A 72,089-nucleotide genomic window follows, 5' to 3' on the forward strand; every position below is an offset into this window, starting at 1 on the left:
CTATTATCATCGTAAAGGATTCCAGTATTGCTCAAGAGTTTAGAAAGTTTCAAATTTTATGTCAATTGACACAAGTCTATAACCTCATATGGGAGACTTAGGATTATAATTTCTCATAATATCTACCTTCTATATACTCTATACTTCCATCTCATTACAAAATTTTAAAAATCTAAATTATCTAGGTCTATCAATGGGTTTTGGTCAAAATCTATTAATAGATCTAGAGAGCTCCGATCGGATTTATTCCAACTCTTGTGGGTTTTTAGATGAACCTGAGTTTAAATAAGCTCTTGTTTACTATTTTAAAACCCTCCCAACGGTATTCAAAATGATTTAAAACTTTCAAAATACTATGATACTAATTTTCAAAGACCAACACCATTGTGATATTTATTAGTCTTTAAAAATCAATACCATAATGAGTGATGTTGTATTTAAGTTGTGATGCTGATTTTTAAAAATCAATATCAACGTGATAATTTTATTTTATTTTTTATTATTTTTATTAATAAAATCATCTCTCATTATTATTTTTATTTTTTATTTTTTATTTTTTATAATTAGATTTTTAAAAATAGAAAAAATATTTTTAATATTTTATTAACCTTCTTTTTATTTTTTAATTTTTATTAGAGTTTTAAAATTAAAATAAATAAATTTATAGGATTATCTATGATGATTAACATTTAAATTAAAATTTGATTTGATTTTGAAAGATGCATGCAAAAGAGAGAGGAAAGAGAAGATAGCAAATATTGGATGTAAACGAGAGAGATTATTGTATGCAAAGGAAAGAGGAAAGAAAAAGAAAAAGTCAATAGTGGTTAGTGGGATAAAATTAAAACCATATGCGCCTTTTGGAAAAAAAAATTGAAAGTTAGATGTTTTTTTTTTTTTGGATATTCTCAAATTTTAAGTGCATCCTTTAGAAATTTGTTGAAACAACTTGCATATGACCATGGATTTTTTTATATAATCCATGTGTCCAAGCTTCGCCCGATTACCTTCTTCTGATTTGTTTATCGGGTAAATCTATAATGATCTGCCTTCGATTCACCTACTGAATAAATTTGGATCATAGATTATATATACACTTAGAGGTTAACTTTTTGAATATTCATCCCTATTAGGATTTGAATTCTGACTATGCGTTAATCCTATAAAAAGGGGATTTCACTTACCCTAAATATTTCAATGTCGTCAATCCCACAATGAGATAGTAAATCAAGTATAGAGCAAGTCCCTATATGGAAGGGCAATTTCACGACTATCAGTCGACCTATGAATCGACTCATGCCTAATTCAATAAATCTACCACCTCGGAACCAACTCAATTATGCCCTAGGAGCATCTGACTGTGCGCTAATGGTTATATGGTGATGTGTATATATTCATATAAATAAAGACAAGAAATATAATACTTTGTGTGAGTGATTTTGTTATGATAAATATATTAACTACAAGCGATAATATACTGCGCACTTATTTATGATCTTCTGCATAAAAGTGAATCCGCCACCTTAGCGGCCTATAAATAAAGAAAAATATATATGCAATTATCATTTGTGAGGGTGATTTTGTTACGATTCAAACCCTTGTCCTCTTTGTAACATCGTAACCAACTCAGCTATGCCCGGGGGCGCACTCATTTATGATCAATCCATGAGTCTTTAGTGTTATTTTTTTTTTAATTTTCATTTATTTTAGTTTAAATATAAATCCTAAATGTCGGATGCTTACATCAAGGATTGATATGCAGCATATCTATTTAATAAATCTCAATTAGTCTCATTGACTAATTCTGAACAGTATGGTTAAATAGCAAATAACATTTATAAAATTTCAAGGAAAAAAAAAGACATTTGCAAACATACTTCGTCCATTTGATGCGCGATGTTTCGGGAAAGCCATGGCCAAGAACAGATGGACGTTGTCAGCCACGGCTAAGAATAGGAAGGATGTTGTCGTCGTTGGCCTGCCCCTAGCTCCCCAATGGATTCAATCAATGTCGGAACCGAAATTCCTCTAAAAGTTTAGGACAAAGATCATTGCAGAAAAAAATTTCCACCAAAGATTTGCTTTTGGATCGGATTTGGCTCCCTGCCTTAACAAGTACCTCGCCGGCGGCATTTCATGCATGAGACGCCGCCTGGTTTTGAGGCCAGCCATGGCGAGACTCGGCAACAAACACATCATCGGCTGCTGCAAAACTCGCTACTGGATCCTCCTCCCCATTTTCTGCGCCTTCCTCGCCACCGTTTCCGGTGCTTTGTGGTTCTTCTTAATCCTGTATCCTAAGAATTCCGAGGAAATTGTAGGTGTCGTTGAGACGCCAGTCGAGCTGCTTTCATCCCATACTTCGCTACCTCTACCTTCTCCAGCTCCACCTCCACCACCGCCTTCGCCGTTGACCCCTCCGCCGCGGTCGCCTCCACCACGGCCACCGCAGCAACAACCTCGACGCTCCATCGTCAAGGAAGATGATCGCTGCGCCGGGCGGTACATTTTCGTGCACGACCTTCCGCCCGAGTTCAACGTCGAGATGCTACAACATTGCCGGACGCTAAGCCGGTGGACCGATATGTGTCGGTACACGTCCAATTCCGGGCTCGGGCCGAAGCTTGAGAAAAATGGCAATGTCTTCTCCGGCGGCGGATGGTACGCCACAAATCAGTTCGCGCTCGACGTTATCTTCCATAACCGGATGCGGCAGTATGAGTGCCTCACGACCAACTCTTCCCTCGCAGCTGCCATATTTGTGCCCTACTATGCCGGTCTCGACATCGCGAGATACCTCTGGGCTCCAAACACCGCCGCCGCCCGCGATGCGACTCCCCGGGAGCTATTCCGTTGGCTCCGATCGCAGCCGGAGTGGGCGGCCATGAGCGGACGGGATCACTTCATGGTAGCAGGGCGCATCACATGGGACTTCCAGAGGCCGACGGATGACAACGATGACTGGGGAAACAAGTTGATGCTTCTCCCGGAGGCACAGAATTTGACGGTGCTAGTGATCGAGTCGAGCCCCTGGAGGAGAAACGACGTCGGAGTACCTTACCCGACCTACTTCCACCCGTCGACGAATAGCGAGGTGCGAGCATGGCAGGAGAAGATGCGGCGGGCACGGAGGCCGTGGATGTTCTCCTTCGCAGGCGGAGCGCGGCCAGGCGAGACTGCGTGGATCCGCAACGAGGCAATGGAGCAGTGCCGGCAGTCGCGACAGTGCAAGTTGCTGGAGTGCGACATCGGTTACAGCAAGTGCCACTCGCCGGACAGCGTGATGCGGATGTTCGAGCGGTCCGTCTTCTGCCTCCAGCCGCAGGGGGATTCCTTCACGCGGCGGTCGACGTTCGATGCCATGGTGGCCGGCTGCGTGCCGGTCTTCTTCCACCCGGGGTCTGCCTACGTTCAGTATCTATGGCATCTGCCGAGGAACTACAACAGGTACTCGGTGTTCATCCCGGAGGACAAGGTGAGGGAGGGGAAGGTGAGGATCGAGGAGGTGCTGAAGAAAATTAAGAAGAAGGAGGTGAGGGCGATGAGAGAGGAGGTGATAAGGATGATCCCGAGGTTGGTGTATGCGGATCCCAGAGCAAGACCGCCGGGGGTGAGGGACGCCTTCGATGTGGCAATCGCCGGCGTGATCGATAGGGTGAGGGACATTAGAAGAAGAAAAGCTGAGGTTTTCAAAGAAAGGGAGACATGGAAGTATGCACTGGTCGGGAGGGAGAAGGAAATTGCCGGCTGGGAGCATTTCTTCCGAAAAGGGAGGAATTAATATATATATATATATATATATATATATATATATATATATATATATATATATATATATATATATATATAATCTAAACACCAACTGTACCCTACAATCCAATGCAAACCTCAGAGGGGAGTTAGATTCTCCGTGTCTAGGTTGTATTAGTTTTTTTATTTATATAGATGATCGTAAGATCGTCGTGTAATTCTACTGAAACTTTTTCTGCATGATTTGTGTGCGACACCGTCGATCCACCGTTGCTGCCACTCTCGTCGTGTCGTCTAGCTATCGTTGACCGCGGTCACTCTTGGGTGCGATCGACTCGCCGGCGCTCCATCCGACGTTGGATTCCAGCCGGATAGTGTGACATAATTCAATGAAACAGCGAAATCATGTAGTCAGCAGTAGCGCGGCCATTGCCACTGCAATCGGCGACTGAATCGCCACTGCCGACCGCAATCGGGCCGGATTCCGACCAAATCGCGGCCTGAGACCGATCGAGGAAGGACCGGTGTGCAACATCGGTCCGTCGCGATTCGGCTGAAATCCGGCCGTCCAGTAACCGCGATTCGATCGAAAATCCGGACTCGGCGATCGGTAGATCACAGGTGTCGCGCACGATCGACATTTTCGTGTGTGTGTGACACGTCCGATACGCCCGTGGGAGACAGCGGGATCACCGTCCATCAATTCGTCGGATTCCGACTACTATCCGATCAGAATTCGACGTCGGACGAAATGCCGGCGAGGGGCACATCGATCGCACCCCAGGCAGCGATAAATCACAGGTGTCGCGCACGGATCACACAACACGGATCACACATTATATCATTTTCGTGTGTATATATGTTGCTCAGCATCTTCACTACTGTTTTGAGGATGGAGAAATGAAACTGATTCATACTTTTTCTAGAAGTTCAGTGGAAATTTTGATAAAGTTTGCGAGGAAAAAAACGTAAAACTTTTTCTGATTAATATCTATAAGTGGAATATTTGTGAACCTCCAAACTTCGAAAATGGTAATTTAATTTGAATCCGCTTAATTTTCCTAAAGAAAGAAGCCAAATGATGAAGATGAAGCTTCTTCATCGTGCAGTTGCAGGCGGACAGAAGGTGATGAGATATCTGGACGCCCTGCACATGTTCAAGCTGGAAGGGTCGTCGTAGGCGAAGCTATACGCGCGGGGGCAGATGGCCTTGAAGAGGTGGGAGAACAGCGTGGGCTTGCAGATCGCCGGCGACGCGTAGTCCCCCCGGCAGCAGTACTTGTCGGCCCCCAGCGCGAGGCAGGCGCTCTTGCACCCCACCGCCCTCCCGCCCTGCCCCTTCACCTCGAACTTGCTGGGGCAGCAGGCGTTCAGATCCACCTCGCACCCTGCCACTCCACACCCCACTCCGCCGCCCACCGGCGCCACCGTCACCGGCAGGTTGAACCCGTCCACCAGGCTCACGTCGTAGTAGTGAAGAGGGGAACGGTCGGTGCCGAAGGTCACCTCCACGACCGTCGCCGGAGGCGCCCCGCCCGCGCCCTTGCACTGCAGCACCCCGCCACAGTCGCCCGTCTCGCAGCGCCCTCGGCCGAGGCCGTCGAAACCGCAGCCTTGGCGGCCCCAGATCCGCCCCGACCACTTGTTCGCCACCTCGAAGACCGCCTCCTCGCCCACTGCCAGGTGAAAGCCGCCGTTCTCAGGCGATGGGTGCCCGGCGCTGCCGAGAACGCCCGGCCACACGCTGTAGTTGCAGTTGTTCACCAGGATCAGCTGGATTCCATCTAAAACAAAGCAAGAACTAAAACAATGCATGCTTAATGGTCGATGAAATGCAGCAGGACGATCTACTGCTCACCTGAGAATGCGATTGGAAGGAGGAGACAGAGGAGGAAAAGTTGCTGTGTCGATGAAGAAGAAGCAGGCATTCTACTCTGCACTTACCGATCGATATCTTTGTGGGATGGATGTGATTAACGCTTCTCCGGATTCAATTAAGTAGTGGAGAGGGTGGAGTGGGAGGAGTGCCGGCGTTTGATTTCGTTGCCGTGAAGCGGCGTGGCAACTGCCAATGAGCGGTTTAAAGGGAGGACATGGAAACTGCAGGTACCATAATCCGTGCCAATGCTACTTGCTTTACTCTCTTTTTCCTTTTTTTTTTTCCTTTCTTTTTCTTTTTTCTTTTATGTTTATATTTTTATATATATAAACATTCCTTACTTGCTGCTGGGGTTTCTTCAAGTGTACTTATACTTCACCAAAAGGTTTCTGTAAAAAATTAAGTTAGTGTAGTTCTCTTGTTTGGCATTACCAAGTTGTACATAATACTAAAACAAGGCAACATTGTGTTTATTTGGAGGAGAAGAACTCGTTCTCTGGGGTATAGTTGAGTTGGTTATGAAAAGCAGAATTATTGAAATGGGGAAGGATCAAATATCGACAAATCCGAGACAATATCCTCCTCCATCGTAGCCAACTGTAACTTCCCAATTTACCTCCTCACAGATGGTCGTAAGGCCGATCGTGTGAGCTAGAGTAACAGATTTTACCTTTGCTGAAGAAGGAGAAGAACTAGAAGAGAATTGAGATAATATTTACTACTTGTTTCTATTAGTACAATTATACCCAAAATATATAATTGGAATCTGATTTTAATATTTGGACAAAATTAAGAAGATAATATTTAATTTTATATGTGTATGCATAAAATTTTTGTCATAGTTAGGCAACTAACTATTTTGATTAGTTGGAGGACAAAGAGTTTAACTGTGATATGTTCTTTTATTTAACTTGTGTGTAAAGTTGTGCAGATCAACCATGTATATAGTTGATTTGGTTTGGAGGTGCAGAAAGAGAAACCGTAGAAAGATTTCCTTTGCATGCATGCATCCCTCGTTTACCTCTCGAAGTTTTCAGGAAGGAAAGGGAATTTCATCCGTCCGCGGATCAATTTTTCTCCAAAATCTGTCACCCCGAAATCGGGCGGAACGCGGACGGACGGACGAAAAACAAAAAAAAAATCTAGCCGATTTCTTCTCTTCTTCTCCTCTATCGCCGATTTCTTTCTCTCGACAAATCAAGCTCCCAGATTCTGATAGCCGGATCAGAGGAGGGAAGACACGGCCTCTGAAACTAGTAGCTTCTCGCAGCTATCGGACTCGGTCAGCAAGCAGATAGCAGTTGCGGCCTTCTCCTTGATCTTGACGGAGGTGGATGCGAGCAAGCGTATGAGAGCCGACACGTTGCTTCGCCCGAGAGCGGTTATCACGCTCCTCTCGTCCTCCCTCATCGCTTTCAGGTAGGGCGTCCACCGCCCGGTGCTTGGCCTCCGCGTTCCCAATCTGCAAGCTCGCGAGCAGCTCGCGCGTATTCTGTCGGAGTGAATAGAGCGCGCAGCATCGGTGGCGGCCGAATCGTCGAGCACACCAGTCTTCACCAGCAGCGCGCAGTCATCGAGCAGAAGATCTAGCTCACCGGAAACCGCGTCGAGGTCGCTCTGCATTTGGAGCTTCCCTGAGGCGGCGCCGCTGCGGCCGGCGAGGTCGAATGGCGCCGCGGAGGGCGAGCGTCACTGACTGGACCAGCTCCCTGCAAAGCGCTTTCCTGGAGAAGGAGGGAAGGCTGGAGAGGTCGGAGAGAGAAGGGGCGACGCGCTCTATCTTGGAGGCAATGGAGCCCCATCGCGCCGGGACAGTCCTCTATCTCTCGTCGCCTCCTGCGGAACGCAAATCCTCTGTTTACTCTTCCTGCGGCGATGGATTTCCTTTCTCTTCCCCAGGGATTTATTTTCCCTAGGGATTCCTTTCTTTTCTTCATCCGTTTCATGAAATAAGATTATAGAATGTTAATTCGAATATCAATAGAAATGGAAATTAATTTAGATTTATCTATGAATTAATTTATAGATTAATTAATTAATTAGTGGATTGATTGGTTAATTAAATATTAATTAATCATATCAATTAATTAATTGATAATATGAGTTGTCATATTAATGATAATTAATCAAATTAATGAATATATGGATTGTATTGATTAAAAGATACATGCATAGTTTTTTTTTTTACCTTAGAGAAAAAATTCTTCACCTTTTGTAAGTAATCTTTCGTCTTTATAAAAGAAATCTCATTTTTTCCATTCAAATAACTCAATTCTCAAATCGTAAAATTTCTTCCCAAGCTCTCTTCTCTCTCCTTTTTTAAGAGTTTCAAAGTTTCGAAAGTTCGCCAAAGTTTAAAATTTAAAGTGCTCTTATTTTGAGACGTAGGTCATATCTTGGGAGACGATTGTTGATAAATCATAAACACTTGGGCGGAGCAATATCGTCTTAAGGAAAGAAGGCATAGTCTTCATCTCAACCTTAATACTCTTATTCGTAGGGATAAGCTTGCCAAGGGGGTATGTCAATATCCGAAGGGATAATTTGATAGTCGATGAGATTAAGTGGGTAATGGCGATACCAAGAAGGATATGTCTATTACCTGAAAGGGTGTCTCGATATCCGAAAAGGTGTGTGGAGAGTATAAATGGGACAAGATCCATGTCGCCATATCGAACTCCACCGGTTCAAGTTGATGATTCATTATCGATCTGATTAATTGAACTCAATTGTTGGATCAACACCACTAATCCATCCAATACAATTCTAACAATCTTAAAATGATATTCGTGGTTATGGCGATCGTGAGGTCCCACTCCCACTAAAGAGAAATTATATAAATTCTCCGTAGCGATGACAATAAAAGATACTATATTATTTAAAGAAAATATACCTCATAAGGTTATTAAGCAATCTAAAAGATGTCCCTAGTACATCTGAAGGTGAGCCTTAAGCAATGAGAGAGTTATTCATAAGGAAGAAAAGAATTTTCCTATATAAGAAAGGATTGGATGATAAAACTATACCATGAGTATAGTGTAAAAATAATGGTCAAGGTTTTGTGAGGGTCATTAGGCTAAAATCACAAAGTTGAGGATGGTGAGTTTAAACTATCCAAAAAGCAGGCTAATGAAAGGTTTTAGATAGAAGCTCAAGCCCACTTGGTCAAAAGCTAAACTTGAGTCTAACTCAATAAGACCTAAGTGGAGGCCAAAATAGATGAATTAGTAGGATTGCATTACATGTGCTGCAATTGACCAAGAAATTGAGTCTAACTCCTATTATGTTGGAAGGACAAGTGATGCATACTTTTTGAGTTGAGTGTCCTTTTGAGGAGTAAATGCAATTTTGGTCAAGACTTCAATCAGATGACTATAGCTTTGGTTCGACAAGATTAGAACACCAAGGGATGTATACTTCTTGAGTCGAGTCTCTTGAAGAGTAAATGCAATTTTGGTCAACACTTCAATTAAACAGCTACAATTTTGGTTCGACTAGATTGGAAGACTAAGGGATGTATACTTCTTGAGTCGAGTATCTCTCGAAGAATAAATACAATCCTGGTCAGCACTTCAATCAGATGACTATAGCTTTAGCTCAACAACACTCCAATTAGATGACTGCAGCTTTGCTCGATGAGATTTGAAGATACCAAGAGATGTATATTTCTTGAGTCAAGTGTCTCTTGACGAGTAAATGCAATCCTGGTCAGTACTTCAATCAAACGATTGTAGCTCTAACTCGATGAAATTAGAAGGCCAAGTGATGTATATTTTCAAATACTTTTTTTAGAACAAGTGCAATCTTAGTTATCATCCTGATTAGGCAACTGCAATTTTAACTCGGTGAAATTAGAAAATTGGAGTTATGGAGAATTACTTTTAAGCAAGATTGAGACCCATGAAGTGTTTAAAAAATACTAGAAATGTGGTTAGAAAATTCAACTAAGCAAGATCATCTATGGTGATTGAGGGAGAGAATATAGGATATTGCTCAAGGAATATTTCTTGAGGAAGAACAACATTCAGTAATCAACTATATCCCATTCACCTCAATTTAACAATGTTGTGGCTAAACATTGAGGAGATGATAAAAGTTATGTTGATAAGTTTTGGGTTTATCTTGAAAATTATGGGGGAAGTTATCTTCTCGACCAACCAGATGCTCTAGTGAGATAGAAATGAAAATTTCTATAAGACATTGAAAGGTCATGAAGCTTCCAATGGAACTAATAAATGTGAGAGTATTTGGATAAAATATAAATATCTAAGTTGGGGGCTCAAAGAATTAATTGCATAAAATATATCGATATGTGCTAATATATATGATATATTATGGCATCTAAGAAGTTATGAGAAGGGCATTAGTGTAAATATTAAGTCTTAAAAAGACTTAATACTATTAAAGTTGTAGATTTCTAGTTGTGGAATTTTTATTAAATATGGAGAATTATGTGGATCTGTTAGTTAAAAAAGGCCTATCGAGAGATTAACTATACTGCATATCTAGGAGAATGAGTCTAAAACTCAATATTTGAATTGAGCAGTGGTAACCCAATTATATTGACGGGAGATCTCAAGATCATGGTTCAAAAGGGACAATTAAGCTACAAGATTCGAGACACCTAGGAGTAATTACTTCAACTCATTCCTGTAGACAAAAGGTGCAACTTGTAAAATAAGTAAAAAATGAGCAAAAATTCTTAATAATTCCTATATTTTACCACAAAGGTTATAAAAGGGTATTACAGAATACTTTTAATAGCAAATCACCTGTATAAGTGTGAAGACGGATTGTTTCAATGAAACACTTATGAATCCTAAATATTGTCTGAGCGCCAATGAGGGCTTCCATGATCTGAGTGATGCATCGTGGGGTGAGCCGGTGAATGGGACATCACAGTTTTGCCTCAAACATAAGCTATCCAAATTGAAATAACACATATAGGCACTCAACAAGTAGAATTTTCAACACATATCACAAAAGGCAAAGAGGGCGGAGGAATCTGGAATTGGCACAACAATAAATATACTAGCTGGAGGGGTTGCACAGGAGAACTATAAGATCCTAAGGGCGACGATCAATAGACTAGCGGAGGTAGAGTGATCTTTCTATCAACAGAAGGTGAAGTGTACATACTTGAAAAAAGTGATCGCTACACAAAGTCCTTCCATGACTTGGTGAAGCAGAACAACAAGCAGAACATGTTGTTAAACATCACAAAAGCATATGGTGAGCAAACCATAAGCTTTAAGGAAGTTGTGGATGAGTTTGTGTCCCACTTTGAGTAGCTACTTAGCATGTGCGCAGACTGCACCACATTGGATAGCGGTGCACAATAGGATGAAGCAGCTCTGTCCCATGAGCAGCAGCTTCTCCTAGTTGCCTTGATCACCACGATGGATACACACAACACTATTTGATATAGGCAATGATTGGGCACTAGGGTTGGATAGGTATGGTTCAAAATTCTTCAAGGTGACATGGACTATAGTCCACACAGATGTGTATGTTGCAATGTAGGAATTCTTTGTGTCGAGATGTCTCTTGAAGCAATGCAACTATACTCTACTGGTCTTAGTTCCAAAATCAGAGCATGCACTGTCTGTCACATACTATAGACTAATATTTTATTATACGATGATCTACAAAGTCATCTCTAAGGTGTGCAACTCAACTTTGCATGGTTTTGAGTGGAATTCTAGATTCTACATAGGTTGCCTATGTCAAAGATAGATCCATTGTGGAAAACATCCATCTTGCTCAAGAATTGTTGCGAAAATATGCACGGAAGCAGGTTTCACCAAGATGTGTGCTTAAAGTGGACCTACAAAAGACTTTTGATATGGTGGACTAGACCTTCTTGATAGCCGCCCTCCAACACTTCGGCTTCCCGCAATAATATGTGGCTTGGATTTAGGAGTGCATCACAACCGTATCTTTCTCTGTGGGCATCAACAACGCCATGCATGGATTCTTTAACGTCCGAAGGAGACTACGACAAGGTGATCCATTCTAACCATTTCTCTTTGGATTATCTTTGGAGGTGCTTTCACGATCACTCAAAGTGATATCAAGGCAGCCCACATTCCCCTACCATCTCATGTGCGGCGATGTGTGGATCAAGCACTTGGCATATGCCAATGACCTGCTCATCTTCGCTGAGGCTGACGAACCAACAGTGACCTTAGTGGTAGGCTGCATAGAGGAGTTTGGGAGCATATCCGGACTTCATCCGAACCTCCACAAGTCCAAACTCTACATTGTAGGGGTGAATGACTGGACCGCAGAGAGGCTAATGCAGATTATCAATTTTTAGTGTGGAACCTTTTTGTTCCACTATCTTAGCATAACTATTGAGATGAAGAAGCTCTACACTAGCAATTACTGTCCATTGACGGAGGCTATCATGAGAAAGCATGCTTCTTGGCCAAAGAAAACCTTATCATATGCTAGCAAACTTGAATTGGTGAAGATAGTGTTCCAAGGTATCGAATATTTTTGGATTTCTATCTTACCAATTCCATGTGCAATTATTGACAAGGTCTATGCCATATGCCGCTCCTTTGTATGTCCACCAAGCATCCGCCCATCTCTTAGGCTACCATGTGCTTGGCAAAGGAGGAAGAGGGATATAGACTATGCGATCTACGAGCATGGAACTCAGAATTATTGTCCAAATCTTTGTGGAACATCCAACGCAAGGACTCCCTTTGGGTTCGATGGGTTCATCACCAATACCTCCAGCGCATCGAGATGTGGGAGTGTCAAGCCAAGGCATCTGACAGTTCACTCATCAAGAAACTTATCTAGATCCATCAAGTTGTTCAACTGGGGACAGATTCTATCCAGGCTGAGATTGTGCAGATAGCGGAGGCACCTAATGCGGAAGCGGTGCAACCCAGACTGGTACGGAGAGCAGAGGCACCTAGTGTCAGGTGGTGCACAGAGCGGAGACACCCAGTGCGGAGGCAATGCAACCCAAGTTGGTGCGCAGAGTGGAGGCACCCAGTGTCATGCTGGTGCGTAGAGCGGAGACACCTAGTGTGGAAGCAGCAATACTTAGGTTGGTGTGGATAGCAGAAGCACCTAGTGTGGAGGTGGTGCAACCCAAGTTGGTACGCAGTGCGGAGGCACCCAGTGACAGCACGGGCTTACTGGACTCATGGTTTGCTCTATAACAACGGCATGGCATGGCTACCGCATATGATTTCTTCAAGCCACAGGGCAGCAAGAAGTCATGGGCAGTAGTTAAATGGAGGTCGTACATCATACTGAAACATCAATTCATCATGTGGTTGCTTGCAAATGGCAGGACAAGAACCAAGGATAGATTGGTGTATGAAGACTGCAAGATATGCCCACTGTGCTAGCAGGAGGACGAGACGGCGGAGCACCTTTTCTTCACCTGCTCCACAATTATATCTCTACGGGATAAGGTCCGAAGTGGGCTACACATAGGCCACAAATTTTGGACATCAGAAGATATGTTGGACCTCTTCAAGCAGTTCAGTGGAGGTAGCATGCTCAACAAAGTCTGACACTTGGATATCACATGCTTGATCTACTTGATTTAGCAGACTCGCAACTGATGTTAATACAAGAGTGGGGTCTCAAGCATTGAGAGGATGTTTATGAAGGTTCAAATGCATGTCTTTAGATTTTTGAGTGCTTCCTGTGAGATCATGATTTTCTTAATACAATTTACTATTATCCAAAAATATATATATAAGCAATGAGCAAATGCAAGTGACGTGAGCAACAAAGTTTATTCATGACCCTCCCTCTAGCCTCTCTTTACGATTCAACACTAAAGAGTGACACATCGTCGCAGACTCGAACATTGATGTTAATACGAAGAGGGGGTCTCAAGCATTGAGAGGATGTTTATGAAGATTCACATGCATGTCTTTAGATTTTTGAGTGCTTCCTATGTGAGATCATGATTTTCTTAATACAATTTACTATTATCCAAAAATATATATATAAGCAATGAGCAAATGCAAGTGACGTGAGCAACAGAGTTTATTCATGACCCTCCCTCTAGCTTCACTTTACGATTCAACACTGACGAGTGACACATCGTCGCTCAATTCCTTTTTATAAAAAGAGATCAAATTAACTAAGAAGGTGATCTATTGAATCATTAACCATGTGTAAACATTTGAAAAATCAAATTATCACTTAGACAACATAGTTGGAATTCCATCATTTATCTTTAACTTTGTAACATTTCATGTATTTAAATTTAACAAATTTAAAGCAGAAATCCATAGCACTCATTTCAACAAAAGATAGAATTTGCTACTCCAGCATTTTCACACATTGGTCAGTCACGATTATTTGTGAGAAGGTAAATCGAGAAGCTATAGTTGGCTATACGGAAAAGGGTATTACTCGACTTCATCGAGATTCGAACCCTTGTCCTCTTCTGCAACTCTGCTCCTCGTAACTAACTCAACTATGCCCTAACAGAACTCAATCATACTTTAACATATAGTTTCCAAATATGAATCATATGCTTGTACCATTGGATCAATTAGACAAATAGGTCTGCCTTGTAATGGAATTTGAGATGTGGATCATGCCCAAACTAAAACAAAACAGACGAATAGGTCATCAGCAGCCTAGCCTCTATAATAAAAGAAGCACAAACTAAAACCAATCTTCTTTGCCCAATAGCAAAGGACCATCTTCTCTTCAACAAAAGGTGGAATCCATCACACGGTCTCATCAACAAAATGTGAAATTCGTTGTACGCTCAATCCCACAATCATATATGAGGAGGTAAATCAAGAAGTTACAGTTGGCCACAATGGAGGGAGAGTATTTATTCGACCCTTGTCCACCTTCGTGATCAACTCAATTATAGCTACGTCGAGATTCGATTTTTATCAACTTCAACAGTCTGTCCGTCGTAATCAACTCAACTATATCCTGAAAGCAAAGACCATCTATCTCTCATTGCTTAAGTATATGGTTATTAATGATGCAGGATCCGTAAATTGATCATCTTGTGCTTTAAAAGCAAAACAAAGGTCTATTATCATCACCCTCTTCTAAATGCTTTTTATGTCCTATCGAAAAACTAAGAGAGTTACTCTTACATGATCTTGATGTGTGATTCATGTTTGCTGTATTCCATTAGCATGTACACATTTAAATTTTTATCAAGAAAAAGGGAAGAATTTTGACCTTTTATCCTTTTGTAACTTGTGTTGCAGGAGATGTGAAAACCAGCGAGTTGCTACATAAGAGAGATGTACAGTACGTAGTGAACTTTTTCCCTACTTGAATACTGAAACTGGAGCTAGTTACGACATACAAAGCTTCAGAAACGTACCTACAACACTCGAGCAAGTGTGTTCTAGTTTGGCAGACGCCTTCTATCCATACAAATTACAGGTTTTTAAGGTCCATAGAATCCTTTACTTACTGTGGTTAGTTCAACATCGATCTATTGAAGTTAATTCCTTATCGCACAGAGCTTTGTTCTTGCCTCGCTCTCCAACGCTTTCTTACAGATGCGTGCACGAAAAGGACGTCCTCGATCCACGCAACAATGTTGAATGCCAAACTTTCCAAAACCCTCGAGTAACTCTCAAGAATCGCCTGCCCAACATCCTGATAAAAACGCAGCAGTCGCTCTGATTATGAAACCAAACATCTACAGACAGAAACCAATCGATCTTACCTTGTTATGCTGAATCTTGCAAGTATCAAGCGTTGTCTGTGATAAGTCAGGATATCTCTGCTTGAGACACAGCAAGAGAGTCTGGGCTCTGAGATGCAAGTATCTGATTCTTATTTTCATCAGCCACCAGATCTTTAACCATGTCCCAAGAAGATCTGGAAGTGTGCAGGTTTGCCTTGCGTAACCACACATGCATCGAGGCCTCCACGCGATCTGCGAGCTGGAGGGCGTCGTGCTCCGACGACATGTTGAGGTTATCGAGAAGAAGATCGGGAGAGAAATTCTCAGTCGTCGTCGACATGCAACGGTATATCGCATCTCCCACGCCTACTCGACCATTCTGCAAACATTGATGCGATCTAAGATGAAATTAAAGTAAAGCTTGCGAGATTCGGCTAGCTCACCTTTGGAAGTGCTGCCGTGTATGACTCCGGGACTTCCATCTCAGAGAGGATGCTGTTGTTGATCGCCATGGCGGCTTTGTGAATCTGATTCGCGCATTCGCGCCTTTTATGCAGCTCCTTGAGAGCTCTCTCGGAGAGGCCGATGTCCGGAACGCACGGCACAGGCAGCCACCATTTTTCACCTTTCCGTTGAACTATCCGGCGAAAGGACTTCGAGGGGGTGCTCAGTGATTGCTTGTCGTCTTCCACGTACCAGAATTCTGTTTTCTGAAAACTGTCAAGAATATCCTGCATAATAATTGTTCATAAGAATCAACAAGCTATCGAAATCTAGGATGTAGCGATGCGTGATGTTCCTCGAAGTTACCACGAGCATGAGGTCTAGCTTTTCGAGCGCCGGGAGGTTCAAGCAAATATCTGATCTTGGTCTTGTCGCCATGATCTGAGAACAGTAACAACGATAAGAGATCGAGCAAGTCAAGTTCTTAGATTTTATGAGAATGAATTAATCCTCACATCAAGGGTGGTTCCGTCGGGCAATGTTTGTGAAGAAGGGGAAAATTCAACTATGTAATCACAGACTGAGACAAGGCAATCCATCTCTCGCCTCCACATGCTCTTCTTCTCAGCTGGAAGAGGCTCTAGTTTGTAGCAGTGACCAAATACCGTAGCTGTTCTTCGATCAAGAAACAAAAATTACGACACTCGAGACGAGAAAAGAGAGTAGAGAAGAAAGTCTGTGAATTTGTCATAGTTACCATAGAGGTTTGTGATGGCATTTGAGAGTGCTACAGCTGAGCAAACTCCTTTTCCACCTCCGGACATGTCTTCGCCCAGCAAAAGCTTGGAGAACTTCTCTTTCATCATCTCGATCTCTGCTGGAACGCATCGTGGATTAGTGCAATTAATGTTTCGTATTGATTTGTTGTTGTTCTTCGCAATGGAAAATACATTACCTGAAAATACGTCGACGTTCTTCTTCATTCCTAGCTTCTTCGCAGAAGGTGATGCTCGTCTTACGAGCTTAGCGATCGGAGAAGCAACAGGAGGATCGAATGTGCTGCCATTATCATCGGTGAGCTCGGAGTAGGATGAGGCAGAGGATATTGTTCGACTGTAGTCGATCGAATCAGCTCCAGGTGTAGAACAGTCTATGTCCGTGTTTGATCTCGTCAATCGATCAGAGGAGGCGTGGGAGTCCAACTCCGAGTTATCATCAGGAACTGGAAAGGAATCCATGGAGTTTACTGGAGAAAGTCACACATAACCTGAAATCAAATCAACACTAGTATCGAATTATTATCTTGATGAATCAGAGGAGGTAGAAGAAAGAAGCATGTTAGAAGAAATCACACATACACAATCACGCTGCTGCTGCTTTTCAGGACACCTAAAAGAAAAGAAAAAGAACAGAAAAGGAGTTTTCAAATTACCTTTTTTTGGCTATTTGAAATCTTGAATCCTGTGCTTGGCGAACAGTTTGAAGCCCTTCCCTCCCATCGATCGAGACTGGTCCCTTGGCGGATTAAAGAGACTCGAAGGAGACACTGGATTCAAATCATACAGAGGAGAGGATGACAGACTAGACTAGTGACTTTTGGACAGGGTGGTGTGATAATATAGGAGCTTCAACTGAATTAATAAGAACTAATCCTCAAGAAACAAGAACTACGTACTTCTGGAACAAAGTCAACGAAGCCCGGAGCATGACTGAGTTAGTTAGTGTGAGACAGACTTGTTGAAATGGACAAAGATCGAATCTCGACAAAGCTGAGGTAATGCTCTCTCCCGTAGTGACCAATTATAGTTTTCCAATTTACCTCCTCACAGATGGTCGTAGATTTATCGTATGAAGCTGCTGGAGTGACGGATTCCACCTAGGAGCTTCAACTGAGTTAATAAGAACTAATCCTCAAGAAACAAGAACTACGTACTTCTGGAGCAAAGTCAACGAAACTTGAGGCATGACTGAGTTAGTTAGTGCAGGGACAGATTTGCTGAAGTGAACAAAGATTGAATCTCGACAAAGCTGAGGTAATGCTCCTCTCCTGTAGTGATCAATTATAGTTTTCCAATTTATCTCCTCACAGATGGTCTTGGGCTGATCGTATAGAGCCGCTGGAGTGACGGATTCCACCTAGAAGCTTCAACTGAGTTAATAAGAACTAATCCTCAAGAAACAAGAACTACGTACTTCTGGAGCAAAGTCAACGAAGCCCCGGGGCATGACTGAGTTAGTGTGGAGCAGACTTGCTGAAGTAGACAAAGATCGAATCTCGACAAAGCTGAGGCAATGACCTCCCCGTAGTAGCCAATTATAATTTTTCAATTCACCTCCTCACAGATAGTCGTGGGCTAACCGTGAGGAGCCCTGGGATAGCAGATTCCATCTTTTACTGAAGTGGAACAAAGTCAACGAAGAAATTTTTAGCAAATTTAAAGTCAACGACCTTTTTTAAGAGCATAATTAGAACATCATTGGAGTAGTGGCGAAAGTGTGGTTTCCCATGATCTTCTCATCTCTTATTCTAATATGAGCTTGGCTGGTAGATAATGTACATGGCGAGCACTCGGGCACATCGAGCAAATAGTAAAATTCGCATAACAACATTTGTTTATTTATCATAATAATGCTTGCTTCCGATTGTCAATGCTTTTTATAAGTCGTATATGAAATTATATTGTTTGACTTTGGCTTAGGTTTATAGGACAATTATACTATTTTTCTCTATTAGCGATTGTAATAATTTAGTTGATCACTTTGAACCAAAAGTTCAACTCGTGATTATTCTTTCAAAAATTCATTTCCAACATTAGTTTGGTTTGTACTCTTTGGTATGGTGAACATAAAATTCCTCTTTGAAGGAAGGAGACCCACCCTCTTGGATGAATACTTACGTTTTGTTTGGATAAGGTGAGAGAAGATTCATTAAAATATTTGGATAAGGGGAGGGAAGGAAGGGAAGGGAGGGGGGGGGGGGGAATAAAATATTTATGTTCTATTTGTTTGGAAGGGATGGAAGGTTCATTAACGTAACATGTACTATCTTATTTGGGAGGGAAGGAAGAGAAATGAAAATTAAATATATAAAGTTACAAAAATATCCTCACTTTTTGAAAAAGACAAGATGGATGGGAAATTATAAAATTCTATCAATATTGCATGTAAAAATTGAGATATAGAAGGCCCTAAAATAGACAATGCATACTCTTTGAATAAGTCTCTATCCTTGGAGAAGGAGAAGAAGAAGATTAGAGTTATTTGTCTCTGTCCTTTTGAGTTTAATCCTCGAAAAGATTTGAGGCGAGAGCCGATGCCAACGTCCTGGAGTGCGAGCGGTTGAATACTAGACGGTGACGACGTGCGTTGTGTGAGAAGCGACAGTGCAAATACGAGATATTTAAATAGATGAGTTAATTTAAGAATTAATATTTTAAAATATGAATAAAATTGAAATAAAATATTTTAGACTTCTCCTTTCCCTTCGTTACATCCCAAATTAGAGTGTAAGAAATTCTAACAATTCATGAGCATGGAAGGATAAAACTTACCCTTCTCCCTCCTTCCCCTTCTTAACTCATTATATCCCAAACAAGGGTCAAAATTCTCCTGCTCCTTCTTTATCCTCTTCTTCCCTTCTCTCACCTTCTTCCAAACAAAGCGTTAGTGTACTTTATGCCCTATGGGAAAGACGAATTTTCTCTTGACTTATTGTCCTAGTGTTTGAGTTCTTTAGAGGGTTGGCATTTAATTCACAACATATTTTCAAATATGGGGGCTTGTTTCACTTTAGATGCATGGTCAAATATTAGCAATCACGTACCCCAATTTTTATACAGAAACACTAGTAACCTCTGTAGGGATCTGCATGCTTCTAAAAATAATTTTAGCCGCATATAACGCAGCGGAAAATGGATCCCTCCAGAAGATCCATGCGAAATCATATTCGTTTTACTGATTCTATCTACTGGAATCGAGGTTACCTTCGATACGAGCCCTTCGCAATCCCGACAGCAACTCTTGCCTTCAAAGGTTGATGGATCTCAGCACGATCAGTGTGTTTGCGCCTCCACGGTATCCACACGAACACTGAGATGGAGAGGAACTAGATCGTGGTGCTAGCCACAATACTAGGTTCGGCCAAGGTAGAAGAGAAGAGGAAGAAGACCAATAGTCCTTCTCTCAAGAGTCTCTCATCCATTTTTATATCCAATCGTGGAATATGAAGGGTTTTTGGCTCTTGGGATTCCATGGAATTAATACCTTTAATAATCTCATGCATGCCATACATGATGATCATGCAACCCTCTTAATGATGCTCATGCAACCCTCTTAATGATGAGGGAATTAATACCCTATTAATCTCATGTATGATGATCATGTAACCCTCTTAATGGATTCGATTTGACTTGAGTACAACTCGAGTCTCACTCAATCCGAATTGGCACTAAGGGCTGACACTAACAACCTCGATGCTCATAGTGTTTTCAAGAGAGAAGTAGAAACCACAAAATCTATCAAAAATTATAAATCCTTTTTCTCTGTAATCCCTCTGGTCCGATATCAAAGGATGGGTTGATCGGGACAAGTTAATAGTTGTTGGAGCGGACTTTGACTATTTGTTTTCCTAAATCAGCTTCTACGGGTCGACTTTCGTTGAGTTGATTTATGATGAGTTGGGCCTCCGGTGAGTCAACCTTTAGTGAGTTTGCTTTTGGTGAGTTGACCTCTGGTGAGTCAGCTTTTGGCGGGTTAATTTTCGATGAGTCAACCTCTAACAAGTCGGCTTTAGGCGATATAATTTCTGACGAGTTAGGTTTCTAGCGAGTCAACCTCTGGTGAGTCGGCTTTTGACGAGTCAATTCTAAGAGGTCGGGCTTTACTAAGATGGATTAACATGAGATTAGAAGAGAGCCAAGGTGCACTTTGGTGTGACTCCTTTGACGCTCAAGTTAGTTCTGGAGTAATGGAGAAAAATAAAGTAGAAAGTAGAAAAAAATGATAGAATATATTGTAGAACCTCCATTTTCTTGTTGATACTATCTCCTTATATAGGGTAGGAAAAGAGCGAGCGCATAGGAATCTTAATGGGCACTCCTTTATAATAGTCGCGTCTCTCTTTCCTATAATTGCCACGCCTCATTACTACTAATGACGGTGTCATTACTTGCTCTTAAAACTGACGCCTCTTTCTCCTGTGGCGTGATAATGATCGTTTTATCATGCTATGATATCAAACAATATTACAAAAACCTCACTATACTAATATAGCATAGGGAATGGTCTGGATCATCTCTCGTAAGGAATGTAACTGATACATGATACATTTTAGGATCAAATTATTATTGATTTTGGAATTGGGTTTTAAGCTGCTAAACCTAAGGATAATAAGAGAAACTAATGCCATTAACAAAAATGGAAATTCGCTAAACTACAACATAAAAATTTATGAAAAATGCAAGAACAGTAATCAAAACGAATCTAACCTACTGCATCGAATAAAAAATCAGAGAAACCTCGCACCGTGATCGTAACACTCGAGACAAGATACTTCAAGATCTACAAAAATAAGTCATAAAGTTATCCCAACGTCTAGTGGCACAAGATTGTAAAAGTCAGCTCTCAGATCCAATGGATCGTCGTCGTGGTCGTGATCATGGTCGTGACAGGTAGATTCTGGCTGAGGAAGTCTCGCATCGTGATCATAGCACTCGAAACGAGATACTTCAAGATCTATAGAGACAAGTCACAAAATTATTCCAGCGTCTAGTAGCGCAAAATCGTAAAGGTCATAAGTTCCTTTATTCTCTGTTGAAAAATCATTAATTTCTAATCAATGAGAGATGTCGAAACACAAGTTTGATTTTGAGAGATACCAGATCAACCACCTCGCCACCTACAACTTCAAGAAAATGTCAGCTCCGCAACACCTCTATGTTCCCTCCTTCCTCCTACGACAACGAAAACAACCATGAAGATGCAGACCTCAACAACATCGAGTATGATCAGTTATACTCTCTCGATCGTCTAATCATAGGAGGTAGCGAAGATGACGACAAGATCAAAATATTTGGTGATCCAATTTATGATGATGCCAATGAAGAGGAGATAGACCTAGATGAAGCGTTGATCGAAGACTAAAAACCCACTTTGTCCGATGACAATCAGAAACCCGGTTTATCTATCGACAAAGCCTCAGTCTCCATCATCTCACCTTGCATTGACTCGACGTCCCAATTTATTCATCATGATGAAGATGAGACTGAATCAACTGGTGAGCCAATATATGACGAGGATGAAGTTGTCGATGAAATAGTTGGTGATCCAATTCTTTATCTTGGTCTCGATGTTGGCGGGTTGCTCAATCAAGCCCTTGCCAATGCTTCTAGAAGCGTCGACGCTTCTACTGCACAGGAGGCTTCTCTTTCAAAAAAAACACCAAGCTTTGTCCAGAATTTTATGGACCATTCAAATGATTTAGCTGTTGGTACAAGAAGCACTAGATCTTACCCTAGAATTTTGATGTTTGACAATATACCTAGGTCTGATCATTTGACCAAGGGTTGATCCAAACAGGACCTAATGTTTGGATGTGAGTGAAGTCTAATAAGGTCAGTTTGACCAGATGAGTAGCGAGAAGTCCTAGTCGGTTAGACTAGGCAAGTGGAAGTCCTGATCTGGAAGATTGGGTAAGGAAGTTCTGGTGAGTGAAGTTAGGCAAAGAAAAGTCCTAGTTGTAGGCTAGGTAAAGGCAAGTCCTGATTTGGAGGATCAGGCAGAAGTCTTAGCAAGGTCAAGTGTCCTAATTTATTCATCATGATAAAGACGAGACCAAGTCAACTGGTGAACTAATATACGACGAGGATGAAGTTGTTGATGAAATAGTTGGTAATCTAATTATTTATCTCAGTGCTGATATTGGCGGGTTGCTCAATCAAGTCCTTGCCAATGCTTCTAGATGTGTCAATGCTTCCACTGTACAGGAGACTTCTCCATCAAAGAAAACACCAAGCCTTATCCAAAACTTTATTGACCATTCAAATAATTTAACTTGAACAGGCATGATGCAACAACAAATAGATTTATTCAAGGACATAGAAAATATAGATATATTTCAGTTGTATTAGAAGGACATGAGCAGATGCAAACAGAGGCTTCAACTAATGGAACCAAAGAAATAACAGATGATTGTGATTTGAATGAAGACATTCTCGTGGATGAAGGAAAACAAGGGAAGTCAGCTAGCTCTTCAATAATATCCCCCTCTTCAGTACATATATCTTGTCAATCTTTTTTCTCAAACTCCATGTCAACTAATTTGTCAACTTCAATTACTATAGTTGCTCTAATTTCTTTTTTGAGATCCTGCAGAAGGATCTTGGAAGGAAGAGCTCTGAGCCTCGATCGTTGTGTTACTTGGGAGGTGGGTAGCGGCTCGTTGAATCTGCTAGGCCCAGCTCTAATAATCATTAGGAAGGTGACGATGGTAAAGATGGTGATGAGCGCTATGACTGCATGCGCAGTGGTGGTGCTCATTATGTGTCACCATATGTGAAGTTCGAGCTTGTGGTTGTGGGTCATTGCAGTAATCAAGGAGCTAGAGGTATAGTGTAAGCAGGAATTCCAACAAGTCTGAAGGGCTTGTTGGCAAAACTTCTCCCGAGTGGAGTAGGTAAGGGTGCATTCCCGGAGTGAAATAGTAGGCGTCAAACTAATCCAAAATTTTGGTAGAAATCCAAAATTAAACCCATAGGGTAATGTTTAGGTCGCTTGCATGTTTGTATGCTTGTCTTGCAAGAACCAGGAGCTGGAAGCAAGATGGAGAAAGCATAAGTGAAGCAAATAGAGGCAGCTGAATCATGTCCGAGGTCAACTCAGGTCAAATCTGAGTCAACTGATTCCAGGCGATCGGAATGATTCCAAGCGACCGGAATGAATGTTCTAGGTAATCAGAATATAAGATTCAGCCCGGATAAGATTGAGAAGATCGGATCAGATCATATTCTATTCAGTCGCCCGGATAAGGATTCCAATCGACCAGAATGGGCTATAAAAGGAGATGAACATGAACAACAAGCGATATCAAATACAAGCAATCCTCCCCTTCTAGTGGTGATTCTGAACGTGAACGAGGTCAAACTCTTACAACCGAGGAAGATCTAGGAGGAGTGCGTGGTGCTCAGGGCTTCTAGATCTGCGACTCAAGTGTTTGGTTAAATTTTTTACTGTCTTACTTTCTGTTCTTATTTGTTATTCTTTATTGGACTGTAAGACAGGTTTCTCTGCCTCCGAACAAACGTTCGGAAAGGAGACCACTAGTGGACAAGCGCCTCCCGTACATAGGTTTTGGATGTAGTAACCCTAGAGGGTTAGGAACCAAGTAAAAATCTACGTGTTCCTGCATTGTTTATCTAATTTCACTACTTAATTTTTCTGATAGAACGAATGGACGAAAAAGTAACTACCGCACTATTTACCCCCCATCTAACGTACATCACGATCCTACATTAGCTTCAATAGACATGATGTAGCAGCAAATAGATTTATGCAACAGATCTATGCAAGGACTTAGAAAATACAGATACTTCAATTGTATTAGAAGGACATGAGCAAATACAAATAGAGGTTTCAACTAATGGAACCAAAGAAATATCAGATAATTATGATTTGAATGAAGGCATTCTCGTGGAAGAAGAAAAACAAGGGAAACCAACTAGCTTTTCAATAATATCTCCCTCTTTAGTACATATATATGTCTTGCCAATCTTTTTTCTCAAACTCCATGTCAACTAATTTGTCAGCTTCAATTACTATAGCTGCTCTAATTTCTTTTTTGATATCCTGTGTAAGGATTTTGGAAGGCGGAGCTCCGAGCCTCAGTCGTTGTGTTACTTGGGATGTGGGTAGCAGCTTGTTGGATCCGTTAGGCCCGGCTCTAGTAATCATAGGGAAGGTGGCGGTGACAAAGACGGTGGTAAGTGCTATGACTACATGCACGATGGCGGTGCTTGTTGTGCGTCACCATATGCGGAGTTCAAACTTATGCTCGCGGGTCATTATAGTGATCAAGGAGTTAGAGGAGCAAGCCACTTTGCCTATCTAAAAGTTGCGACAAGTAGCATACGCGATGACAAGAGAGATGACGGTTGATTCTACAGAATTGAAGTCAGAGGATCTCCCTCCTGGATGACCACTTGACATTATTCTAAATTCGAGGACGAGTTCTTTCAACTTGGGGCGACTGATGCAGGAGGATTCAAAAATTTTTATTACTAATTTTAATAATTTTTAAAATTTAGAGTAGTTTTGAAATTTTTTATTTTTATTTTTAGAATTTTTAAGTCTGTTTAGGATTTTTAGGATTTCAAATCCGTTAAAAAAATTTTTTTTCCTATTAGGATTTTATCCTTTTTTTACAAGTTAGGGTTCTGGATCTATATAAATATCTTATGAGTTATGTTTAAAAAAGAAGAAGTTTTAATTTAATAATATTTTTGGTAGTGCAATTTATTTCTCTATCTCTTGTTATTCTTCCGAATTAATAGGTTTTAGAAGATTATTTTCGGCGTTCGCATTAGAACCACTGAATTTAATATTATCCGTAGGATAATCGCTATCCTGTCCGACATCATGTGAGAAATATAGGAATTCATGGCTTAAATGAGTCAAATGCCATATGATTTTGACTCTCAGGAGATTCAGCACCGTCAGAACTATCACAATACTAATTAGTAGCTAATTGAGAGGTGTGTTGACATTTAATTTTTCTTTTTTTATTTATCACTCATGAACCTGCAAATTAGATTTATTAATTTTCATAATAGATGCATCTCTAATTATATTATGTCTTTTTAAGAACATTATAAATAATGATTTATTCTATATTTTATCATCAACAGATATCCAAATTAGCATTCAGGTATGTAAAATAATTATTAGCTAATCTTTTTATTATAGTATTTAATTTTGTTTAAATTTAATTTATTAGCCATAATTGTAATATGTAGTTTCTTCTTATTTTATTAATAATATATCTTATTATACTTTATGTAGAATTGAATACTACTAGTTAGTTTTGGAGTGAGAGTTGATGTTTTCGTTAGAAGGTTTTATTATCATTGATAATGTATTTGGATCAATTAGATTCATATACGTTGGTAGTTAAATTTGATATATTCATCTTTGTTGGATCTTTGTTGTATTGGATTTGATATGTTGGGATTAAAGTTGAAAACTTGTTGGATTGATCTTGATATGTATCATTTTTAGTATATGTTATGTTGTTTGTGAATATATTAATTTGTGAATGAGTTGAAGATTTGATACAATTGTATTCTTTGTGTTTATGTTTGTTAATTAGATTGTGATGTGAATAGGTTGTGTTGTGTATGTGAATGTATTATGAAAATCATCATTTGTGATAATGTGTTATTTGGTTATATAAATGTAAATAGGAAAATACAAAAATGAAGAGGTTCTGCTAAAATTTTAAAAAAATTTAGCAACGGATATTTAATATTTAATCATTAATTAGCAACGAAATTAAACTAACGTCGTTAATATTAGTGATGGATTTAAATATCCATCATCATTAGCGATGAAATTAAACTTTCATCGTTAGATATGAGATGAAATAGTAAATTTCACTTACAATGTTAACAACAAAAATTTAATTTTATCATTAATATTAATAATAATAATTTAATTTCATCTAATCATTCTCTGATCGATCATTATTTAATAGTTACGACGGAATATTCCATCATTGTCCTGTTTTTGCCTTGTAGCTACTGACGTCGGCATATTTTGTAAACAGAGTAGCACTAGCCGTAACCTACGTTTATTAATTGGCATGAGATTTGATATTCTGTGCGATCCGTTCTGCGCGACCCCGTGTGTGACACAACCGATCCACCGTCGTTGTCGCCGCCCTCGTCACGCTGTTCGATCACTGCCAGCCACCGGCCCGGGCACGATCGATGCGCCGTTTGCCGACGCTTCGACCGACGTCGATCGAATTCTGGCCGGATTGTGACCGAAATCCGACGCAATTTGGTCGAAACACGGCCGCAGTGGCACGCACCATTCCGGCCAAATCGTGGTCGGATTCTGGCCAAATCGTGGTCGGAAACCGGCCAAGGAAGGACCAGCGTGCAACGGCGGTCCTTCCTCGGTCGGTCTCCGGCCGTGGTTTGATCGAAAATCGGTGCGCACCACTATCGTCGCATTCCGACCAAATTGCGTTGGATTTCGGCTACAATCCGGCCGGAATCCGACGCCGGCCGATGCGTTGGCGAGCGGCGCACGTCATGATCGTGCCCAGTTACCGGGGTAACCGCTGGCGGTGGCCGGACGGTGCGGCGAGGGCGGCCGGAAGCGGTGGAGGTCGAGGGGCAGAAATACTGTGGAGAGGATATTCTCACATTTAGATGGTCAGGTGTTAACGTACGATCGTTTGTGGAAATGGACGACTGGATTATTCTTCCGACAGAAGCTCTGCCGCCGGAACCGGGGCGTGTACAACAGGTATATTTCAACAGAACGATGGATCATGTGTCGCGCATGGATGTGCACTGTGCACGAGGAAGTAGTGCTAGTTACGACGACCTTGCCGACGTAGCTGATAACAAAGTCAGTTATTGACCTGGTCGCTCCCCGCTTTCCAAACAATGATTTAAGGTTTTCGTCATTGCATTCTCCTCAACATTCGAAGCCGACGAACTGCTCTCCTTTACATCTCCGCCTCATGCCACTCGTCGTACACTCAATCTCTTCTACAGCACTATTTAATCAGCCAGCCGGCCGGCATCCTCGTCCCACCATATCCATCCACATTTGCAGGCTGCAGCCTTCTTCTTCATCTCCTTAACACCCATCACTATATAAACTAATGTAGATAGCGAACAAACACATTCTCCATTAATGGAGATCCTCAAAGCTTCCTCCTTCCTCTGCATAATTGCTCTATTCCACCACCTCTTGGCTCATGCTCATGCCACAGATGCTGCATCTCCCCGAAGCACCTACATCGTTCACGTTCGGCTGCCGACCACCGTCGGCGCCTCCTTCGACCGCCAAAGCTGGTACAAGTCGTTCGTCACTGCAGTCACTTCGGAGTCGCATTTGCTCTACTCTTACACCAACGTCATGAGCGGCTTTGCTGCTCGGCTGACGGAGTCCGAGCTGGCCCTCATGTCTGTCGTCCCTGGGTTCGTCGGCGCCCATAGGGACCCTAAGTATCAGTTGCTCACCACCCACACCCCTGCCTTCCTCGGTTTGAACCTCCCCAATGGCATCTGGAACCAGTCCAATTACGGCGAGGGCATCATCGTCGGCCTTCTGGACACCGGCATCTTCCCCGATCACCCTTCCTTCAGCGACGCCGGCATGCCGCCGCCCCCGGCCAAGTGGAAAGGCAGTTGTAATTTCAATGTGTCGAGTTGCAACAATAAGCTCATCGGCGCGCAAACATTCCTCGCCGGTTCGTCCTCTGCGCCCCCGATCGACGAAGAGGGTCATGGCTCCCACACTGCCAGCACGGCCGCCGGCGCGTTCGTGTCGGGTGCTCAGGTGCTCGGGAACGCTCTCGGAATCGCCGCAGGGATAGCGCCCATGGCGCACATCGCCATGTACAAGGTTTGCGGACCCGAAGACTGCTCTGGCAGCGATATATTGGGCGCGATGGATGCCGCCGTGTCCGACGGAGTCGATGTGCTCTCGCTTTCCCTCGGCGGTGCTTCTGTGCCTTTCTACGGTGACCCAATCGCGGTGGGAGCCTACGGGGCCATCGAGAAAGGAGTGTTTGTGAGCTGCGCTGGGGGCAACTCTGGCCCTTCGCCGAGCACACTATCGAACGAAGCGCCGTGGATCCTAACCGTCGCGGCGAGCACCATGGACCGGAGCATAAGAGTCACCGTGAGGCTCGGAAACGGCAAAACCTTCGACGGCGAGTCTCTGTACCAGCCGCAGGCGTTCTCTCCCACGCTATACCCTCTGGTGTACGCCGGCGCCCTAGGCGGCGAGAAGGACGCAACCTTCTGCGGCAACGGCTCGTTGGACGGCGTCAACGTGAAGGGAAAAATCGTCCTCTGCGACCGCGGCGGCGGCATCGCGAGGATCGAGAAGGGCGCCACCGTGCAAAGCGCTGGGGGCGTTGGCATGATCCTGGCGAACCAAGAGCCAGACGGTTACAGCACACTCGCCGACGCTCACTTCCTCCCGGCGTCACACGTGGGTTTCGCCGACGGAGACCAGATCAAATCTTACATCAACTCCACTGTCTATCCGGCCGCCGGTTTCATCTTCAAGGGCACAGTACTTGGCACCTCGCCGGCGCCTGCTATCACGTCTTTCTCATCGAGAGGTCCCAATGCCGCTAGCCCTGGGATTCTGAAGCCCGACGTCACCGGCCCCGGCGTGAGCGTCTTGGCCGCGTGGCCGTTCGCCGTCGGACCACCGTCGTCAAACGTAAACGCCACAGAGGTGCACTTCAACATCATTTCTGGGACCTCCATGTCCACCCCTCATCTCAGCGGGATCGCCGCCCTCATCAAGGCCGCCCACCCGGATTGGTCGCCGGCAGCCATCAAGTCGGCCATCATGACGACCGCCACGATTTCCGACCGCGATGGATCTCCGATATTGAACGAACAGCACCGCCCAGCCGATCTATTCGCGTTGGGGGCCGGCCACGTTGACCCAGTGCGAGCCACCAATCCCGGCCTTGTCTACGACCTCTCCGCAGAGGACTACATCGGCTATCTCTGCGGATTGGGTTACTCCAGCGTGGAGGTGACGATGATCGCCCGGAAGCCGGTGGTTTGCCAGCTTGTCACTGCCATTGCCGAAAAGGACTTGAACTATCCTTCGATCTCGGTGGTTCTCGGCGGCAACGCGACTAATTACGTGACGGTGCAGAGGACGGTGAAGAACGTGGGCTCGGCGGCGTCCATCTACATGGCCATGGCGGCTGCTCCCGAAGGAGTGGAAGTTCGAGTGACGCCGAGTGTGTTACATTTCACGACCGTGGGCCAAGAGCTGGAGTTCCAGGTGGAGTTCAGCACGGTAGGCGGCGGCGGTGGCGGTGGAACTGGAGGTCACCTGACGTGGGTTTCGAGCAAGTACGCGGTGAGGAGTCCCATATCGGTGGCATACCACAACTAGTTTAACCTAGACGAAGGTGTTGGTTATCAATAAAATCTGACCTGTAATAGCTGCCCTATTTTATGTTATAAGATTTGTTCATGAGCTATTGGTCTCGTAGCATACAAAAACAAATAGATTTTCATTGGGTTGACATTGACATTTAACAAGAAGTTAAACAACAACTGATGTTCTTCGTCAGGCATCGAACAATCTTTTATTTGGGATTTTCACTGTTGTCGATCCTAATTGGCGTTTGAGCTACTTCTTGACCACAGGCATCAGGCATTCAAATTAAAGCTGTCCTTTTCAACTACAATTTTGTATTCATCTTGATTTGTACTTCACCTCCTTCTTCTACTAGATAATTTGTAGGGAATTTTATACAATAAACGACAAATCGTAGTGGAAAAAGACCTAATATACAAAAAAAAATTCATACAAATTAGATCTACAAAATCCTATTTAATAGTGTATACCTTAATTTAGTGGAACTTTCATTTATCCGACTCGTCCAAACGGATCTCTTGCAAACACTACTAGAAAAAAAGTTAATAGACAACGCCCCAAAGACAACATTTTTTAGCAAAAGCGTTGTGGTTTTTCAATTTACAACGTTTTTAGTCAAAATCGTTGTCTTTGAAAATCAAAAGACAACGTTTGTTCAGAAAGCGTTGTCTATTAGCGTTTATTTTGGGTCAACCACAACACTTTTAAAAAATCGTTGTCGAAAACGTTGTCATTTAGCGGAGTTTTTGCCAAAGATAACGCTTTTAAAAAGTATTGTCGTTGAGGGTTGTCGTTGAGGGTTTAGAGGGTTTATATCATTACAAGAAAAATGATTTTAGAAGACACTATCTAATGAGGCATTTTAGTTAAAATGCATCAAAATGTAATTTTTGAGGCACTTAAATTTTGAGTGGCATTTTTGTAATAAAATCATGAGAATTGTAATTTTTTTATTTTTCTTTTCCTTTACTTTTTTCCTTTTCTTACTTCACAGAACCCTATTATTACGGTAACAAAAATAAACAACACTCTTTTAATTATTATTGGCAGTTTTCTTTATCTATTTAATTATTTTTTTCCTTTTAATATAAAAGTTAATCGTTTATCTATTAAATTGAACGGTATCTAGTACAATTTAAGTGATGATAAAATATTTTATACACTCTAAAATTATTTGATATTTTATAAAAGAAACTGTAAAATACCGAAACCTAAAAGGGTTATTTGTAATTAAATAATAATAAGGAATAAATAAAAAAAAGGATGAAAAGATTCGTCTCGTGAAGACAAATCCAACGAAACTGGTTTGAGTCAAATCGGAGATTGTTTGGTTAGTGAACCAAGCGAACTAAAGTTGAATCTGATTTGTTATAGTAATCGGTTCAATCGTCTTAATAAATCTTAGGTTTTTAATTGAGTTTAGCCCAATAAACATGGTTTAATGGTGCCGATGTGGGTTTAACCGGTTTAGGGTTCTTTAAAATGTAAATCAACCGAACGAAGCTTTCTTCTTCCCTGCCCGCGCCGCATCGCTTCTTCCTCCTCCCTTCTTCGCTGCTGCCTATCGCCGCTCCACCACACGCGCCACCAGCTGCGATCGGCCATCCCGATCCCGCGCCCGATGCAGCTCCGCTGCGTCTTCCTCTCCCCGCGTTCCCTCCGCCGCCCGACGTCGGCACTTTCAAGCCTGCCATCGATTGTCAGCGAAGGAGATCTGAAGCAGCCTTCTTCCTCCTTTGACGTTGAGGTCCTTTCACTCCGCCGCCAACCTTTCGTGAGCGTTCCTATTTGGTGGTTTCTTGAAACCCCCTTCGTCTCCAGCAGTGCCTTCGGTGGGATCTTGCCACGCGACATCGCCGGCTACAGCAAGGAGATATCGGAGAGTTCCCTATTCAAGGGTACAAGCTGGGCGATCGGACTTGAGCTAGGCTGTTTTCCCGAAGGTTGGTTTCCTCTGTTTCTGCCGGAGAAGAAAAGGGAGCTCGTTTGCCTCCACCCCGACGTTGTCTCCTTTGCAACCGACAGTCGGATTTCTGAAATTCGGTAAGAGGAAATTGGGATACAGATTGCTCCTGATATAACAACTCATGCTATGGTGAAAGTCACACAAGAGCACAGCACCACCTAATCTGCCAAAATCCAGCTTGTCGAGCCACATTAACTCTAGATGTCGGATACTGTAAGATGTTCTTGCTGCATCTGCCATCATTACGATGACAACAAGGATCCTAGTCTATGGTTATTTTGCAATTCAGATCCTCCTTATCGTGGAAAATCATGTGGTATGTCATGCCACTTGAAATGTGCCCTTAAGCATGAAAAAGCTGGCATATCGAAGACTGGGTGTTCCCCAAAATTGGATGCCAGCTTCTATTGTGTTTGCTGCGGGAAAGTGAATTGGCTGATCGGGTAATCAACTTTTAGAACACAATGATTTCTAACTCATATCATTTACTGCAAGTTAAGCATACATTGCTATGTTTTTCACTTTATTTCATATCATAGAACTTATTGAATAACTCATGCCGGCAAAGATACTATTGCTCTAGTGTTTAACAGACCTTTTATGCATCATTTCTGCAGATGCTGGCGAAAACAGATGCTTGCTGCAAAGGAGGCTAGGCGAGTCGATGTATTATGTGAGCGCTTATCTCTGTCTCACAAGATGCTCAAAGGAACTGAATGCTACAAAGAGCTACAAAGTGTTGTCAACTTGGCTGAAATTTTACCACTATTATACACTGTAAGTTTAGTGAGCCACAGTTAAAAAAGGTTATTTCGTTTGGTTAGGTGAAATGTTAAGACAAAGGATATTATCAATTAAGTAAAAGAGAAAATTTTGTTTTAGTTGCTTGAGAAACATTTTGGAGCTGCTTTGAGAGAGTTCATGGCACAACAATTAGATGCTGCAAAACAACACGCAACTGCAGTAATAGCTTCTTTGAATGCTGTAAATGCATATACTGAATGGGCTCCTATGTCTGATCTCGCAAAATATGGTTTGATCCACGGGTATGCATATATTATTATCTGAAACACCTACTCTTTAGAAACATACATAACTTGAAGATCTCCCTTGATAGGGATAACCATTTCTTCCTGACAGGTGTGGATCCTTACTGCCTTATAATGAATTTCGCCTCCATGCTTGTGAGTTTTTTAAGTTCCTTTCTCAAAGGTATGATGTATGCATCAGAAAAAATCTGTGCCCGTGCTATGGTTGATCAATGTTTAATCTTTGTCTTGTACATACAGGAAAAGGCCCACTGATAATACAGCTGTGGAGTTTGATTCTTCAATGATGCCTGTCTGCCAAATTTTAATGAACGTGTCAAGAGATTTTTTCAATAAATCTCAAATCAAATTTTAGTGCAATTGATGAAACTGAGATTGAGTTTATGGAATCTATATGTGAGTGTATGGTAACTTTAGCTTCTTCCAATGTGCAACGTATTACTGGTGATGGAGCAATGACTTCTCAATTTCTTCAACAGGTGAGACCTAGAGCCTTCTTATATTATGCAGATGATGCTCAAATAGTTCCGTTCAACATATTTGTTAAAATGAGTAGCATTTTCGTTCAATGTTTGATAGATCAGATTCCAGAAGTATCAGGTGTGGGTAATGTTAAAGTTGGGTTCCTTAAGTACAAAATTCTTTACAGCAGGTTTTTAATAGATTTTTTATGAAATGATAGGGCACAGCTTTTGATATACTTGTTTAGAAAACAATAATACTCTTTTTAAGGGCCCAGCAGGGCTCACTAGGTGCTCTAACTAATTAAAAAAATCCTTGTCTTCCTTGCCATCGATTTTGCCATCGCCCTCACACCACCGATCATCCGTTCTCAAGACAAAGTATTTTGATTCCAAATTATCTTAGGATGAGAACCTTAGAAACATTTCAAATAGAGTGAATGAATCACATTGGAATGCTGATGCATTGTGAACATGTGCGTTCATCAGCATTATTTAGCATTGATTTGGCCACATTTCATGAGCATAACATAGGATATTGCACTCTATTTGGCGGTTTATGCTTTTGCCTCTTTAATTATTCCGTTCTCCTTGGATACATGTCTTTGTGTGATGTTTTGTCTTGACAGGTAAACAGCATCGTCGTGCCGACCAAGTGGAGCTGGCCAGACTTGTTTGCACAGAGCTCAACACGCCCTGGCCGTGCTGTTTAGCACGGCCGTGTTGTTTGCTGTGAAGCTGTTCAGAAGGCTGCTGTGTGACGCCCAGAGATCAACACGCCCGGGCCGTGCTGTTTAGCACGGCCGTGTCGATTACCAGCCTTTTCAGATTTGAAGCTGCGCTTGTTTTCTGCTCAGAGTTTAGCACGCCCAGACCGTGTTGAATGACACGGGCGTGCTTAAAACCACGCAAGGCTATAAAAGGGCTGCGAAAGAAAACGAAAAGGGGGATCCTGACGGCTGGAGGAGGGTTTCTGGAGGAGGAACGCCTGGGAAGGAAGCATCTGGACGAATCGGCAACATCGGAGCGAGAGATTAGATTGGTAACCTCTTGTAAAGGATGATTGGATGCTTAAACTCGATCGTAATGTCTTGCTGTGAACTTTCGTTTATGGAGTAGTTTACTTAATCTCGAGATTTGGGAGTACCCTTTTGATGATTGATTTTGATTGATATCTTGCCTTCTTTCATTAATCCGATCTGGTGTTGACGTGGTTTCAGCGAAGAGTCTTGTTTATCTTAGGAAGTTAGGGGATATACGTAACGGTGAACCCTATTTCCGGAACTCTGAATATCATCTAGGATTGTTCCTTCTAGAAGTAGTGACAAGATATTCTAGGGAGGTTTGCGGGATTCATGTGACAGTATCCTTAGCTGATTATGACCACCTGTGTTACTTGTTATGAAGGAGGGAGTTAGGTCCTAAGAGAAATTCTCATGAACAATCCCGGTACTAAATGGAGCTTGCCCAATTCGATTGTACTCTGAAGCGGCAGTAGGACTAGGGAGGTTTGCGGAGGTCACGTGACAGGTCCTCTTAGCTGAATATAATCACCTACGCTCGAATGCCAACGAAGGTAGAATTGCTTTAGGTAAGTACAACTGAGGAAGATCCTGAAAGGGGCCCTCAATTGAGTATAGGATAAACATGGGGAATCCGTCAAAACATCAGTAAGGGTTAATGGAGAGGGTAGGCTTATCTTCTGATTGATGGTTGAAGTGGGGAAACCATTATCTCGAGATTTCTTCCAATCCCAATCTAGCCAACCTTACTTCTCGTCAGCTCACGTAGCAAATTCTCTCATTTGATCGACCTACTTCATCTAGATAACTAAACATCACACATCGTCTGGTGATTAAACAAATCCCTGTGGATCGATATTATTACTTGACGACATCCGTGCGCTTGCGGAAAATAGACCATCAAAAAAGTTGAGTTGGAGACAACCAAAAGCCTTTCGGTCGATTAGAACAACTGTATAAATACAATTTGAAAGTGAATTCTCTATTCACTCGGAAACAACTCGGGAATCAATTCACAAGCACTCCTTTCGGTCGATTAGAACAACAATATAAATACAATTTGATAGTGAATTCTCTATTCACTCGAAAACAACTCGGGAATCAACTCACAAGCACTCAGAAGCATGTCGCTCTTCTTGAACTCACGTTAAGCAGCACGACTACACTTCAACATACTTTAATTATTGTTATTTATTTAAGTATAGTCTGCCAAATTATTTTGTTATTTGTACTTCATTTGATAATTTTTTATAATGTCAAATTCTAAAGATTTAAGTCACATTAAATACACTTATCACTTAGTTGTTACTTTTCTTATTTGTAATTTTATTTACCATTACATTATTAATACTGTTTAAATTAATTTTGATAATCGTTATTCACCCTCTCTGACAATCACAACCATCCTACAATATTAAAGAAACACGCATTCAAATACATTGTTGATGCTGTCCAGTAGCTTAATTAGAGGTGAAGCACGAATGCTACAAAAATATAGAATCTACTCCAGCAAGGGATTAACAACATGCCCCATGAACAACACTGCTTCACTATCCTCTTCAACAATTGCAAACATAAAAGGATGGTCAGCTACAAAATCCACAGGAGGACGATAACAATTATGGTTGAAATCCAACTGCAGTAGCTGCAGCTGCAATGGTGCCTTCTTCGTCAACCTCAATACTAGCCTTGTGGTGCACGCTTGAAATATATAACTTACCTCCCAAAGAACTCAATATCATCTCTGTGAAATCTGCTTGTGCCATATCAAAGGGGGCTCTCATCCCCATGTCTATCAAGATCTTGGATGCCTCAAATCCATGTCCAATTTTGAACTTCGGAATGATGAAGTTTCTTACTTCAACTCTTCTAGCACGAGGAGTGTGTTGTCCAATGAATCCGGGATCGGATGACATCCTCTGCACCAGTTCATTGAGGCCATTTTTCTCATCAGGAAGAAATATTAGCATGTAAAAGCGTCTCTGACCAGGCTTCTGGTTGTAGTACAGCTTGAGTACTTTAAAGCCTCTGAATTGGGAAATGAATTGATCTTTCTTGGTACTCATGAATGGAACTTTGACTGTGCTCCTATCTAAGAGATGAAATGTTCCTTCTTTGGTTTGGGAACTATCAAACTTGTCAGCCCATGCACCTTTAAAGTATAGAGCATTAGCAATAATAAGTTTGGTCAAGCTATCCACTGAACCATCAGGAATCAGGTCTTTGATTAAACCATTGGTTCCCTTGTGAACCCACTCATTCACTTCTTTCACCACTTCGGGAGCCTGTCCAATGCACGCAATGAGCTATTAGTTATTTTGTAAATGATCTTGCACAAACAAAATCCTCAAAGATTTCTGTAATTCAAAAAAGCAAAGGGTATACTGTATTTCTCAACAACATATAATTAATACTTTATGATACATGGATAGATCCATCAATAATCTCAATCACTGAACCCCACAATAATATACTCTTTTTTTCATAATTTTGGTAATATTTGTGGATTCATCTCTTTGTGGCAAATCAGACCGTGTTGATGAGACATTTTACATTTTTAAGACTCTTCGTTAGTTAGTGTCATTCTCTTTAATTTGACTGTCTTCAGAACTCACTAAAGATTCTTTTAAACAATCTTTTAATGGTTGTGAGATTTAAGGCATTCATTGCCCTCAAGCACCTAACTAAATTAGTTTGGCAAGAAAAAAATATATATGTTATTGAAGTTGGGTACACTTCCATTCTTACCATTTAGTGTCTATGAAACTTTGTTTATAGGTTAGTAAGAGCTGCATTTCGCATAAATTGTCTACTGTCAATGGTAAAATAATGTTTAACTTTACTGATTATTAATATTGTACTCTATGACACTGTCAACTATCAAAGGAGGATTGGATGGCATATGAAGGAAGCTCATAGACTCTAGTGCATTCAATGGATCGAAGGCTTAACACGAGGTGGACTTGAGGGCGAGGAGCATCAACACTGTTTAAGACCTATTGGCATGAAAATTGTGAGAAATTATAAGTTATTGTAATCTCGGACCTTTTCTTTTGAGCAATATCATCGGGGATGATATGTTAGTTAAAGCCTTCGAGGGATAATATATCCCAAGTTGTAGGCTATGACAGCTAATTCAGAGATTTTACGTAGGTTAAGTGGTGTAAACTTAGTGAAGGAGGTTTAGTTGATTAGACCAGTTCACCGACTAGTGTGTCAACTGAAATCAAGGCTTGAGTGAACATAAATGTTTTTTTCAAGCAACTACCAATTGGATGTCCAGTCCACTCAACGAGGCTTACGCATTTGACTAGACCTCATTACCAATCAATTGTCAATATAAGTATTGGTGGCTCAACAATAACGTTTGATAGGGTAGTCAACTTGAGGTGAAAAAATGTATTTGTTGGAGCTGTGCTTAAATAAAAACTTGTAGAATTTTTATCTTAGAACATTACAAGAAAACATCCTTTATTTTTCAATGAATGTAAATGTATGCTTGTTCAAACTCTCCTAGGGCTTGCAATCCAAGTTGAAAGTTTCAACACAAAAATCCTTGATAATCTCCTCTCGATAAGATTTTCATTTCATATTCTATTTGAGAGGAGTGCTTCATTGTAATAATCCCAAGGATTGGATTGTAAGAGGTTTGCTCCATTGCCACAATGAAGTAGCCACTTTAGTGAACTAGAGGGAGTGACAAATCATACCTCATAGGTAAGAGCAAAGTCTTCAAACCATGTAAAATATTCATGTTTGTATTATTTGTTTATTCTAATTATTTTTGATGCACAAAATACTTGACACAACAACCAATCTCACACACGAGCACCTTAAAACAATTAATGAATTCATTTATGTTTGTTTTGCAAGAATTTTACATTTTGGGTTTTGTATATTCACCCTTCTGTAGTTGGGTTGCTTCATCAATTCTAAGATGGTAGAAGGGCATAGGGTTCTTATTTAACAAGATTAACATCTTAGAGCCATTATCAGTAACACTTTTCACTACCAAATTATGAGGGAGATTTTTATAAACAAAGGTGAGAAGAAATATTCTGTATTTCTTATTAACAAACCAATACACACTTTTATAATTACAATGGGAATACATAAAGAAAGAAAAGTACTCTACCTAAATAAATTATTCTAAAGAAAGAAAGAAAACTATTCTACCTAAATAAATTATTCTATCAAATCACTCTAGTCGATTATATCCTATTTGCATCCTTGACGGGCTCTATACAATAATATAGATAAAATATTTGATTATTTCCTACAATCTCCCCTTAAATTTGGCTGTAAATATTGATGAAACCAAGCTCGCCTTCAACAACTTTATGAGCTTATTCAAACAATACTTTTCTAAAAAGATCAGTTAGTTTATGAGATGTAGGAATATATTCAATACTGATAATGCCTTCATCCACATTTTCTCTAATAAAATAACAATCAACCTTTATATGTTTAGTCCGACCGTGATGAATAGGGTTGTGTACTAATGGATGACTTATTATCACAATAGAATAGTATTGTATCTTCAAACTGAATTTTTAGGTCTTCCATCACTCTTTTGATCCAGATGAATTCACAAACTTCATGAGCCATAGCTCTGTCTCCGCTTCAGCATTATAAGATCGCAACGATCGATAGAGGGGGGGGGGGGTGGTAAATATCGATTGCATCTCTTCGTTAATTTTGTCATGTTCGTTCTATCAGATTGTACTTACAGCAGAATAGTAAATAAAGCAACAATAACAAAGGACACACAAGGATTTATTTGGTTCCCAACCCCTCAGGGTTAATACTCCAAGACCTATGTATGGAAGGCACCGATCCACTAGCATATTTCCTTTTCAAAACTTTTCCGGAGATGAAGAAACCCCTTATAGATTTTAACGCAAACACAAATAAGAATGAAGTACGAGCATATAATATAAAATACAAACAAAGTTTCGTCGATCAATTCGGAATTCCTAAGTCCCTGGCACTCCTGAAGCTATCCCGGTCGAACGAGCAAAGCCTTGTTGCCTTTTGAGCACAAAGTCGGAGAGTCGAAAGTAGAGAATTGATGATTTGAACATCGTGCTCGGGGTTTCTTTTATAAACCTCGATTAGTCTACCAATAAGCCTTATCAGTCTACCAAACCTGATCAAATTTGATCCAAAAGACCAAGTACTTCGCAATCTAAACCGAGCCTCACGATCTCGTCTTTATCAAGTTTATCGGTCTCCTAACCAATTTTTTGATCTACCGAACTAGACTACTGTTGTATTTGAGAGGTGTCCTAAGGCAATTACCTTAGATAACTATTTATTGGATAAATAAAATCACTATTTGAATTACATTCTCTATGTATTTAATTTGACCTTAAACTTAATTACTGAGATCCACAATACAATGCATATCATGAAAGAAATTGTGATTTAATTATGTACAATGAATATCTCTACCTATGTAATTATGTACGTATTGAAATATTTTATAGTCGATGAATTGATGAGATTAGACATCATCAATTCTGTAAGACTAGCATATATTAGACTCTTTGATTTTACCAAGTAGTTAATCCAAACTGACTGAAAACATTAGGATGTTGAGAGTTAACATATGAATGCTGGTTGAGGGTAACTAGTTTATCAGAAGTGACCTGCCATGAGACTTCATATAGTTCTATAAATGTCTATGAAGATCTCATTGCAGCTCGAATTCAAGTTTCCTTCGACTTGAGATATTCAAGTCATCTTAGTCATATAGACTTATACTTTGACATCTTAAGCAAACGTCTCTACGGAGGTATGGATCCGGGATGATTGGGTATAAGTCGAAGTGCTCGAAGGTTATTGAGTAACCAACAGAGGATTCACCACTCCTTTTATTAGGAGACGTATATCATATAGCCACTTGTCAGAATTGTTACTCGTAAATCTTTGGTAGCCAAAGCAGAAACATGTCAAGAGGATGATCCTCTTGGACAAGTATTTTGAGTAACTTGAATCCGCAGGATAAGAAACTACAGTTTGGGCTAGATGTGACATAGTCAGCTTAGTGGGGATTAATACATAGACCATATCCTGAACTAAGCGAGTATAAGATGAGTGAAAGGAACAGATGCACATACAACTGTAGCTACTGAAGAGTTCAGAAGTGATTCTGTAATCAACTATGATTTTTCGATTAATCGAGGGTTATGATGTATTATTACATGTCACTCATGATCGATCCGTAATTAATGGTTAATTATGGGCGACCAACATAAATTAAAAATCTATAAAGTCACATGCATAACAAGTTTCTCCAAGAGATATAAAACGAGTTTGATAATTTGATTCTCAAATTGAGAGAGATTGTGTCTGGTTGGATCAGACGAAGGTCAAATATAAAAGATATTTTGTCGGAAAGGATGCGTGGATAAGCCAAATATTTTGAAGACAAAGTGGACCCTCTTTGGTGTAATTATAAACCAAATTGATTTAGTTTTAATTAAAGGTGGTTTTATTTTGAACTAACTTGGTTTGATTATAAACCAAACTTAAGGCTAACGGTTTGGAGTTTGAGTTAATGAATGCGGATTTTTGATTAGCAAACCAAACTCGTTAGAGATCTATAAATACAACTCTTATAAAGAGTTATTTATTAAATTTAAAAACCTAATTGTTAGGTTTAAACGTCAGCCCCCTTCTTCCCTTGAGGTGTATCCTCCGCCGAAGCCATACAGCCTCCCGGTTGCTTCTCCACCGAAAGGTGCTATTGTGGGCAATTGTTGTTGCTGGAACAACCACGCCATTAGGTTCGCTACTCCTTTTTGACAGCAAACCATTCGACCTTCGAACGGTAGAGTTTCTTGTTGCCGCTAGCCAAAGGATCCCTTCCAAAGCTCACCACTGGCCATTAATCTTCCTAAGATCAATATCCTCCAAAGAGCTGATCATCCCGGAGCCAAAGGAAGCTACAACCGATAGTGGAAGTAAGGAACACGAAGAGAAGCAACGGTTGCTTCTCCACCGAAAGGTATTCCTTCTTCCTTTCATTTTGGCTATTGTTCCTGGGCAATTGTTGTTATTGGAACAACCACGCCATTAGGTTCGCTACCCCTTCTTGACAGCGAACCATTCGACCTTCGAACGGTAGTATGATCACCTCCGTTCAATCCGATTCGTATCGTCGGGTTGCTTTGAACCACCGGATACAAAATCGGACCGTATATCCTCTCTCAGATCGCTTGTCTCTCCTTCGACTAGTATCGAAATGAAGACACGACACGTGACTTAAGGAAGTATGTCGAAAGAGATCTCAGCGTGAATACGAGTAGAGGCAACCTTGCTCAAGGTAGTTAGTTGATGTCGTTTTCACTTTGTGTCATTTAAAAAGTATAAATTGTTTATGCTCTTATTTATGATTATATTTGTATATGTGTGTATCCTTGTGTAGTTGTTATGCGTAGATAGTAATAAAATATTTATTACGCTTCCACTACATATTTAGTGAAATATAAATTTAAAATACGTATACTGGAAATCCAAAAGTGGTAAGTCAGGGTTGTCTACCGACCTGGCTGAATACTGAGTTGGGGTTGCCGAGTCGGGGCGTAGGACCAAGCCAGTCAGCCTTGGAGTCATGTCTGACTTGCTATCAAATCAGACCATATCTTAACCTTATGGACCCAATCACACCGACCCATAACATACCTAAATAAATTATTCTATCAAATCACTCTAATTGATTATATCCTATTTGCACCCCTAATTGGCTCTATACAATAATATACCAAGAAAGATAAAATATTTGATTATTTCCTATCATTTTAATTCATGGAGAAGGAAGATGGAAGTTTATTGTAAATTGATTTTCAAGTAGCTCTTGCAGTTCTAGAGGGTATGAAGCTCCAAGAGATCAAGATGAATATTTGATGAATGCTTTCCTTACTCAAGAACAAAACAAAATTGAAAAGTACAAGAGTGCAAAATATTTATGGGAGAAGCTCACAGAATTGCATTAGGGCACATCAAAATCCAAGCTTGTCAAGAGAGACCTTTCTAAGAACACGTGAATACATTCAAGAGGAGGGAAAGACAATTGTCACATAACTTGACTCATATCTAAGGGGTTCATCAATGTGGCCATGAGCATTAGAGAAGAAATCACAAATAGAGATATTCTTTAGAATGAACTTAATGGATTCCTAAGAACTCTCCACAATGGTCTTTAATTATAGATGCATATTCGATGTCAAAGGATCAAGAGATGTGTACACTAGAGGATCTCTTCTCAACAATGGAATTACATGAGCCAGTATAGATGTTGAGAAGCAAAATTGGCAAATCCAAGGAAAAGGAGTACCTTTCTTGGCTTAAAAGGAAGAAAATAAGAAGAGATTCTTCATCTTCTTCTTCTTTCATCATTAGAGAATGATGAATAATCACAAATGGTTTGCATGGGGAAGAAAGCTTGCAAGAAGAACCAAACTCGAGAAAAAGAAAGATCAAAAAGACACTCAAGGGAAAGAAGGAAAGGAAAAGAAATGAAGAGGGTTGTTAGATCCTTCAATTGTGATCAAGAAGGGCACTTAAGTGACAATTGCCCAAATTGAAGAGAAGGGGAAAGAAAAAATAGAATAGAGAAAAAAATGAACTTTCTTTATGGGCAACTTGGGATACATCCAAGTCTAAGGAGTAACTACCTAGCACTAATGACACTAGCTAACAATGTCCCTTCATTCAATGAGGGGGGAGTCTAGCTCAAGCAAAGGAGGAGGGGTATCACAAAATATGGATAATCAGGTGGATTATACTCTTGTAGAAGAATTACTTGATATAATTGCTAGCTTGTGTAAATCCTTAGAAAAGGATAAAAGCAAGAATAAGGACCTAAGTCAAATCACAGGAGGCCAAATTTTGCCAAATCCCACCACCTTGTGATGAATCACGTGATGATGATCATATTAATCCCAAGTTAAGGAACTTGGATGGCAATTAAAGCCTTATGTCACAAGTGGGGACTTAAACCAATTATTAGAAAAATTCTCTCATGGTTCTAAATATTTAGGCATCATTTTTGAGAGCCAAAGGATTGACCATAATAAGATTAGGTTAGGATGCAACTTAAAATCTAATGAAAAGGGCTACTCATCAATCATAGTAAGAGGTCAACCCAACCCAAAGAATTTATCACAAGACCTTCTTGGAATGCAATTAGCTAACAATATATCCAAGAAGTGGGCCCTTAAGAGGTATTTAGTAAATTCTATTAGCCCAATTTGTATTGGTTGCCCAAAACCTTCTTTCTTTTTAGATTAGGTTAGGTGGTGTCAATGAATGGGGAAAATAGTTATTTCACTCCTAGTGAATTGGCACATCAATTAAAGTTTATAATCTCAATAATATGATTCATGTATGTTTGTAATTCCATTAAATGGGCAATTAAGAATTGAAATATTATTCAAGATAATATTGCGATCGATCTCTTACTCGACGCTGGAAGTCAACCGGCTTTGCCACGGCTCCGTAGATGCTGGAGGCCACCTCTTGGAACGATGACCTCAAGATCAACGATCCGTCCACCCACACGCCGTTGATGAACGACAGGTGCGGCGCGGCTTCGTCGCAGCTGCTCACGCGGAGGGTGGCCATGAGTTGGTCGGCTGCGAGGTTGAGGTGATCCATAGTCGGGTAGCCCAAGAAAGAGAGCATCTGGTCCAGAGTTGAGCCCTTGGCGCCGGCAGCAGCGAGGGCCAGCGCGGCGTGGAGGGAGATCGGGGAGAAGACGAAGTTGGAGCCAGAGGCGGCCGCCTCGAGGCCGGCGCGCTCGGCCAGGCAGAGCCATGCGATGGCAGCGGTGGAATTCATGGCGGTGCTAAGTGGAAACAGGAGACGGAGTGGGAGCGGCGACTTGTTATGGCACCGCCAATGAATGTAAATAATGTATTCATTAGGAGCAACTGCTCCCTCAGCGTTTAGGAGCAACGGCTCCTTCTGCGTTGAAAAGATGAGTTGGTTACGATGACTTATTGAATAAGGATCGAATAAAATAACATATTTTTTATAATGATGCCTGATCGTGAATAAGAAAGGAATCTCAAAGCTGTCGGCCATTTGTCCAAACTGGGACACTTTGCTTTTCATCCTTGAAGCATAGTTAGTCAATTTATTCGGATCAATACATTAATACATTACAGATGGTTTAAATGTCAATTCAAAATTATTGTCATGCATACTCCTTAAAGAGAATCGCTTGGAAAGATGAGAGGACCTGAAAAACACTTCAAATAAAGGGTTAGAATAGCACAGAGGTAGATCCCGATAAGACACTCCGACGTTCAAGTTAGGGTTCGGTGTGAGAAAGGAGTTTAATGACTTGAGAAAATTGGGGTAGATGTGTGCGTACCTGTACCCATGGGCATGTATTACCTTTTTATAGGAGTTGATCTCCGAAATATTCATAACCATTTGAGAAATATTCTAAGATATCCGTTTCAGTTTTTTAGGAAGATTCTGAAATATTTATTTAAGAAATATTTCAAAATATTTCCCTTATTCTTTGGGTGAACCAGTTATTAAGATTTCTTAATCTTAAAAATGAACCGATCTTATGACTTTATCCTTAATGAGGTGTCATTATCCTGCCATATCATAAGCCCCCCGAACTAGTCTAGGAGAAGGAGGTGTAGTCCGACTGGACTATGCTGAGTTGTCATCAGGATACCTTAATAAGGGCGATCGTGTGAAACCGTTGAAGTGGTAAATGTCTTATGTTGAAGGGACACAGTGCTTCTCTTCCTTCACTCAATTTGAGAGTTGTTTATTGCTTAAACTATGATTTGAAGATGCATCGGAATTAATTCGTACAGATGAACAATAGAATTTTTTTATATACAAAAGATGAAATCCGTCACTCCAATGATCCCACATGATCGGTTCCATAATCATCTATGAAGAAGTAAATCGAGAAACTACAATTGGTCACGACGAAGGAGGGCATTATCTCGACTTCGCTGAAATTCGAATTCTTATCCATTTCTACAACTATGTGTTGGATTTAATTTGTTAAGAGTGGGCTTAATTATAATTTGTATATACGAATACGAACCGAACTCATTTAAGTGATCTAATTAAAGTTTATCGGATTTCAGATTATTGGATGTGGATTAAAATATGTAGAATCCGTTAATCCGTTTCGGTATTATTGGATATGGATTAAAATTTATTGAATCTATTAATCCGATTCGATATTATCGGATAAGGACTAAGTATATAGAATAAGTCAATCTATTCCATTATTATCTATAGGCTGATAATGGATTAGGTATCTATATATAGGGTTTAGTTCCTAAGGGTTTAGGAGAATTGACATTACCTTCGTTTCCCATTGGCAAATGTTTTACGGCGCCGTCACCCTAATTCCCTTCGAAGACCTTTCTTTCGCTTCCGCTTTATTTTTAACCTAATTCTTCGAATTAGGTCTGCCTATCCTCCAGCCAGAACTTCCACTGCCTAGTCTCTAGCCAGAACTTCCACTGCCAAGTCTCCACTAGAACTTATTTGTGCCTAGCCTCAATTAGGATTTTCCTGTGCTACCTACACACTCAGATCAGCTTATCAGTAAACATCATATACTTAACTTGAATCTTTTGCTATGATCAAAATCAAGGTTCGATCATTTGGCGCTTCCTGCACCAACAGAGTGGGTGAGGACACATTCCCGATAAGGGGAACAGTAGACGTTGGTTTGGCCTAGGGTTTTACTGAAAATCTGAAGTTAAAATCAAAACAGTTTGTTTAAATTGTTGCTTTACTGCTACTTTTATTTTGCACTAACTAGTAATGCAGGAAAGAAGGGGTTGGAACTTTGTGTTCCGGACGCTCTTATCTGGATCCAGGCAATCGGGCTTTCAGTCACCCGAATTAGTTTCAAGTGATCGAACGTCAGCAAAATGGGGTCAGCAAAGCGGTGAGGTGGCAAAGTCCTAGTGGTCGGGACACCTCAGCTTCTAGGCGCTCGGAAAAATTCCAGGCACCTCGATCTGGATAAGGCATTGCAGAGTCAAGGTTAATTCGAAACATCCACGTCAGCATACAAGCGGCCGAAAAGGGATACAAGCGCAACCGAAAGTGTCAAATCAGCAGTGTCGATAGTGGATCGACAGACAACGTGGAGGCGCTCGGAAAGGCTTTCAAGCACCCAAATCACACAATAAAGGAGCCTCAAGGGAAAGCCCTTGGATTATCAATCTACGACCTAACGACGATCATCTGCACGAAGAAAGATCATCCGGAACGTTGTTGTCATGCCTAGGAGCTACATCAAAATCTACACATTCTGTCGGTATAATTGTGCTTTACATTTCTATTCATAATTTCTAAGTCTGTATCTATGTTATTAATCTTATTTTTTGTAAAGCGCCTAACTCCCTTTCGTAAGAGGGGAGTTACTTAGTGGATTGTCGTCGAAAACGATCTCTTGATCGTGGGCCTTGGAGTAGCAGTCAATGTTGTGAACCAAGTAAAATTTTATGTACTTGTATCTTTTCCGTTGCTTTCTCTATTTCATATACGTAAAGTTTTATGGGTTTTATCGAAAAGTGTGAAAACATAACGGAAGCGCTATTCACCCCCTCCCCTCCTTAGCACTCCCAACGATCCTACATAATCTTGTATTTGCAGGCAAAGTTTGGATTCAAATAGATCGAAGTAGATCAGGGTGACTTGATATTTGAGCGACCAAAAGTAGGTCCAGGCAATCAAATATTCTATTAAGCTTAGACATTGATGTGGTAGGAATAGAATTTGACTCCGAACAACCATAAGTGATCTAGATGACCGGAAGACCTCAGTACACAAAACAGAGCTTATCTAGATGAAGAAGTGACACATGGGCTTGCAGGTGACCGAAAGTAGATCTGATTGACCGGACATGAGATGATCAATGAAGACCAAGCTTCAGATAAAACAAACCAAAAAGTCTTCTGATCGACTGAAACAATAGTATAAATACAGCTCAATAGTGAACTCTCAAACACTCAAAAACAACTCGAGAATCAACTCATAAGCCCTCAGAAGCTTGCTGCTCTTCCAAAAAGCTCTCATTAGGCAATGCGACTAGATATACTTTAGTTATTATTATTTATTTGATTGTAATTTACTTAATTATTTGGCTATTGTATTCCATTTGATAAAGTGTTGTAAAAAGATTTCTCTACCTCTTAAAAAGTTTCCAAAAGGAGAAAAAATATCAATAATATACATAGAGCAATTAACGGATTGATATGCTTGTAAAAAATATATAAAGATGTAAAAATACACTTGTATGTAAAATACCGAAAATGTGGGGGTTTTAATTGAAAATAAACTAAATTTATATTGAATGGGTTTGATCAATTAAACCTAAGTCAATTAATATGATTTAGGTTGATGGGTTAATAGGATAATGGATATTAGGGGTTAATGGGTTATTGGATGTTAATACCCAACCCGGTAAGGAAAACTTATTAATATGGCTACAGTAACCTAAGTTTTCCCAATCGCGATTCGGGGTTTTCTTCGTTACGCCGCAGCCCTACTTCCCAACCGCGCCTCCCTCTGTTCGTGCCGCCTTCGTTGCCAGCCGAAGCCACCGCCCGACGCCTCCACCTTCGCCGCCCATAGCACGGAGAGGAAGCCCTCTTTTCCTTCCCCTGCCGGCGAGACCTCCTCCCCTAGCCGCACGCCTAGCTTGACGCCGTCGCGCCTCCCTTCCCACCGCTGTTGTTGCCGCTTGGAGAAGAAGCCACCACGATTTCCCTTCCCAGCAGCTGATCGAAGACGCTGACCGCAGTTGTTCTCCTTCACCGGCGAGCAAGTAGGGATCCTAGGGTTGTGCTTAAGCCAGGGAAATTTGGAATCGACAGTGAAGAAGAAGAGGAACCGAAGATCTATATAGGGCTTAATCAATCTGATCTTGAGGTAAGAATCTTGCTGATTCTAATTGATTATCAATGAGTGTTGTTAGTAAGGGTGGGTGTGATTAAACAAATTTGATTAATTATGATGATTAATCTAGTTTAATTAGATTTGTTTAATGGTTGGTTAATTAGTTAACAAGTAGTGATCAATTGCTTGATTAATTAGTTTAGGGTGTTTGATTTAAACTAATTAATGTGGGAATTGAGTAGCTTAGATAATTAATGAGTAGTTAATTAATTAAGTTTAATCAAATTAAGGTTGAGGGTTAATCGGTTTAATTGAATAGGGAGATAATTGTGTTTTTGTTTAATTAATTAAGTTATCAATTGTGTAGTACAGTTTATTAGTTGATTTAATTACTGTAGTTAAGTAACTAATTTACGGATTTAATTATTAGTTGAATTGATTACCTAATTAATAGATGATTAAGATGTAATCAAAAAGGGATTTATTTAATTAGGTTAATTGAACTAAATGGGTTAGATTAACCTAAGGGTGGGGTTAGGTTATATTAGTTGAGTGGAATTAAAATATAGGATTTAATACTAAAAGTGCTACGGTACGGTTGTAATAAATATGGTTTTATTGTTTATTACAGGACCTTGACTTTTATTGGTCCTATTACGTACGAGGTTCATATTTCTGGGGGTTCTAGTTGTCTTCGATTGTCAGATCAGGTGGGTACCCCTGTACTTGGTCAATACAGGTCCTCCAGTGCATGAATTATTCTGTTGTTATTCATCATGTTGATACCCTTGTTATGTTGCTATTATTCAGTTGATGCTTGTTGATATCTGCTTATTGATACTTTCCTGTTGACCTTATGATGATCTGATGTTAAGTTGCTACACTTGTCATTCATGCTAGTACCTAGTTGATCCCTTATACCTTGTTGTTGATATATGCTGGTTGACCTTAGGATTTCCTACCTATTGTTAGATAACTCTTAACTGTTGTAATCCTGACCGATGATATCCTTTAGAGATCTATGTTGAACATGCTAAATGATTGTAGCTATTACATATTAGGATGATCACCATCCATTCATATCATTGTGGTTGTTGTTGTTGGTGGATCTTACCTGCATCATGTTGTGGTGCCACATAGGTAAGAGGTTGCACCACAGTGGGGTGCGACCAGGACTGGCTACATCGCCTCCTGCCACACTGCCCCTCCCCACTTCTCTATAGTGGTGAGTTGTTGGAGCTGGCAGTAGGTCATGTCTGGCCCCCAGTTCACTGAGCTCTGGGAGAGTGACTGGGACGACGAGTGCGGACAGTGACGGATATTTTGGTTGCTATGGTTGCTACGGATTTACATGCACCGTTGGTAGGTTGATAGATATATGTAGTTTACTTACTCATATGTTTTCCGATTGTTGCATTGATATGCCATGATTGTTGCATTGTGTGCCATGTCATACATGATACATGTAGATTTCTTATTCAGTTGCACAGTAGGATTATGCCTATTCTATCCTGTTGATATATCATGACTTTTACCATGATCCTTGCTGTTCCTGTTATTTGTTGTTATTACCTTCTCAGTCTATACTGGTTGTTTCTTATTTTATTCCTGCTATGTATCTTGACATGCACTTCTTTCTGTACCCACTGAGTATTTAATGCTCACTACCCAGACCCTGGGGTTGTTTTGTTTTCTCCCCAGGTAACAGATAGGTACTTGGAGCTTGGAGATTTGGGTCGCTGCTGCTATCTCACCTCAGGGGTTTCTGTTAGTATTGCATTTGGTTTGTCGTTGTCTTTAGTTATTTACTATTTCTATGGATTGTAGTTATGGCTGGATTTGATTATGATTGTAGTTATGACTGGGGGACATTGTGAGTATACTTGTTATCGGATATTGTTTCGGATTTTCGATGTTTTCGCTTAGTATGTGTTGCTTTTGGTGCATATGAGTTATTTGTGCATGTGTTAGTATTGTGTGGCCGTGTAGGCCTTATTTTATAGTTGTTGTGTGTGGTTGTGATGTACATGGACGTGTAGTCCTTATTCCAGCCGCCTGTGGCTGAGTATGCATGTTTGTATTAGGGGAATTGTCATAGTTACTGGGGAGATGCTGCCGAAATTTTTCGGACGGCCTTCTCGGGGCGTGACAATTTAGTGGTATCAGAGCAGGTTAGGTTTACCAATTTAGTGTCGGATTTTCCCGTTGCGTTGTTCGAGTCGATTTTTCGGAGTCCGTCGGATTTGTTGTCGCGATTTGTAGTATTTCGGAGATTTCGTCATTTCATTGTAGAGTTAGAGTTTAGGCTTAAGTTAGTGTTCGCCGAGTTTGTTGTCTTGTTGGGTATGTCTAGTTGGTTACCTGACCCGAGTTGTGAGATGGACAGACAGCGGCATGAATTCTCCAAGCAAGTTGTAAGTAAAATTTCTAGCACAGTTATTCCTTGTTCTAGAAATTTATTGTAGTTATATATTACCAGGTGTTATTATGGCCCCTGGAGATCGTGGGAGTGGTCGGTTGCGGAAACGACCTGCTAGATATGTGGATACGGAGGATTCTGAGGAGGATGTGGTTCGTCAGGAGCCTACCCGTAACCCTCCAGTTGGACAGGATACTCGAGCTCCAGAGATACCAGATACTCGAGCTGCTCGAGATACCTCCGAGCTCCGGAGATACCAGTTATTACTCCGGTACCGACTCCAGTTAGTCAGACAGTGGATTTGAGCCGTATACCGATTCTGGCAAAGACGGTCAAGGATCGGTTGACACTATTCCATGGGGGATCTGACCCATGGCTCGCCCGCTCGTGGTTGAGGAGTCTATCAGACACATTTGTCTACCTCCCCTGCACGGAGGCAGAGCGAGTCGAGCTGGCGATATATCATTTACGAGATCAGGCCGTTACTTGGTGGGGGACTCAGCAGGCTATATTCGGGGACCGAGTTTCATCATGGACAGTATTCCGAGAGGCTTTCGAGAGACAGTATTTTTCAGAGGCATTCTGTCAGACGCAGCAGGAGGAGTTTATGAGTCTGAAGCAAGGAGATCGATCAGTGTCAGATTTCCATGCAGAGTTCTCCAGACTCGCGGAGTTCTGCCCTAGTATCGTAGCTCAGGATAAGGATCGACTGTTCCATTTTACGCGAGGTTTAGCTCCGTATATTCGTTCGAGGATGTCCAGCTGCCCCATCAGTACCTTCAGAGAGGCCCTGGAGCGAGCTCAGATCATTGAGTCTACTCAGCAGCAGCTTACGCGCGAGAAAGACACAGAAAAATCCAAGGGTCAGAATTCACAGAGATCTGGTCAGAAGAGGCCAGCTCAGAGTGCGGGTACACAGGATTCTTCTAGCCGACAGAAAGGCAAGAGACCTGCGGGATCTTCGAGTAGTAATCAGAGGAAGGATATTACAGAGGGGAAATGTTTTCGTTGCGGATCAGATGGTCATCGAGTTGCTGATTGCCCGTTTGAGCAGGCTGTTTGCTATAATTGCAAACAACCTGGTCACTTAATTGGGGACTGTCCCCGAAGAGCGCAGCTGGAGCGCACGGATTCTTCTACTTCCGGAGGACGACCTTCTCAGCCGGGACATCGGAGGGTACCATCGATATCCAGAGCACCTCAGCCGCAGAGATCTCTACCTACTACCGGACGGATGTATCAGATCCAGGGGAGGGAATATATGTTATTACCGGTAGATTCTCAGTCAGAGATATGTTACGAGGCGACTCCAGTACAGCAGCAACCACCAGCAGCACAGACCTACAGTGCACCTCCTTATTACGTCCAGCAGCCGACTTCGGTACCTCAGAGTCCGATTCTACCGAGTGGAGGCCACCTATTCTCAGCCAGCCGCACAGCCGTCCAGCACGGAGGTTGGTCGGGCGTATGCCATTACCCGAGATGAGGCTCAGCGGGCCGACGGATCGGTCTTTCGGGGTATGGTTTAGTTTATGTTATAATTGTTGATACTTTGATAGATACGAATAATTTATATTCATTCATGTCTAGATTATTTTTAGGAAGAGGTAGACAAATTTCGGTGATTAGGTCGTATAGTTGGCAGTCTCTTTACCTTCGGGTAAAGTGCTGACTACAGATCAGGAGATTAGGGGATGTCCGTTGGATTTCGACGGTTATACTCTTACGGTGAAAAAACACTGATTTTGGGACGAATTCTGCGACGATTTTTTAAAAAAAATTCGTCGCAGAATATTTTGCGACGAATTTTGCGACGAATTATTTTTCGTTGCTATAAAGTCGCCGCCAAGTTTGGCGACAAAATTTCTCGTTTCGTTGCAGATATTTGCGACGAAAACTAAAATTCGTCCCCAAATTCGTCGCAGATTTGCGACGAAAATCGAATTCGTCGCAAATCTGCGACGAATCATTTTCGTTGCAGATTTGCGACGAAATTTTTTCGTCGCAGATTTGCGACGAATTCGATTTTCGTCGCAAATCTGCGACGAATCTGATTTTCGTCGCAAATCTGCGACGAATTTGGGGACGAATTTTGGGACGAAATAATTTTCGTCGCAGAATTCGTTGCAGATTTGCGACAATTCTGGGACGAAATCATTTTCGTCGCAGAATTCGTTGCAGATTTGCGACGAATCCAGTTTTCGTCGCAAATCTGCGACGAATTTGGGGACGAATTTTGGGACGAAATCATTTTCGTCGCAAAATTCGTCGCAAAATCAAAATTTTTCTTTCCTACCCCTTTATTTGTTGATTATCCCATAGATACAATACACGATCCAATCGGATCGAATCAAATTTTACAAATAACCTGTACACATATTAATATCAATCCACATCCACATACACATATCAATTCACACAAATTAAAATCACAAACATCCACATCTATATATATCGTCAATCCACATTCTACAAATTAATATACATATCAATCCACATCCACATACATATATCAATATATGTAATGTCAAGAGGGTTGAGGATAAAGAATTAAAAAGATGCAATAGAATCATTGTGCTCGTTTTTGCTCTTCGGAGACTCTGCTTCTTTCTTCGTCAATATCTTTTTTTCTCCTGCATAAGAAAACATGATAAAGAGAATGTAGCTATATGTTAAATAAAATACACTTTAAACCTCTTCTTCTTTTGATTTTTTTAAAAACCTATTTTTAAAATTATTCTCTACTAAAATGAATGATTTTGACTATCACCTATATGATGCCAGATTTGGTAGAGAATGTAGCTCTCTAAAACATGATATAATACAAAAAAGCTTTGTATTGAATAATCTCTAACAAGTATTGGACCTCCTAATCAAAATTTACCAATTTAAACTAATAATAAGAACAAAAAATAAAAAAGGACTTCAGACAAAGTTTGTACTACTTACCTCTAGTCTTAAGTATTCCTCTCTCCATACATCACGTCTTCAAAGATCTAAAAAGATGAACATTTGCATCCTATTATTGTTACTGCCAGATGGCTTGTTGAAAATAGAAAGCATTTTAAGTATCAAATTGCTGCCAATGAGGCAAGTACAACAAGTATTACATCTAGAAAGCATGACAAATAGAGTCCTAATAGTCTAAGTATATATCTGCATAACAGGACCTTAAATGGTTTAAGACATGCTAACACCTTAAATGGTTTAAAGCACAATTACAAAGAGAAAAATAGTCCAAGGGGTACCATTCTAACATCTATAATACTAAAGATAAATGCAAAAAATAAAGTGAGGGGATGTGTCAATAGATAAAAGTGCTTGTTTAAAAAATAACGATAATATTTTAAATCAGCTACTTGTAAACAGATGACAAAAAGAATGATGAGTATTAAAGAGGACTATAGCTTATATACTCTTTCATTCCATTATATTGGCATGCATTCTTACATATATAAGCAATCTATAATGTTACAAACAAACAACAAAGAAAGATACACTAACCTCTATTGGTCTCTTGAGTTTGAGCAATTTCCCACTTATCTTTAAAACTTTCAAAGCAGAGATTGCATATATAATACCCAACGATCCATCGAACCTTCCAGCATCAACAATAGTGTCCTGTTTCAGCCAGGAAACCCTATAAAAGTGGCTATTCTATTCACAAAACTCAAAAACACAAGTGTCCAGTTTAAGCCAGGGGCGGCCAGCGCCGACAAGGGCTGGCCAGCGCCGGCAAGGGCTGGCCAGCGCCGGCCAGGGGCGGCCAGCGACGCCCGACGCCGCCTAGGGCCAGGCAGCGCCGCCCGACGCCGCCCGACGTCCGACGATGTCTCTCCAGCAGCGCTGGCGGCGAAAAACACAGGAAAAAAAACAAAAAGGAAGGAGGAAGCTTACCACGTGAGGAGGAAAGATTTCGGAGAGAACTCGGCGAGAAATCAGCGAGATCCGGCGAGGGAGAGCTTCGGCGAGGGAGCTTCGGCGAGGGAGAGATCCGGCGAGGGAGAGCTCCGGCGAGGGAGAGAGATTCGGCGAGGGAGAGATCCGGCGAGTGAGAGAGATCCGGCGAGGGAGAGGAGTTTCGGCGAGAGCTGCGGCAGAAACTTCGCTGCGGCAGAAACTTCGATCGCGTGGGAGAAGAAAAGAAAAGTTCGGAGTTAGGGATTTAGTAAGTTTTTTGCGACGAAACCAACTTCGTCGCCAAATTCGCCAAATTGGCGACGAAAAATCGTCGCCATTCGTCGCCAAATTGGCGACGAAAAATCAAATTCGTCGCCAAATTGGGCGACGAATCGGGCATTCGTCGCCAAGTTCGCGTGGGAGAAGAAAAGAAAAGTTCGGATCTAGGGTTTTAGTGAAGTTTTGCGACGAATCGGAATTCGTCGCCAAATTCGTCGCCAATTTGGCGACGAATAATAAAATTCGTCGCTAAATTGGCGACGAACAATTAAATTCGTCGCCAATTTGGCGACGAATAGTGTATTCGTCGCCAAGTTCGCGTGGGAGAAGAAAAGAAAAATTCGGATTTTGGATTTTAGTGAAGTTTTGCAACGAAAAACTCATTCGTTGCCAAATTCGTCGCCAATTTGGCGACGAATTTCTTTATTCGTCGCCAATTTGGCGACGAATTTCTTGTTCGTCGCCAATTTGGCGACGAACTTCTGTTTCGTCGCCAATTTGGCGACGAATTTGGCAACGAATGATTTTTTGCAACGAATTTTGCGACGAATATATTGAGTTGCTAAATTGGCAACTAATATTTTTTACGTCGCAAAGTTTGTTGCAGATTAGCAACGAAATTTTGATTCGTCCCAAAATTCGTTGCTGATTGGCGACGAAAACTATTCGTCCCAAAAATTCGTCGCAAAATACCTATTTTTTTGTAGTGCATTATAAGATTGACGATAAAGAAGAAGACCATGTAAAATAGTACCTTTGAAATAATAAAATATTCTCACGATTTACTACAAAGGTAATATCAAGTCGTGTGATAGTATCGGCTCCAACAATACTTTGATAGATTTGAGGATCAAACGTAGTAGGAGAGGAGAGAGTTGCAACATATATTCATGGGTGATTTCATCGAACAAAAAAACTATTTGTCAATCTAAAAATTATTTTTTCTTACAACCTCAGGTCCTCTTCGTTGGGTTTATCATTTTGCATTCATTTCTGCAAAAAAGCATTTCAATAGATCTAGAAAAGATTCGAGTAATTCAAGAATGACCCAAGTCGCAAAACCTTCAAGAAGCTCGAAGCTATCATGGTTCTATGACCTATCGTCGATTTATTAAGGACTTTAGCACCATCATGGCCCTCATGACAAATTGCCTAAAAATATAGAGTTTCAATGGACTAAATCTACCTCAGTAACCTTTAGGGAGATCAAGGAAAGGATGGTTAAGACTCCTATTCTTAAACATCCCCCCTCTCCAAACCATTTTAGGTAGCTTGTGATGCGTTAGGAGTACGTATAGGGAGTACACTAAGCCAAGATAGTTACTCAATTGCATTCTTTAGTGAAAACCTCAATGAGGCTCGGCAACATTATTCCATCTATGATAAAGAATTTTATGCTATTATTCAAGCCTTGAGACATTGGTAGTATTATCTATTGCCCCATGAGTTCATCCTCTATTATTAAAATATTAAATTCCATTTAGTCTCGAAACAAATTAATGTTAAACATGCTAGGTGGATTAAATTTCTCTAAGGGTACACTTTAATTCTAAAACATCATTTTAGCGTGGACAACAAACCAACAAATGTATTAAGTTGTATTGTCGCTACATTACACACCATGAACATGACTATAATAGGATTTGATCACCTAAAAGATGAATATATTACTTGTTTTGACTTTGGAATACTTTTTCGAGATGCTCAAAGTGGGAATCATCACGATTTGATAGATTTTGTGATCAAAGATGTGTACCTATTTTAAAAAACACGACTATCCATCCCTAGGACCTCACTAGAAACTTTCTTATTTTATAGGAATGATGTATTAGTGGCCAGCTAGGCATTTTGGAAAGAATAAGACAATTATCATTGTGTTAGATCGATTTTCCTACATTACAAATAACTAAATTGTTCTTTAAGTCATCTTATTACACGGGTTACCCATGACTATAATGTCAGATAGGGAAATAAAGTTTGTTAGCTATTTTTGTTAATCACAATTTTAAAAAAAAAAAAAAATCCTATGAAAATTATTTGGTATTCCACATACATTCTCTTCCACCTTTCATCGGCAAACTAATGGTCAAACCGAGATTGTTAATCACAATTTAAGAAATTTGTTAAGGTGGCTAGTGGGTGAAAAATCAGACATTTGAGATTCAATCTTGTCACTTGCTGAATTTACTTACAACAATTCAATAAATCAATCTACTAGTCGTAGTCCATTTGAAATTGTTTATGGGTTGAAAGCTTGTCAATATTGACCTACCTTTTCTAGTCGGTTGAGAGAGTTTTACTAAGTGAATTAGAGAAATCTATGTCGATATTAGGAGGAAAATCACACGGAATAATGAGACTTGTAAAATTCAAACTCATGCACATCGTAAGTTTAAAGACTAAATATATGGGACCATATGCTTGCCCACATTCACCCAAAATGCTTTCTTAAAAGTTCTTTCAAAAAGCTTCATGTTCACTCCTCTAGTCCATTTTAAATAGTGAGAAAAATTAAGAGTAATCATTATGCTATTGATTTACCTGCTAATTTTACCATCGATCTAATTTTTAATATTACGAATTTACTACCGTATCGAGAAACATTCGAACCTTCTTTGTTTTAAATTATAAGAAAAATTAAGACTAATACATATGCTATTGATTTACCTACTAATTTTAACATCGATCTGATTATCAAACCTTTGTTTGTTAATTTACCTACGGGCCATGTACCTACAACGTCGATTCCAACACTCCCATCCGTAACATAACCTTCTCATCAAAGTGAAAGCATTATAGACCATCAAACAATGATCTCTACAAATAAAAGCACTCATTGATATCTAGTTTGTTGGAAAGGGCTTTCAGGATCACAAAAGATAAACTTAAAAGTCTCTCCCTTAGACTTTTAAAAGAAATAGATCAACAATTACTTGATTCAACTGGAGAGGCATGGCCTCCTCACACTAATATGCTGTATTGATATATTTGAATTTGTCAATCCATTTTTCCACTTGACGAAGTTGAATTTTCTTCAATTGAGAAGAATAACACAATCAATAATTTAATTCTAATAAAAATTATCAAAGACATTAATTTTTATAATTTATTAAGACTTTTAAAATGTCATTTTATTTCTTTTTGAAAGAATCTTATTAGGATAATTAGAATTTTATTATAAAATTGTTCAAATCATTAATTTTTATAATTTATTAAAAACTTTTAATTCTTTCTTTTTGAAAGAGTTAGTTAAGTTTTATTAGGATAATTAGAATTTTATTTTTAAATAAATAAATCATATTACCAAATTATAAAAAGTATAATTTATAATTTCCTTTTAGCTAGATGAGAATCGACACCTTTCTTCTAAGTAAAGATCGTGATTTATCCTTCCGTTGTAAGCTGTGTCAGAATGGCTAGGGGTAAAAATGAAATTAGAGCAAAAGAAATTTAGGAAATTTATATAAGATACATCGTAACATATAAATAATACACTGACATATAAAACACATAATATATCTTATAACTCACCGCTTATATTAAATCATACATTGTATAATCTGATTTTAGCCTATTTAACAATGTATCAACATAATACTTTTACAAAAATTAAAATCCCGTCCATTTTTACAACTCTACCATCGTAACCAACTCGACTATATTCCAAGGACAACTCACAGCTTATATAAAAAAATTATAATTAATTACGACCTATTTAACAAAAGACATTATCTCAACTTAATATAACTTAATGACATAAGCATAACTTAAATTAGAAGAATAACTTATATACCTTGTACCTTAAATTAAATTTTATTTTAAAAATTAAATAGATTAATTTATTAACATAAGTTATATTAATAGGTTAGTTATCTTTAGGTTAACTAGTTTATTAAGAAATTACTAAACAAATTATATTAATAAACTCATTTTAACTAAGAAATTACTGAAAAAACAATACACTACACTACATGAATGTTAATAAACTCATGTAGTGTATTATTTTAACTATATTATTATTATATCTCTATAATCATGCCCTGATACTCATATCTAAGTCCAATTAATATATTAAGTGAGATGAATCAAAAATAACTAAAACTGATTTTAGACTGCATAGCCTTCAAAGTTGAAGGTCCAAGCAAAAGGTCAAAAATTTTAGCTTCCTTCAAGACTGAACCATTAATTCTTTGACAGTAAGAATTCAACACTACTAAGACTGACTAATCAAGAACCATTCCATTTAAGCATTATCTATCAAACCACTGAAACTTGATTTAGATCACTCTTAGACTAACTTGGTTTCTACTAGTTGGCAGACAAAACTGAGTTCAGAGTAGCAATATTATAGCTTCTCAACAAAAGGTTCCTGATTATCTAACGAGAACTCTAAGCACTACAAACTTGTTCAGCTCTCCAAATTCTGGACAACAAAAAAAAAAAAAAAAAAAAAACAGGTATTCAAGTATTGAAAATCAAAGCAAGATCTAAATGTGGCGTTGACAAATAATGGTTGGTAATCTATAGGTTTGAGTCAAATAAAAAGAACATATTGCAATTTTCCCTTCACACAGTTTGAAAAAACAAAAAAGTTTAATTAGCTCAGACATCTGAGAATTTATGAAAATATGAATTCAGAGGTCAACAATCAAACAAATAGCACTGACTCAAGGTATTCCAAACTCACACAAGGCAACAGAATTTTCCTATCAATCAGAAACCAAGTATGCATACCCAGAAGAAAAGGGAACAAAAATGAACTTAAGTTGAACTAAATGTAAGAAGTACCTTGCTAGAAGAACATAGGATACCTAGTAAAATTAGAATGTCTGCAAGTCAAATAAAATTAGAATGTCATGTCATGTTTTACCTATTTCAATGTTCCTATGTTAGGGCGTGCAAGAGGAATAACAACTGCTACAGTTTGAGCATTGGAACATGTTTTACCTACCTCAATGTCGTTGTGGAATCAGTACAAAGAGATATAGCAATGCTGAAGTAAGAGAATTGAAGGAATATGTTTTACATGATTCAATTTCGCTGCTGTGGAGTCGATGACAGTAGGAATAGCAGTGGCTGAAGGTGACGAGTCAGAGGAACTAGGATCAAAGAAGAGATTCAGAAGAAACTCTCTCGCATTGAAACGGCAATGAGGCAGAGTGAGAGTTGGAGGAGACTTGAGCTCAGGAAGGAAAGGCAAAATCAGACCTAGAGAAGGAGAAAAGATGTCCAGGAGGAGAATTGCAGCAGTTAGATATGGGTTTGGGTGGAAGAGTCTAGGAAGGTGGATAGGGTTTGGGGGCATAGTCATGGTATTTGGGAGCCAGGTTTTTGGGTGTCATGAGAGTATACTCATCTTCTACAATTTCAGATGGTTAATACCACAATTCCTAATCTGGATAAATGAGGAATCATGATGCCATGGAATAACAATTCCTTGCTCATTTGTGTTGCCAAACAAAGGAACAACTTTTCCACCAAAATTCATCAAGAATGAATTAACTATACGAATGAACCAAATGGAGCATAAATTTCTTTGATATTTTCTCACAAAATCTTCTGAGATCCCATCTCCAAGAACTGGAAAGGAAAAAAAAACAAAACAGGGTCATGGCATTCCTATCGGAGGCCAATTGGAGAGTAGTAACTCAGCTCAAATAAGGACCTACAAGCATAAAGAATATACCAACATAGTAGAAGAAATCAATTTTTGAGGAGTTGAATCAGATATTACATCAAAAACAAGAAGTTCTAAGGATACACGGCCCTGATGCTGAACATAAACATAATATATCATGCAAATATAAAATAGATGGAAACCATGAAACAACAAAATAACGCAGTCAATAAAAATGAGAAGTTACAAGATTTATTCTAACATAAAGGTTCGCACTAAAAAAAATTTTTGATTCAATGAAGATAAATAAAATTACCACTTGTCAAGGGAAAATTTACTAGTTTCAAACCAGTAGATGACAATGAATAGAAGTAAAACAAAAACAAAAAAAAAAAAAAAAGGTGGTATTCTTAAGAAAGTGATTCATCAAAGATTATAAAATGATAAATTTCATGCAACAAAAACTGATATGGTAACTTATCACTCTGATTAAGATTTGGATACATCCAGAAGGCAGCAATATAACAATAGTACCTTTACTAACAATATGGTTTACATAGCCACTCTCAAATAGTCTGAAAAGAGACGTTGCTTCTGTTTAAAGATATCACTATCAATCAATAAGCTTCAATGTAGAATTTACATGCTTGAAAATTGACTTCTGATATGCATCATACATGTCAAGGCAAATGAGAAATTTAAAAACACATAATTGCAGAACTATTTTTATGTTAAATTGGAGATGACAGCCTTAAAATGTCATTTCTTACAGAACTGGCCTTTACTAACAATATGGTTTACATAGCCATTCTCTGATAGTTTGAAAAGAGATGTTGCTTCTGTATAAATAATAGCCATCTGTACAATTACTTCTGCGGTGTTCCTAAAAAATGTTAGTGCAATCATACCCTAAGAGGCTTATGTTATGGGGTGATTGTTGGTGCAATCATAGCCAAGTATGGATGGTTTTGAATATCTTAGCAAAAGGTTTAAATGAGGTCTAATTTATGGTATTCTAATGAATGTCGAGTATGCAAGTGCAAAATTTTAACAAATAAATAAAGCCTATATAGGTCAAGGTGCCTGCATATTTGGCAGATGTGGAAAGTCCAGTACGAGTTGGCAAACCTCCAAGAGGTCATTAGTAGATGTTGAAGTCGCAGAGGAACAAACTCTTGGTAGATTGATTGTGGGGCAGGTAGCTCTCGTGAAAAATCCACGTCTGTGAAGATGTTGGTTTGATGGCTCAAAAATCTGAATCGGCTAAGACTCGAAGGCAAATCGATCTTGGAAAGCCTAGACACCCAGAATGACTGCAGACTTGTAGAGAAGGACTAGAGGAAGGAGCACCGTCACATCAAGTCATAAAGACATGTGAGATGAGCATGAGTAAATGTTGTTTTAGGTTTTGGTTGAATTTTTTTACTTAGGTCAAAGTGGAATTAACTCGAAGTCGAGAAAATTCAACCAACTACGAAGGCAAGTCAATGAAGTAATCGACTACATATAGTTTGCTCACCAACAGAAATATTATGTTCTAGCTTGAGTCAAATGAATTATATTTCAATAAATTACTCAATTGTTTTGTGTTTGATTGAGTCAATTGAAAACTTGTTCTTAGCATGATAAGGTTTGTGGAAATAGGATTTGAGTTAACTGGGATGAATCAAGTCGATTGGAGTCGTGTTAACAATAAAAAGGTCACGAGTTTATCTAAGTGAGTCGACTGATCAAAAATTGAGTCGACTGAAGACATAGTTAGTGAACGAAAAGGTCATGATTACCCAATTGAATCGATTGATATTGTTTTGAGTCGACTGGGTGGACCTTGAGTCGACTGGAGAAGAAATTTGTTGCAGATAAGTTTCCAAAATCAGCATTTCAATCTACTAGTGTGCAAATTTGAGTTGGTTGAAGTCCTAAAGAATGCCACTATAAATAGGAAGTGAGGCGACTTCAAATGATATTAATTACAAGCCAACTTGCATTCTCTTCTCTATTGTTACTACTCAAAAGTACTTTTTTTTTATAATTCTCTTTCGTGTTTTAATTTCATAGTATTTTGTAAGAGAGAAAAGAAAATATTTCCATACAAATTTTCTACATCTCCAATCATGTAGGGGATTTCAAGCGGTGACTCATCTTATGAGTTGTAGACCATGGAATAGAACCTAGGAATCTAAACCACATTAAAAAGCATTATGTTCGCATTAATTGTCTTATTTTTATTTTTCCACTACATATCATTGATATTAATTGCTAACGAATTTATTTATACGTTGCATTTGCAAGAGCAAATGAAAAGAATATTTAATTCTGAGTTATGTCCATTCACCCCCTCTAGCCGCATCAATCCTAACAAAAAAAATCATGAAAATAACTTAAACGCTTGACATCTTTAGCTTATTCCTCATATTTATCACACAGGAATGGTGAATTAGAACTTCTGCACAATCATATGTTACTCACCACTTATGTTACTTTAACCTATATAACTAAATAGACAGGTGTGAGCACCTCCAATATGAAGTCATAACCACAAGTTGTTAAATATGTTCAACTAGAATCACAAGTTGCATATAAGCATAACAATCGCAATAAGGAGGATAACAAACAATCAAGTAAGAATTATTTATACAAAAATAAGGAAATTAGATAGATTCCTTGAATCTCCTTGCAAATTTGAAGTCATACCAAATAACTAGAATTTTAGCAACATATAAAGATATGGGTCATTCCCTAATTGAGGCCCTCAACTTGGTGACTGGTGCTCTCATCTTGCATTGAATCCCTTCTACCTCTTCTCTTGATAATTCTTTACAAGGTGGGTGCTTAGTTGCATGTTGAAGCCCTATTTAGTCCTAAGTTCCCATCATGCACTCATCAATCTCAACTCTAGTGAAATCTCTCCTCAACCAATAGAGGTTCTAGGGTATCTCGTGGTTATCAATTCTTACATTGTTTACCAAAAGCTTGAAAATGAAGCCACGCTAGGATTTGAATGGCAACCACAAACATTCACATCTGTGTCACACTAGATGTAGTTTAAACCACAAAGTTTAACAATAAATATAAGCCAAACTAATGAAGGATAGAAATGCACTATCTAAATTCTCCTTTCTTTGGCTTGCTCTAAGAGTGATTAGATGCTATGGATTGGTTATACAACCTTCAAGAACCAAAGAGCACAACAAGAGATGTGCATATAGCCTCTTTCTACTCACAAGTAAGCTCCAGATGCTTAAATATGATCAATGGGCCCAAGCCTTCAATGGAAGGTTGTTTGGGTTTGAATATTGGTTGGAGAAGCAATACAATCATTGGAAATAAATCATAAAAAAGTTTTTGCTCCATCAGAATGACTAGTTGTGTCATGGGAATATGAACCATGATTTGAAATCTCATGTGTCAAGCAAAATGGTTGAAACTAGTTACCGATGTTTAATACCACTCGGCACATCCAATGTCTCCTTATGTTTCATCTCCTTTCTCCTTCAAGCCTCCAATTCATCACCAGCATCATGCATCAAAACGTCGATACAATACCAAAATAATATCATTCCAATCAATGACTAAAATTCCGACACTGTGGTTTGAGATTTTGATCCTTGATATGAACATTCAGGATCAATTAGCTGACTAGTAAAATTGATCGCTCCATCAAAAATCAACACAAGTTGCATCATATTCTTAAAGTTCCATGGCATAAATAAATGTAGTCAATGAGTTTTGAATCAAGCCTAGATGGGTTGAGGATGTTCTAGGGCAAGTGTAATCGCTTAAGATGGTAAGAATTAAAATCAAACCAATTACATTATTTATGAAATTTAAAATGCACATTGAAATATCATTATCCTACTGCTTAGTCTTAATGCATCTCTAATTTAAAATTAGGACAAATTAAGAATACTTTTTCTACTTCACGGATACAATCGAGCAATGACTCTAAAAATAATAGCTCACTATACTATAATTAGATTCAAAGGCAAAACAATGATCTAGGAAATTGGGCCAATCTAGTTTATTTTTTAAAATGAAGCATAATCTACATAAAAATATATAAAATATTAATAATAATACCTCCAAACATAGTTATTTGCAATAATTTACAAGTTCAATAGTTTTGGGAAATACATGATACAGCTCAAGAGAAATCTGATGTGAAGAAAGATAATTTCTGTAATTGACAAAATGTTAAAACAAGTCTGCTATATGTTAAGCAATGTGTATTATGCATCCGGCACTTGTGACACGGAACCAGTAAAATACAAGGTCTCAAATTTAGGATACCACATATTATTTGTGTGTTCTTAGCAATGGACATTTTGGGTTAATGGACTGAGAGTTACTATAGTAACTACTAGAAAAACAAAACTATCAGTTGATGTATGTCGAGTTTGTTTGTGGTGATCGAATGTGATCTTGTAACCAAACTGAGTAATATTTGATGACACTAGCATGCATGAACTATCGTTAACTCAGACTTGAGCATTTGGGTGAGTGATTGGCTCAAGCAAAGTTAATGATCAGTTTTCTCATATATTTGGATCATTGCAGCTGATTAGTTCAAGGCATGGTTAGATGTATCAATTTTAAAGGTTTCCTATGATGGTGGTGAAGTCACCATTATTTTGGTCACATATTTTGCTGATTAGAGATGACTTTGGGTTGTGAGTTGAATATGAAGCCTTAATTGGAAAGTCAAATCATCTAATACTTGAACAGTTGAGCTCGCCTGTATCAACTACTGAGATTTGAGACTTGGACACAAACACTTGAGTCAACAATTGACATCCATATTCATTGCAAGAAGAAAAATTTAGAAAAAAACATTTTGGAAGTTGAGATTCATACCCCCATAGGAGACTCATATCCAAGTCTAAGTCAAAGTGCGAGAAAATTTAGCATCTCATAATTAGTCCCACATGAGAGGTTGTAAGCTAAAAGGGAGTAGAGAATTTAAAGGCATAGATGAGCGAACTATCATAAAATTGGATTAAGCATTTTAGGTCAACGGTTAGACTCAATAAAGCTAATGGGTGGGTTTTATACTCAAGGTAGTTCATTACATGAGAGGCAATATCACATCAAAAATTTAGCTGTTAACAAACCTAAGTCTCACTGAACACTATTGAAATAGGAATTTGCAACATAAAAGCAAATATTCATACCAAATTTTACCAACATTTAGTCTAATTTAATTAATTTAAAAGATATATTATATCATTTTATATAAATTTTAGGGTAAACTATGTCTATACCAGAATAGTTTACTTGTATTAATATTATATGTATGCCCATTTTTTTCTTAAGTATCCACTTAATTCCAAATATGAACCATTTAATATAAGTTAATACAGATATTATGCCATTTTAAGTAATTTTGATATGTTGTCAATAATCATATCTAGTCAGAAAAAATATAAGATAACATAATATGGTTTTAACGTATAGTAAATTTTATTAAATAAACCAAATTGAGGACAAGTGGGAATCCCTAAAAAAAATGGAGGTACACAAGTGTACATATAACTTACCCTATATTTTTTTATAAACAAAGCTAGAGCAAATTAGCAAAGTGAGGATCTCCAATGTATAGAACTCTAACAATTTGATATGTGGAGAGTCATAGGTTTGATTTTTCTGGCATTTTAATAAAATGAGAGAAGGAAAATTAAAGTGAATAAATGAGGTTGCAGATTATTTTGGTTGATGAATTAAATATTGATTCTTGAGGCATCCCCTCCAATGTAATCAACATACAACATTCAGAAAAGGAGCAAATTGAAAAGTTGAAATCCTATACATGAGAAGATTTTGATTGAGATAGATACTAAATTGTATTACTAGTACATTTGACATTTAGTTGTGAGATATAACAACCCTTAACTATCTAAACAAGGATAAATTTGGTTACAAAAAAAAAAAATAAATGATTTCATTTCTAATATATTTATATATACCAACCACACTAGGCAAATAGTGAAACGAACAACCCAAATAATCTCATGAGAAAGTTTCACAAATATGGATGTGGATATGATTTATGGATATGTAAAGGCTAATAAACAGTCAATTTAACGACCTAAAATGCAGCTCTAGTAGTACAGACATTTCAAATGAAGCAGAAAGTTGGACCTTCTCAAGGAAAGCATACTTTCGCATTCTTCTAAAACAATGAAAAGATTCATAAGTGCTAAGAGTGATCATACCATCAGCTCTATGAGATTTGTTTATAAATATCCAAAAACCTTTTTGCTGTGCAAAATAAATAGCTTTTCTCCAGCCAAATCTCCGCCCGCCATTCCGAAATCAATAAAAATTTGATACGTTGAAGTAATAATTTGTCTATCCCATGGCATACTTGAGCGAATCACCTGCGCCCTGGAAAAATAAATACGAAAGAGCAAAGTCCGCAATAAAGATCCCAACAAGGGAGATGACAACGGCCGACGTTGTGGATTCACCAACCCCCTTGGCCCCGCCGTGTGTAGTGACTCCCCATGCGCAGCTTACGACCGCTATCGTAGCCCCGAAAACCTGCGATTTAATCATGGCGCTGATGATGTCCCAGGGCCGCAGAGCCCTCCTGGCGGAGTCGAGGATAATGTTGATGCTGATCCCGAAGACGGCGTCAGCCAGAAAAGCACTGGAGGCGAGGCCAACACAAAAGCAGAGGAGGGTAAGGACTGGAAGAGCAAGGCAGCAAGCTATGACTCGAGGAGTGACGAGGTAGTCGACGGGGTGGGCTCCAAGGACCCGGAGAGTGTCGGTCTGCTCGGAGACCTGCATGGTGCCGAGCTCCGCAGCGAACGCAGAGCCGATGCGTCCGGCGGCGACGACCGAGGTGACAACAGGGGATAGCTCGCGGGAGAGGGCGAGGGCGAGTACGCCGCCGACAGAGCGATGGAGGCCGAGGCGGGTGAACTCTCGGACGAACTGGATGGTAAAGGCCATCCCCACAAAAGTAGCGGTGAGGAGGCAGACCCCGGTGGAGCGGGGGCCAACGCGCTCCAGCTGCTGTAGGGTGTTCCGGCGGTGGACGCGGCCGGAGAGAGCGCGGCTTGCCACCTGCCCGGCGAGGACGAGGGCGGAGAGGCCGCGCCACAAGGGGCGAGGTGGCGTCCAGTGGGAGAAGAGGGGAGCGGCGACGGGAGAGGGATCGAGAGGCGGGGAGTTGTTGGTGATGTCTTCGGAGAGGGAGAGGCGGACGGCGGTGCGAGGGAAGGAGGAAGAGCTGGAGCGGCGGCGGAGCGGGATCCGGCGAGCTGCAAGTCTGGGCGTGAGATAATTAGGGCTCGAGAACGAAGCGGCGGCGAAGGGGAAAGGGCGGAGGGGGACGGAGTCCATGTCGGGCTACGGAACCAGGAAGCGGATCGAGATGCTCGAACAAAGTTCTTCTTCTTCTTCGAAACCTGCAAATCAAGTGCAGTAATTTATGCGATTCCAAAAATCAAATCGGACCGGAAGAGAAGGCTTAAGGCTAGGTTTTAGCACGATTCACACGAGAATGTTCATTCTCCTTTAATTTTTTATTAACTTTCAAAAAAACATTAGATCCGAATATTTTTTAAAATAAAACTTCTTATCACAATAAATTTCTATCACAAATTTATCACAACAAATCTGGACCGTTCGATTTTAAAGTTAAGATTAAATCCAGACCGTAGATTGAATGGGTGATTGTGATGACTTGGATTTAATCTTCTATTTTAAAATCTAACGGTCCAGATTTATTGTGACAAATTTATGACAGGAATTTATTGTGACAAGAATCTCAACTGTATTTTTTATTAACTTACTGGCCTACGGCAGCCCGACGGTTAAATTAGATCCGAATCCGATCGGATCTGGCTCGGATTTATAACTGGATCAGTGAATCAGATACTCATTGACCCAGTTATCCGCCAAATCAGGTAGATGAGATTTTGTATCTTAACTAACTAGATTATAACTATTGATGTTTCAGTTGAGAAGAGTGTCTGGACAAGTCACCGGACCTTCATCGGAGCGTACGTGAAACAGGAAGAGGGGTCTGGTGCGCTGCTAGCTTCTGGACCTGGGAACACAGCAAACGTGAATAGGAAGGCCAGGGGGTGCTCTGGCGCGACCACTCCAACGCTCAAGTCAAGAATAGTGGAAGGAGGAAGAAGATGAACAGGGAGTCACTTGAGCGGGGAAGAGAGTAGAAGAAGAAAGGGAGAGCTTACCTGCGAAAGAGGGAGTGGTTGTTTTAAGGAGAGATGAGCGTGTACATCTGTCACATCATCATTTAAGGAATATCCCATCAAGATTAATGAACTGTCAGGAACAATCGAGTTCCCTGTCCCATCGCTAGTAAGTAGCCATCCTGCCATGGCCCACGTGGGGTGTCAGAGGGATGACGATAATAAATGGGGGTATAGATTTGTCAAAAGTCGTGATGGGATATGCCAAGACATTGTAGGATGCTTCGTCGATTCGGCTCGATAAGGGGTCTGCATGGCGAGAGCAATGGCTGCCTGACGATCCGAGCACTGAATACTCCCATTCGGCGCTATAGCCGAATTGAGGGGGGGGTGTAACCGAATGGAAGCGTGGATGAATGGGCGATTCGACTACTGAGCGGACCGAATGGGTGATTGATTCGGCCACTGAGTGGACGGAATGGGTAATTGATTCGGCTACTGAGTTGACCGAATGGGTGATTGATTCTGCTCGGCAGCTTATTCGCTCCGAACCGAATGGGGTATTGGTCGATGACTTCTTTAAGCAAGTAGAGAGAAGAGACTTGGGCCATCAAGTCTGAAGGTGTGGCTGACTAGGCCTTTGGGTGAGACCAGGATCAGACTCGAGTCGAATCAGGGGACCTCTTGGATTATCCCCGTAACAATTGATAATTTTATATATAAATTAATTAATAATATTTTTATTATATATTATTTTTAATAATTGGAAGAAAAAAATAAGAGAGTAAATATTTTTTTAAACGCAGTTCATTTATATTAGAAAGAAAAAACAAAAATAATTTTAATCGTTAAAAGAAGGATTTTTTTTATTTTTAGTGGTTAAGATTATTTAATTTTTTATCAATAACTATAATTTATTATTTATTATTCCTTAAATTCTATAAATAAAAATTTTATTTTATTATTAAATTTTTAAATTTCAATCATTTTCTATTTCAATTCTCTAATTATAACCTAGGTAATAAAAAAATACTCAATTTAAATAAGAATCATAATATTTAATTTATCGGTTATATATATATATATATATATATATATATATTTTGGGCTTGAGTTAGGTTTCAATGTGAGTCAACTTGATTAAACCTTAACCGATTCGGCTCGGTGGGGAAGTTGATTCAAGGGGACAAAAAGAGGTTGTCGGCTTCTGAGCCTCGATCCCATTCTCGCAACCGCAAGTCCACTCCTCTCTCTCCATCCCGATCGCAACCCACCCCTTCTCTCCTTCCGATGAGCAGTAGCAAGGAGATTGATTCATCTCAGATCACGATGATCAGTCACCGGAGTTGCTTTCTTCGCTTCCCAATAGAAGAGCTTTAGAAGACAAATAGTCGGGTTCTTTCCTCCTCCATTCGGGAGCAGTAATCCTTTGTTTTCAAATGAAAGGTGCTCTGTAGTGGCCTTCGCCGACGACATGGAGGTTCCATCTCGGTCGTCGTGTCTTTTCTGCCAGATATCTCGGGGCTCCACCTCCACCGATCTTTTATTCGCCGTCAGCATTTCCCTCTTGCTTTCGTTATTAGTTGTAATTTGCTGTTTCATTTCATATTTTTTTCATTTACAGGACGAGATGGTGGTAGCCTTCCGTGACATCAGACCCGCCGCCTTCAGGTCCAGTGGTGAATTTTATTCGCCTTCATACTTTTTCTACATCTCATCTACTGCTTCCCTTATGGACATTGACCAGTTTTTTTCCTCCTGTAATTAACAGGACCAGTGATGAACTTTTGCAATATAATGATAATTCAGAGTCCAATTTTTTCTTACAATTTCCATTTCTAATTTTTCCATATGGTCAATTTTATTCTGGCACATATGATGCAACCTTTCTGTATGGAATTTCTGGTGGGATGGTTTCCTAATAGGTATATTTGCACTAATGAATTCTCTTACTTTCTTTAAACACAAAGGCGAGACCCATATTAATTATAATAAGATACAAATTTTACAGATACTGTAGGATACACGTGACAGGGTTTAATATTTGGGGTGTGTTACATTTTACAAGTGTTTTTAAAAAGTAGCTTCAGTTTTTAAAAGTTTATTCTAATTTATGGATAAGTTAGACTTTTTCTCTAAGAGACTTGATCCCTAACGTAGTTTACAAAAGAGGTTGGGACTTTGGAGTCCCATGAATAATATATTTGCTCCTTTGTGAAATTTATTCTACCTATGAGTTTCTTGTTCTCTTTGTGAGATTGCTTTTGGTGTGCTAGTGTTGCATCAAACCTAGACTTGATGATATACTCAATTTGATGGTAGGAACATTAGTTCTTTAAGATTGGTTTGTGTAATGGGTACCACTAGATTATGATTGAGAAATGTGATAAGCGAAAAATTACTCCAAAAATATAAGATGAACTATATAAATTTTTAGTCATGCCCTTTGCACTTTTAAATGCCCCAAGCATATTCATAGGGGTAGTGAATATCATGATATACACTAGGGTCTACAAAAAAAAAAGATAGCTCAGTGTACGAAGCTCCTGCTAATGCGGAGTTTCGGGAAAGGGTCTATTATATGCAAGCTTATCCTGCATTGCAAGAGACTATTTTCGGGACTCATTCCTGTGACCATCAGGTCATACGGCAACAATTTTATCAATGAGCCAAGGCTCCACACTAGAGTCTACAACACTCAGAGCATATCCAAATTGTCCTTAATATCCTATGGGACAAAAAACTAATATTAATCTAAAGAAATGCTTATTTTATAACTCTAGATCTCTCTTTCTTGGGTTTTCTTTTTCTTTTGCATGGTGCATCTCTATAATCTAAACAAAATTAGAGCAATTAAGGATTAGCTTGAACTTGCTTCCGCCAAGAAGCTTGAAGCTTTTATGCGTTTGTAACCTTTTACGAATGTATTATTAGGAACTTTAGTACGGTTTTGACTCCTGTCACGAATTACCTGTTGGTTATATTTATTAGAAGTTGGTTATATTTATTAGAATAAATCTCCTAGAATAGGTCCATAAACCTCCTATATAAAGAGAGGCTTGTATCTCTTAATGGAATAAGATTTCTTAAGTTATTTTGGTAACATGGTATCAGAGCAGCCTAACGTGGGTTAGGGTTAGGCGTGACGCTTCGTTCCTCACGCGGCGCTCCCTATTCGTCTCCCTTCTCCGCCTGCCGTCCTTCCTCGCTCGCGTTCGCAGCAAGGCTTTCCTGGTTTCTGTATTGGCTCACCATCAACAAGCTGCTAGGCTGGTCGTGCGTCCCTCTCCGTGTCAAGACCGTCATCCTCGCGCTTCTCTGCTTCTCGATCCTTGCTGCGTTCCTGCTCGTCCGTCACCTTCACCACAGCGTCTTCAAGGGAACGCGCAGGTTCGCTGGGTGTTCTTCATCCTGACGACCTGCT

The 72,089-nt window shown here is 40.0% G+C and overlaps 6 protein-coding genes, 2 long non-coding RNA genes and 1 pseudogene across 9 annotated transcripts in view; 5 read left to right on the plus strand and 4 right to left on the minus strand.

The window, feature by feature from the left end:
* The first annotated feature begins 2,479 nt into the window (after positions 1 to 2,479).
* Positions 2,480 to 3,781, plus strand: LOC141843603 (xyloglucan galactosyltransferase KATAMARI1 homolog). Its single transcript, XM_074731655.1, has one exon. It carries the CDS (start codon positions 2,546 to 2,548, stop codon positions 3,779 to 3,781), a length of 1,236 nt encoding a protein of 411 aa, XP_074587756.1. The 5' UTR covers positions 2,480 to 2,545.
* A 1,067-nt stretch (positions 3,782 to 4,848) lies between these two features.
* Positions 4,849 to 5,678, minus strand: LOC141843645 (thaumatin-like protein). The gene is made up of 2 exons (XM_074731697.1): positions 5,609 to 5,678; positions 4,849 to 5,534 (listed from the first exon to the last, which is right to left on the minus strand). The coding sequence occupies exons 1-2, from the start codon at positions 5,676 to 5,678 to the stop codon at positions 4,849 to 4,851; spliced, it is 756 nt and encodes a 251-aa protein (XP_074587798.1).
* Positions 5,679 to 15,103: 9,425 nt separating this feature from the next.
* LOC141842880 (rop guanine nucleotide exchange factor 3-like) lies at positions 15,104 to 16,966 on the minus strand. Its single transcript, XM_074730863.1, is given in 8 exon segments — positions 15,104 to 15,253; positions 15,324 to 15,413; positions 15,415 to 15,663; positions 15,728 to 16,015; positions 16,095 to 16,169; positions 16,244 to 16,398; positions 16,486 to 16,602; positions 16,684 to 16,966. Coding segments are annotated over 8 exon segments (1,407 nt in total).
* A 10,684-nt stretch (positions 16,967 to 27,650) lies between these two features.
* On the plus strand, positions 27,651 to 29,891 carry LOC141843624 (subtilisin-like protease). Its single transcript, XM_074731671.1, has one exon. The coding sequence runs from the start codon at positions 27,651 to 27,653 to the stop codon at positions 29,889 to 29,891; it is 2,241 nt and encodes a 746-aa protein (XP_074587772.1).
* Positions 29,892 to 32,064: 2,173 nt separating this feature from the next.
* On the plus strand, positions 32,065 to 32,842 carry LOC141842739 (uncharacterized). The gene is made up of 3 exons (XR_012602982.1): positions 32,065 to 32,288; positions 32,463 to 32,622; positions 32,728 to 32,842. It is a non-coding gene; the product is annotated as an uncharacterized LOC141842739 (long non-coding RNA).
* Positions 32,837 to 33,368, plus strand: LOC141842738 (uncharacterized). The gene is made up of 3 exons (XR_012602981.1): positions 32,837 to 32,891; positions 32,986 to 33,057; positions 33,135 to 33,368. It is a non-coding gene; the product is annotated as an uncharacterized LOC141842738 (long non-coding RNA).
* Positions 33,369 to 35,769: 2,401 nt separating this feature from the next.
* On the minus strand, positions 35,770 to 44,342 carry LOC141843436 (serpin-ZXA-like; annotated as a pseudogene).
* A 22,144-nt stretch (positions 44,343 to 66,486) lies between these two features.
* LOC141843385 (protein TRIGALACTOSYLDIACYLGLYCEROL 1, chloroplastic) lies at positions 66,487 to 67,934 on the minus strand. The gene has a single exon (XM_074731458.1). It carries the CDS (start codon positions 67,845 to 67,847, stop codon positions 66,846 to 66,848), a length of 1,002 nt encoding a protein of 333 aa, XP_074587559.1. The 5' UTR covers positions 67,848 to 67,934; the 3' UTR covers positions 66,487 to 66,845.
* Positions 67,935 to 69,937: 2,003 nt separating this feature from the next.
* The window catches only part of LOC141843572 (bifunctional adenosine 5'-phosphosulfate phosphorylase/adenylylsulfatase HINT4-like), a 15,644-nt gene continuing 13,492 nt past the window's right edge, over positions 69,938 to 72,089 (plus strand). For both annotated transcript variants that reach the window (XM_074731630.1, XM_074731631.1), the window contains exons 1-2: positions 69,938 to 70,217; positions 70,290 to 70,336. In XM_074731630.1, coding sequence (XP_074587731.1) covers positions 70,140 to 70,217; positions 70,290 to 70,336 — 125 coding nt within the window. In that variant the 5' untranslated portion in view covers positions 69,938 to 70,139. The remainder of the gene's footprint in view (positions 70,218 to 70,289; positions 70,337 to 72,089) is intronic.

The sequence above is a fragment of the Curcuma longa genome, chromosome 12 (assembly GCF_044706935.1).
Source record: "Curcuma longa cultivar G26 ecotype Majalengka, Jawa Barat chromosome 12, ITB_CL_G26_1.1, whole genome shotgun sequence".
Lineage (NCBI taxonomy): Eukaryota > Viridiplantae > Streptophyta > Magnoliopsida > Zingiberales > Zingiberaceae > Curcuma > Curcuma longa.

What these genes read in the sequence shown, in the direction of transcription:
- LOC141843645 (XM_074731697.1), bottom strand. Translation starts at nt 5,678, where the DNA reads ATGCCTGCTTCTTCTTCATCGACACAGCAACTTTTCCTCCTCTGTCTC. An exon ending in CCTTCCAATCGCATTCTCAG is followed by an intron (nt 5,535 to 5,608) that starts GTGAGCAGTAGA and finishes GCTTTGTTTTAG; the next exon opens with ATGGAATCCAGCTGATCCTG.
- LOC141843385 (XM_074731458.1), bottom strand. Translation starts at nt 67,847, where the DNA reads ATGGACTCCGTCCCCCTCCGCCCTTTCCCCTTCGCCGCCGCTTCGTTC.
- LOC141843624 (XM_074731671.1), top strand. Translation starts at nt 27,651, where the DNA reads ATGGAGATCCTCAAAGCTTCCTCCTTCCTCTGCATAATTGCTCTATTC.
- LOC141843603 (XM_074731655.1), top strand. Translation starts at nt 2,546, where the DNA reads ATGCTACAACATTGCCGGACGCTAAGCCGGTGGACCGATATGTGTCGG.